The sequence below is a fragment of the Salvia miltiorrhiza genome, chromosome 5, assembly GCF_028751815.1.
Source record: "Salvia miltiorrhiza cultivar Shanhuang (shh) chromosome 5, IMPLAD_Smil_shh, whole genome shotgun sequence".
Classification (NCBI taxonomy): Eukaryota; Viridiplantae; Streptophyta; class Magnoliopsida; order Lamiales; family Lamiaceae; genus Salvia; species Salvia miltiorrhiza.
Window position 1 is genome coordinate 20,925,580 of NC_080391.1, and position 64,876 is coordinate 20,990,455.

At 35.7% G+C, this 64,876-nt stretch overlaps 5 protein-coding genes and 2 long non-coding RNA genes across 8 annotated transcripts; 4 read left to right on the forward strand and 3 right to left on the reverse strand.

Annotated features, from left to right (window-relative positions):
• The first annotated feature begins 736 nt into the window (after window positions 1-736).
• Window positions 737-4,628, forward strand: LOC130986658 (GDSL esterase/lipase EXL3-like). The gene is made up of 4 exons (XM_057910125.1): window positions 737-1,261; window positions 3,485-3,615; window positions 3,697-4,186; window positions 4,264-4,628. Exons 1-4 carry the CDS (start codon window positions 1,006-1,008, stop codon window positions 4,452-4,454), a joined length of 1,068 nt encoding a protein of 355 aa, XP_057766108.1. The 5' UTR covers window positions 737-1,005; the 3' UTR covers window positions 4,455-4,628.
• Window positions 4,629-5,262: 634 nt separating this feature from the next.
• Window positions 5,263-6,762, reverse strand: LOC130986659 (uncharacterized protein C594.04c-like). The gene is made up of 3 exons (XM_057910126.1): window positions 6,288-6,762; window positions 5,952-6,215; window positions 5,263-5,877 (listed from the first exon to the last, which is right to left on the reverse strand). Exons 1-3 carry the CDS (start codon window positions 6,576-6,578, stop codon window positions 5,422-5,424), a joined length of 1,011 nt encoding a protein of 336 aa, XP_057766109.1. The 5' UTR covers window positions 6,579-6,762; the 3' UTR covers window positions 5,263-5,421.
• Window positions 6,763-8,424: 1,662 nt separating this feature from the next.
• LOC130986660 (uncharacterized protein C594.04c-like) lies at window positions 8,425-11,044 on the reverse strand. Its single transcript, XM_057910127.1, has 3 exons — window positions 10,608-11,044; window positions 10,278-10,541; window positions 8,425-9,158 (listed from the first exon to the last, which is right to left on the reverse strand). The coding sequence occupies exons 1-3, from the start codon at window positions 10,839-10,841 to the stop codon at window positions 8,691-8,693; spliced, it is 966 nt and encodes a 321-aa protein (XP_057766110.1). The 5' UTR covers window positions 10,842-11,044; the 3' UTR covers window positions 8,425-8,690.
• Window positions 11,045-12,222: 1,178 nt separating this feature from the next.
• On the forward strand, window positions 12,223-15,360 carry LOC130986661 (uncharacterized). Its single transcript, XR_009089336.1, has 3 exons — window positions 12,223-12,366; window positions 14,441-14,505; window positions 15,101-15,360. It is a non-coding gene; the product is annotated as an uncharacterized LOC130986661 (long non-coding RNA).
• Window positions 15,361-21,774: 6,414 nt separating this feature from the next.
• Window positions 21,775-24,953, forward strand: LOC130986662 (uncharacterized). The gene is made up of 3 exons (XR_009089337.1): window positions 21,775-21,927; window positions 24,002-24,066; window positions 24,662-24,953. It is a non-coding gene; the product is annotated as an uncharacterized LOC130986662 (long non-coding RNA).
• Window positions 24,954-45,728: 20,775 nt separating this feature from the next.
• LOC130986663 (protein LIKE COV 2-like) lies at window positions 45,729-50,512 on the forward strand. The gene is made up of 7 exons (XM_057910129.1): window positions 45,729-46,020; window positions 48,163-48,215; window positions 48,307-48,416; window positions 48,914-49,081; window positions 49,272-49,369; window positions 49,591-49,717; window positions 50,158-50,512. Exons 1-7 carry the CDS (start codon window positions 45,895-45,897, stop codon window positions 50,265-50,267), a joined length of 792 nt encoding a protein of 263 aa, XP_057766112.1. The 5' UTR covers window positions 45,729-45,894; the 3' UTR covers window positions 50,268-50,512.
• Window positions 50,513-56,880: 6,368 nt separating this feature from the next.
• Window positions 56,881-64,129, reverse strand: LOC130986664 (cellulose synthase A catalytic subunit 5 [UDP-forming]-like). Of its 2 annotated transcripts, none has more exons than XM_057910130.1 (14): window positions 63,320-64,129; window positions 62,335-62,527; window positions 62,022-62,230; window positions 61,814-61,913; window positions 61,543-61,726; window positions 60,964-61,230; window positions 60,462-60,807; window positions 60,160-60,297; window positions 59,418-59,543; window positions 59,038-59,250; window positions 58,679-58,955; window positions 58,359-58,555; window positions 57,932-58,282; window positions 56,881-57,809 (listed from the first exon to the last, which is right to left on the reverse strand). In XM_057910130.1, the coding sequence occupies exons 1-14, from the start codon at window positions 63,404-63,406 to the stop codon at window positions 57,222-57,224; spliced, it is 3,276 nt and encodes a 1,091-aa protein (XP_057766113.1). In that variant the 5' UTR covers window positions 63,407-64,129; the 3' UTR covers window positions 56,881-57,221. The 2 variants fall into 2 exon arrangements, with proteins under 2 accessions (XP_057766113.1, XP_057766114.1); XM_057910131.1 differs by having other exon boundaries at window positions 61,543-61,723; window positions 63,320-64,125.
• Window positions 64,130-64,876: the final 747 nt, after the last annotated feature.

A 64,876-nucleotide genomic window follows, 5' to 3' on the forward strand; every position in this document is an offset into this window, starting at 1 on the left:
TGTAAAAATTAATGCATCCGCTGTTAAAATTAATGCACTCAAAAAAATAAAAAAAAAATGCTCCCTTCAGGATTCGAACCCAGGATCTGCATTCATCCAACAAGATGATGCATCCACCGTAGATCTTGATGATCGAATGGCTGAAAATGGTTCTCCGGTCTTCTTTTATTTATGGTTCTTTCCTGAACCTCTCCCTATATATATATATATACACTCCAGTACATTCAGATGCACATGTACAATATATCTAATTCTAATTATGATTAAATATTTTAAATAGAGATTGATAAATTCTAATTGAAGATTGATAATCCTAATTTGAGGACGAGTTTTAATTAAAGTGAGTTCACAGTACATTCGAATATACATAAATTTTTGCCTATCATATATATGCACATAAGTATATGTATATATCTAAATTATTTCCAAGGCATGCGTCACATTCTCTTCATGGGCAAGCTGAACCTGCGCTGGTGTATGACAATATATGATAACTCAAAAAACAAAAATTCAATTATTATTGATTACTAGTCATTCTTAAAATTATATATGTCTCCATATATATATATTTAAAAAAAAAATCATCGATGGAATAACTTTTTATAAGATTTAAAATTCAAATGTCCAAAAACCACTATATATGAGAAAATGATAGGAATCTACTCTATGTTTAACGGACAATAATACAATTTGTATAAATATCAAGGTAAGGAAAAGGCACGGACTTTAAAAGAGCATTGAAAGTCGTCCAACAATATACTGTATTTGCAATTCATTTTTGTGTCATAATTAAGGTATATATGATTCCCTAACAAAAAAAATACTGCTAAATATGTGGTCATATTATTTTAATTCCATGGATTTGATTTACATAATTAATTGCATGACTATCACTTCTTATCAACCATATATATACACACACAAACTACACAAGTGTAAAGAGTGATAAATCTCCACACACACACATAGGTAGGTTGTCAAAAAAGAAAAGTAGAGGTTTTGAAGATGATGAGAAAGGATTCATGGTGGTGGATTTGGGTTGGAGTAATGGTGCATGTAAAGGTAAGTTGTGGTGTAAAGCTGCCGGCAAACGTAACAGTTCCGGCAGTTATGGCGTTCGGGGATTCGATCGTTGATCAAGGAAACAACAATATGTTGAAGACGCTCGTCAAGTGCAATTTCCCGCCCTACGGCAAAGATCTCAACCAACCCCTTCCCACCGGCAGATTCGGCAACGGCAAAACGCCTGCAGATTTCATTGGTAATTCTATTCTATCTCTCACCCCACCCCATATATACTTGCATCATTAATATTCTATATTTCATTCATCTCATTGTATTTACCATACATGCATGTTAATTTATGTTGCTAAGCGATTAATAAATAAAATCCAATTTTATGCATCTAGTATTTACAAAACTATAGCAGTAACGGATGCCACTTGAGATCCAGTATCCCATTTTTTGGTGTTTTCGTCACTTTGCATTTTTTAATATTTTTTCTCCTTTTGTCTAGCTAGATTTTAGCAGTTTGAAAATTTAGTTTTAAAGACACTTCACGAGTTTGTTTTCTATTGAATTCAAATATGTTTACATTCTCATAAAATATGATAGAATGAAATTATTTTTCAAAATAAAGATATTTTTCTTTTTCTACGATACAAAAATCAGTACGAAAAGATTGGTGTTTAATATTAATAGCATTATTAATTTGGTATACATCCAAAGTGAGAGATATATTGTTATTACTATTTAAAAAAAGAAAAGAAAATCTTATTCTATCAGAATTGGCAATATATATCTTTAGTGGTTAATGGTCTTTAATTTTTTTTTTATGATGCTTTTTCATAGAGTTAGATTAATTAATAGTCTAATTATAGGCTTTTCTGTTTTATAAAGTAAATACTGTATTAACTAATAGTCTTATTAGTTATTATAGGCTTTCTGTTTGCCTAGCTAGCTAGCTATAGTATGGAAATTAATTGCACGAAATTAATTTAATTGTATACTTCAACAGACAACTTTAATCCATAATTGAAGTTTTGCAAATTAGCTTAATTAATGATACAGAAGTAAAATCACAATCAGCACATTTAATGGTACATGTACCTCCCAAAAAATGGAGCTCTCAGCCCATCTTCGGATATTACAAGTCATAATCGATTTGATGGTTATTTTAATTTTAATTAATACTTATCTGTCTCGCAAAGCTTGAACAATATTTCGAATCGTCTCAAAAAACTTGAGCATTTTTCTTTATATAGAAAAAGTTTTTCTCTTTTTACACATTTTCACTTTTTCACCTATCACATTTAACACACACACAATATATATATATATATATATATATATATATATATAGAGGGGCGCGCTCCAATGAAATCCCCTATTTTTCGTGTAACATGAGGACAATGAATAAGACATATAATATTAATGAACAAGATGTATATACTGATGAAAAACAAAATTTAAAAAATTGGTTATGAATAAGACATATATACTGATGAACAAGGCAGTATATACTGATGAACAATGCAGTATATACTGATGAATAACAAAATTTAAAATATTCTGCTCCCTCCAGAATTCGAACCCTGCAAAAAAAATCACCATCCAGATACAATATCAGCCATACGATTCATAAAATAAATGCACCAGATCGTGCCCATATATATATATATATATATATATATATATATATATATAAAAGGTTGAAATATAACTTCTTATCATGTCCCACTTCATAAGTATTCCATGTTGTCACTGTATACTTAAAAATTAAAGTGAAAAAAAAACAATTAAAGAATTTTTATCGAGGACAACAATAAAATGAGAAATATATTCAACATCTTTAATTGTTGAGTCAATACTTCACTCAATTATTATACTCCTTCCGTTTCATAAATAATGACCTATTTCTTTTGGGCACATAAATTAAGGAGTATAGAATTAAGATGATATAGATGGTGGCCCCACATATTTAACCATTAAATTAGTAAAAGTAATTGCGAGTTAATGAAAAAATAGTGGCCCACTTTTTTACTTTAATTGCAAATTCAATATGCCTTTAATTTTAATTAAAAAATATGGCTTTAATTTAAGCAAAAAAATCTGCGAACACTTAAGATTTTTTTGTGCGAAAAAATCAAATTTTTTCCAAATTCAAAGTTTTGTTAAATCTCTTTTTAAGTTTGAGACGAATATCAAGATAATGAAACAATTTCATATTGGAGACACAACCTTAATCCATGTGATTACATAGCATCTCACACATTTTCTATTTGGATAGTTGAATTTATCTTAAATACTCATTTTTTGTATTTTTAGTTAATGTATGTTAATTTTATTGATTTAATATAAATTTTTTTTAATTTAATGCTTCATCCCTCCCACAAGAGTCTCCATTTTTTAAGAATGTGCACTTTTTGCTATTTTTGTGCGAGTGATGCATCCGATTTTGAGCAAACAGAATTTTGCATTGCAGCTGAAGAAGTTGGAGTGAAAGAACTGATACCAGCTTATCTTGATCCCAATTTGAAGATTCAAGATCTTTTAAGTGGAGTCAGCTTTGCTTCAGGAGGATGTGGGTTTGACCCTCAAACTGCTCACATAGTGGTACGTACAATTATGATTTATTAGTATACATCTCTTACTCTACATGAAGCCATCAATATATGAATTTGATTTGGTGTGCAGTCAGCAATATCACTGTCTGATCAGTTGAAGTATTTCAAAGAATACATAGGAAAGCTGAAAGCAGCAGTAGGGGAAGACAAAAGCAAGTATATCTTGAGCAACAGCTTGTACTTGGTGGTAGCAGGCAGTGATGATCTCGCCAACACCTACTTCACCATCGGCCTTCGTCGCATCCAATACGACATCGCTTCCTACACCGATCTCATGGTCTCCTCGGCTTCCTCCTTCATACACGAATTGTACAATCTTGGAGCAAGACGAATAGCTGTGTTCGGTGCCCCACCGATAGGCTGTTTGCCGTCTCGCCGAACTATCGCAGGTGGCCTCGCCAGGATTTGTTCCGACCAAGAAAATCAGGCCGCACAACTGGTTAATCACAAGCTCTCATCTACGCTTAATTCACTCGCCAAAACCTTGCCTCAATCTAGAGTTGTTTACGTCAATATCTATGACCCTCTTCTTAATCTCATCCTACACCCTCAAGATTATGGTCAGCCATCTTCTATCACTCTCGCTTTTTACTTTTTATATAAACACGTTTCTAATTATATTTGTGGATGTTTTTAGGGTTTGAAGTTATTGACAAAGGGTGCTGCGGGACAGGAAATATAGAAGTGGCCATACTGTGTACCAAATACAGTGGGACATGCAACGATGACTCTAAATATATATTCTGGGACAGCTACCATCCCACTGAGAGAGCATACAAGGTTCTTGTCGATCAAATCCTAAGCAAATATATCAATAGCTTAGCATGATGAGGTCTGATATTCCACTCGGCTTACAAGAGAGTTGCGTTATTTTAATATTTATAATCATGCATCTCGGTCAACATGTTTTTTTCTTTATTGAGATAGTCATTGAGTTTTTTTTCTTATAATGTAAATCAACTCTGGTTTAATCAATTCAAAAACCTAAGCTTTTGAGTTGTACTTTGAGTTATTTCAAGTGGAGAGAGTATTAATTTTTTCGGGCTGATGACGCACTACATAAAACACGCTGTTAACGACATCGTTAAACTGTATAGAAATCTGTTGTTAGTTTAATTAGCAATGGAATTAACGATGGTCAGTGAGTGACTGAGTGTGATAGTAGTACACTGCTCATATACGTATATGACAACATAACTCGGTTAAATTAAAGTTAGCCTTATAATTAAGATTCTGAGATATGAGTTTTGAGCTGAACCTATATATAGTAGGACAAATAACACTGCAACTAACTGATCTACGAGAAATTCCAGAGAGAATATATTATCGTACAGGCTAACCAATGCACCGTTGAAGCTCCACCCACAATCCAACTTCCAACCCACAACTACGCCTTCATCAAGACTAACCACTCTGTTTTCATCTTTTTCGAATTCATAAGTTTCGCGGCAAATTCATAATGTTTCATAGCAAATTCACAATAGACTCATTTTTTATGATAAGTGTGGTTTGCATAATAACCAGTCCCTATATATATATATATTTCCACTTTATCAATAGGCTATCCGCAAATAAACATAGATTACTTATATATGTTGTATACTAGAAAAGTTTTCAATGCATGATTAAACACGAATTGTGAAACCATAGAGAACATGCTGAATTAAGTCCATGGTGCAAAACTTGGTCAATACAATTTAGGGTATGTCTTAGTTAAAAAAAACAAAAAACAAAAAACAAAAATAGAAAGCGACATCACTCAATCACCAAGCACAGTAGTGATAGAAAATGGTATTCATGTTTCCTTGTGTTTCCCTAGTAAGGATGTTCTGAAGCAGGGCAGCCAAATCGGCGTCGTTTTCTGGTAGTTCCGGTAGGCGGCGGCCCTATACGGCTCCTTCAACATCCGCTCCTCCACGAGCCGAGTCACAACCCCCAAGCACACCCCATTCGCCAACGGCCCCACAAACCACCAATCATACTCCAAATTCCAGCCGAAAATGGCGATTCCCGACCACCACAACTGCTCGCCCACGTAGTTTGGGTGTCGGGAATACCGCCACAACCCTTCTTCTAGAACCGCCTTCCTCTCCTCCTTCAACCTCATGAATTCGTACATCTGCGTGTCAGCAAAATACGCAACCGTCACTCCCGCTAGGCACGCCGCCGCCGCCGCCAAATCCCACATGTTGAGCCGCTTCTTATTGGAGTGGATCGCGTAGAACGGCATGCATATCGCCATCAGAAAAACCTGCCCCACCTCTCAGAGAGTTAGCTAGCCATAATTTATTCAAGAGAGAGATATTGTGTATAGCTTATGCTGACCTGTTGAGAGAGATAGATGGCGAAGAAAGAGATCCACCACCAGCGTCGGCCGTGGCGCCGTCGCATGTCGGTGAATCTCCAATCTTCCCGAGCGCCCCACTGCCATTTCTCGCGGCGGAAGTAGCAGTGGCTGAGCCTCAGCGACCACACCCACGTTAGAGAGACCACGAGCCTCGATCTCCATGCGTCGGATTCTGCTAATGGGTGAGTGGCGAAGTAATGGAGCAGTAGTATAGGTATCACCATCCAGTACAAATCTATCATCTGCAACAATCAAACTTGGAGGTTAATTAATTAATCAGCTAGGTTTCCATTTGATTTGAGAGAGTTGCAAACCCAATGGCTGGATTGGAGGAGGCCGACGAGCCAGAAAAGTAAGTCGACGTTGAGGAAGAAGAGGATGTTGGCCAGCAGAAGAGGGTGGTTGTAGCACCATGCCCAGAGAGGAGAGAGAGGGTCGTCTGTGGCGGAGTGACGGCGGAGGAAGGTCAGATAGAAAATGATGGAAGGGAGAGGAGCGAGAAGCGCCACCGCTGCGTTGCGGAGATTTTTGCTGCCCATGGCAATGGTGGTGATACACAAATGCTGAGCTATGAGGTCTGGTTTTGTAGGCGGAGAATTAATCATCTTTGTTGGAGCACGGTGGCATGATTGTTTTGATTGATAGTAATTGATTATGGGGCCAATGTTTTTCTCTTTTTTCTTGTTTTACTTACTTTTTTGCAAAAACTTTTTGAATTTTGAAACGTAGAGATTTTTTTTTGCTTCCTTTTTTGGCGCGTTCATGAGTTAAAAGTTGGGTATGATGTTGAAATTGAAGGTGTGGCATGAAATGTTATAATTTAATGATTAGGCTTGTCTATGTGACATTTAAATGTAATTCTGTACTTCACATGTTAAGCTCCTACTGCGCTACATATACACATTGTGTGATTCATATTTAAATTTATACTCCCTTTGTCCCGGCTTTTGGTATCCAGTTGAGAACGGCACAAATTTTAATAAAGTGATTGATGTGTTGTGAGTGGAATAAGGGTTCCACATTTTATGTGAGAGTTAAAATAATTAAAGTGGAGTAAGGGCCCCACCTACTTTTACTAAAAATAGAAGTGGATACCAAAATGTGGGACGACCAAAAAATGAAAGTTGGATACTAAAAGTTGGGACGGAGGGAGTATATGATAAGGGGTGAGATTTACTTGATCCACTTCCTATATATATGTGTGGGGGGGGGGGCTAGGCTAAAAATAACTTTTAGAGTATAAAATATGAATAGATTTACATTATTGATCTACCCATAATCTAACAGTTGAGATTTAATGTTAGAAAAATCGTATGTAAATATATGAATTATGTAAAACACGTATGATTTTGTTGTGTAAATGTCTGAATTACGAAAAATATAATTTTAGTTGCCTATGAGATTCAAAATCAAGACCATGAATTCATCCAACAGAGTGATGAATCAACCATAGATATTGATAATTCAAGGGTTGAAAATTGTTCATATTTTATATTTTAAGATGTGGTTTTATTTTAGCTCACTCCTCTATAAATGTCTTTTCTTATTTATTAATTTGAAAAAATTATATTTTTTTGTGGAGTAGTATTGAGTTAATTTGGTTTTTCCTGTTATTGATATATTAAATTTCCTAGTAAATTATCCAGTACACCAATATTTAAAGCTAATTTTCGATGGCATGCATGTCAAGTATTGAGCAACAAATTAAATTTGCATTTTTGTATACAAAAGCGGAATGTTTTTATTCTCCAAATATGAAAAACTTGATAAGAAAAGCTAGAGGCACTCTCCTGTGCAACAGGTTACACCGTGCAACTGATTTCTGAATGACACTACTTCAACATACAAATGATATTTGAAGATCTTCAATTGCATGTCATTTATATGTTGAAGTAGTGTCATTCGAAAATGTTCAAGTGTACATTTTCCGAATAAAGTAGTGTCATTCTGGAAATCGGTTGCAGTAGTATTTGTGCAAAAGGTAATATGTATAAAATTAGGTCTTCATTTGATGAGCTTTGTTTATTATATATGTTACTCCTGCATTTGACCATTATTTATCGTGGTGTGTTATAAATTTAAAATATATTTTAATTCTATATTATTGTATATATATGATAATGAGAAACTGAAATTCAAATTCAACAAATTTATGGTCACAGTTCTTTACTCTACTTTCGAAAATTAGAAATTATGGCTCGATTCATATGAAAGTGTCTTTCATTTTCACCTTGTCCAACCTCAAAGAACATATATAAGAGAAATGCTGAGCTAGATAGTCGTGTTTAACTATTTTTTAAATGAGGTTGTGAAGTAATTTAAGCGATGATATGTTTATAGTTATTTATTTCTTATTTTAATTTAAAAAGCTTACATAATCATGAAATTATATTAAAAATTTGATCAGCAGCTCTAATTAATGACAGTATTTGGAGACAGAAAGAGAAGATATATAAAACTTTTTCCTCAAGCATGTTTTCGTCGCAAATATCTTGGGCCGGGAAAGCTTACTTCACATCAATGGCGATCAAGTTGGGTTTTCAACATCTTTATACATCATTGTAATATTTAGGAAGAAACACCTGAACCACAACACATTCATTCCACCCCAATACGAACGAAACACTTAATCAATCTTGAAAGCATAAGAGAAAATCATGCGAGAGCAAATATGAACATTGATTGTGCCAAGGGACACGAGAGACGAGAGGCGTTGATCATGTCTCCTTATAGCCGGATGTGTTGAACCACGGTACCCAAAACGACGTCGTTTTCTGATACTCCTTGTAGGCTTTGGCCCTATAGTCCTGCTTCGACATCCGCTCCTCAACGAGAAGGGTGACGATGCCCAAGCACACGCTATTCACCAACGGCCCAATGAACCACCAACTATAATCCAAATTCCAAGCGAAAATGGCCACTCCCGACCACCACAACTGCTCGCCGAAGTAGTTGGGGTGGCGGGAGTAGCGCCACAGCCCTTCATCGAGAACGGGCACCACTGCTTCGCCGCCCTTCTTCAGCCTCTCGTTTCGACCGACGAAGTTGTGGAGCTGTGTGTCGGCGAAATATGCAATTGTAACTCCGGCCATGCACGCCGCCGCCGCGACTGCGTCCCAAATACTCAGTTGCTTTTGGTTTGAGTGGATCACGTAGAATGGCATGCATATTGCCATCAGAAACGCCTTGCCACCATAACATAGTTTGTCACCAATTAAATTAATACATCTCCAACCTAAATATCAGTTTATGCGGTAATGGAGTTATAAGTTTTCATTTGGGAGATCAACTAATAGTAATATATATAAACTCAAATTAAAACTTGATAAAGGTTTTATATGTTAACACTAGTTTAGCTTTTATATTAAGAATAGAGGCAGCACCCTACTCTAGCCAAAACCTTTTAGTTATAGGAAATTCTAGCCATACAAATAAAAATATGGAAATAATAGCATTTTTGACTGAAATACCCTTTTAGTGTGTAACAGTATAAAATACTCTATTACACACATTTTATAAGCGAAAAAGTGTGTAACAGTGTAAAATACACTGTTACACACTTTTTCGCAATCACACACTTTTACGTAATTACACATTTTTGAGAAAAAGTGTGTAACATTGTAAAATACACTATTACACGATTTTTGAAAAAGTGTGTAACAGTGTATTTTACACTGTTACACACTTTTTTGCAATTACACACTTTTACGTTATTACACAATTTTCCGAAAAAGTGTGTAACAGTATTAAGGGTATAATTGTACATTTACATTAAAAAAGGCTAGTTTTTCCATATTTTTATTTGGGTGGACATTTTTTCTTTTTCTTATCCAAGAAGTGCTAATTGAGCCCATTAACTCTTAAGAATATAATAAGAATATAATAGTAATATAATAAATTTACCTTATAGAATTTAAAGCAAGGGAAAGAAAGAGCACTAAAGTATAAGTCGACTAGAAACTTAAACATAATTTCGATAAGGAAAAAAAAAGTAATTAATTTTATATCGGAATTACATTTCATTAAGAAAAAAAAAGAACTTAATTATATAATCAACAAAAAATGATCCCTAAAGTCACCTCTTAGACTTAAGAAATGAAAATAACAAGAAATAACCCTACAAAAACTTTGACTCTAAGAAAAAATATAAAAGAAATTTAAAATTTACGAAAACTTTGACTGAAAATATAGAAATGAAAATAAACATTAATGTATCTGTGTGGATTGCTTGCTACCATATTCAAGAAACTAATATATGCAGATTCAAATTTGTAAATGATGGGATCCGGTATTTGAAATAATACCTGCTGAGCAATGTAGACGGTGAAGAAAGAGACCCACCAAAAGTTTTGACCATATTGCGTGCGCATGTCGTTGATTCTCCAGTCTTCCCGCTCTCCCCACTGCCATTTCTCCCGCCGCAAGTAGTTGTGCGTCATCCTCACGAACCAAACCCACGTCAGAACCACCGCCATTCCCGACCGCCACCCGTTCCACTCCGCCGCCGGGTGCTTCTTGTAGTAGTGAAGCATCAACACCGGTATCACCGTCCAGTACAGGTCGATCAACTGCAACATGATTCAAACAAATCAGAATTTATTTAGTGGAAAATCAATTTGAATCGAGGAACCAACCCAATTGCTTGATTGGAGGAGAGCGAGAGCCCAGAAGAGAAGGTTGATGTTGAGGAAGAAGAGGAGATTTGCTAGCAGAATGGGGTGGTGATAGCACCACGCCCACGGAGGGGGGAGAGACTCCGCCGATCCCGCCGCGGCGTAGTGCCGGAGGAAGGAGACGAAGAAGAGGATGGAAGGGAGAGGTGCCAGAAACGCGAGCGCCGCGCACCGCAGGTTTTTAGTGAGAGACATGGCGATGGTGAATCGTTGATGATGATGATAATGACACACACCGGTTGTGTTAACGACCTACTTTTTATAGCTGCTCGTTTCGATCTTGCATCAACTATTTTTATTTATTTGCCGATTCTTTCTATATTTTAATTTCAGATTCTCTTCTTCTCAAAAGTTCGTGCTGCCCCTAAACAATTCGGGTGCACCCCAAATTTACATATTCTTCAAACTTTAAAATTGTTACTCCATTAGTTATGGTTTTTATTTTTGCTTTGACATCATCGTTGTCATATATATTTTGATCAGAAGTTGGCGGATCCACTATTGAAGTCATACACATGAGAGTCAACTCCACTCCATTAGCCACCTTTTTGGACAAAAATTTGTACTCCCCCATCTAATGCGTGGAGTAGAAGTTTGTTTTTCCTTTTCAAATATCTCATTTATACAAACTTATTTCCATAAAAAATAGTAGTAATACTTTTTTACTCATTCAATATATTTTTATTTAATTCTTTATAATTTTAAGTTATTATCGAATAACATTTACTCCCTCCGTCCCACTGTAAGTGAGACCTTTTTTGGGCACATAAATTAAAAAAAGTGTATTTTGTGTGTAGGTGAAAAAGGAAAAAACTTTTACCCAAAAAGGGAAGAGTCTCACTTACAGTGGGATGTCCAAAATAGAAAGAGTCTCAGATACAGTGGGACGGAGGAAATATTTTTTTATTTAATTACAAGAGGTGTCTAATTGTAATGCCCCGACTTTTTATTAAGGATTATAGACTTTTAATTATTGATTTAAGGATTTCTTATGGTAATTAGGGTTCAGCATCCATTAATAAAATACGGACTTATGTGAATTTGATGATTACATACGTGATAATTTATTTTTATTTTTATTTCAACGGATGATGCACTCAAAATATATTTTGAGTCCATTAAGAGAATGATGGAGCTCAAAGATTTATTTTGAGTTTTCAAATCGAAAAAAAAAATTATGTATTTATTTATTTTTACCGAGAACTTTAGGAATGATGAGTTATAAAAATTTTCCATCAATATTTTTCTCAAATTATTTTCCTATGATGTATTTATAAATTGAGAGAGAGCACTAATGTTAGTGCTATTTATTCTAATTTTGATCACAAGAGTTTTATGCTCTAGCATTTTATCAATTGATGATTAGTCTTACATATATATATATTTTTTTTTACACATGGGTTATTACTACACCACATTTTTATATTTACTTAATGTAACACCCCATTATCCTCCACTAATATTTTCTTTTCCCTACCACTAATCTTTTTCCCTACCACCACTAATATTTTCTTTTCCCTACCACTAATCTTTTTCCCTACCACTACTCCTACCTTTCCACCACACTACTCCTTTTCCCCCACCACTACAATCTTTCTCCCACTCTCACAACTTTTCTCCCACCATTATCACACTCCATAGAAGCCTTTGAAGCCCCAAGAGAAGTAGCAAAGCAAGGGAGAGTGTGGGAAAACTATAGAGTGAAGGTTGTGCTTCGAGGGTGAGTTTTTCTTTGCTTTTTCTCAACTGAAAATGCTTTATGGCCATGGATTTTTACACATTTGTGTGCTATATTATGTGAGGATATGTTTTATGATTTTGGATGATTATTTTGGTAGAGTTTATTGGGTGAAAAACCGTGCATGAGGTAAGGCAGCGAATCTGCCATAAGCACACTGCTCGGCAGTGTTTTGCAAGGCGATTCCATCCATCCAAACGGTTCCCAAAAATTCCCAAATTAATTGTGTATCATATTTCATATGTTTTCTAAACTTTGGTAAAATTTCAGAAGGTTTGGAGCTCTTATGATTTATTTATGAATTTGTAAACATCACTGCCTATCTGGAATACATTTTTGGTAAACAATCTTTGGGAGGCCATAAGTAAAGTTTCAATCGGTGAAAACCTTTGAAACTTGAATATGTCACTCTAGACTCCCGTATCTTTCTTTTGACATCGGTCTCACCATTTTTGAGTAAGGGAAACAACCGGTATAAATTCTTGAAATCTAGTTCTTATTCCTTGTACCATCCAGTAGATTTTACAAACCTACGACTTTTAGGTGGCAAAGGCCGACTTAAATCTTTGATTCTCAAGCCTATCTTTCTACTGAATATTCACTGACATGTTGGGAACTTACTTGTTCAGTTTTAGAATTTTTGGTGAAGCCTAAAGTGGTTTTTCTGATTTATGTTCTAAATCTGCCAAACTTGAACTCTTTTTGTGCACTGAACTTTAGACAGTCATATCTTCTAAACCATGAATGTTCTTGGAGTAAATCCAACTGTAGAGTGTTATGATCTCTCCCTAGTTTCCAGATTGACCCTTGGGGTTCCCAGTGGAGTTTTGTAAAGGGAGATATGAATTTTTAAAGAAAGCCCACTGACTTGGTTGTAATCTGGAAATCTGAAATTTTCAGATTTTTGCTTGTTAAATACCCATCTTTGAGAGGGCATATCTTGCTCGTTTGAATTTTTTTTCATTCGATTCAAATTGGAGAATGATCCTTGAAATGTCTAGTTTCCAGAATTTCTTTTGGAGCCTCATTTGGAGATCCGAGGCAGATTTGATGTCTGTTGCAAAACAACCTCTTAAGAGCTCAAGTTGTTGAATTATTTTCTATGTATCAAAGTTCATTTTAAAGGATGTTTCATGAAAGATTTAGTATATGTGCGTAACGAGTTTGGGACTATTTATTTTAAATGAGGTCCGTTCTTTTATTTAAATTATGATGGACTTTTAATGAATATTTTTGGGATTAAACTCTTATTTCTTGATTTATATAAATTATTTTTTTAAGGACTTATAAATATGAATTTCGTAGGCCTACTGACCTACTGTGATCGACGGTTTGTCGATGTCTAATAGATTTGACAATTTTATAGCAAGTCCCTACATGAGTCTTGAGTACCCTGGTAAAATTTCAAGCCATTCCAACTTCGTTTGATACTTCTTTAAAATGCAAAACCTAAACTGCACATTACTACCGAGAATTTCAGAGAACAGAGGAAAGAGTCATTCATTTCAGTAGCTTCCTGTGTGATCTAGATTTCCAAATTTTTATGGTATTAACCTTATTGTGTTAACTAGATATCCACCAAAGTTGAGCCCAGTTTGACAACGTTTACTATTTTTCAAAAATCCAAGTTTTCGATTGTTCAAAACTGCCGAACATGGTAGATCGTGGTAAAAACGTCATATCTCTCAAACCACTTGGAGTTTTCGACTCTACTTTTTTTTTATATGAAACTAGACTCGAAGATCTTTCTTTCGGTATGAGTCTCGAGTCCAGGAGATGTCGGAGTCAGAACAGATTAAATTTTGAAGTTGAGTCAGTGTAAAAACAGAGCATGTTTTGATGATGTTTGATTGTGATTCTTATGTGCCTTATGTGTTTGTGTTGCCTATGTGTTTGAATGAGATTAGACGAGGTATGATTGATTTTTGACTGTCTTTAATGTAATGAATTATGGATGCTAGAACCCTAAAACATTAAAAGATACCCTAGGCACGTAGAATTAGACTTTGTCTTATGACAATTTCTTCACGAACTTATCGACTCTTCATCAATGAAGGTCCGGGCGACAGAAAGTGAAGCCGAAGAAGAAACGACTCCACGCCAGCTTTAAGAACAATTGAGGTGGGCATTACTTTTACTATACGTATATAGAGATCCCCTGCGTGTCGTAGGCCTCTTATACGAATATATGCATGAGATGATTTTAACTGTTAATTTCAGTTTATTATTATGCCCAAATGATAAATGACTCTTATGAAATGAAAATGAAATGTTCATGAAATGAAATGAAATGTTTATGAAATGATTGACTGCCAAAAATGTTTATGTTTTTATATGTATCCTATCTGTGTTGGTTCGCCAACTTTAAAGGAAATCCAATTGGGATCCTATGCTAGACAAAGGTCGCTAGCTAGGGTTAACGTGTACACTCATGGAGACCGCGAGTCGCTTGCGACCGGTCTTGGCGTCCGTGGTAAGGAGGCCTCCTTCCCGGCGCGTGACAGAAAGGACAGATATGGATCATATAGACTGAAAATGGGATGCGCATCCACCTTTATGAAAATGAATGAAATGTTTTAGTAAGCGCAGGTCATTCAAGAAAACCCCTGTGTGTTACTGTTGGCAGTTCAATTTATATATGTATGCATGTTGTATTTTCGGCTTATGTCACTGAGTATTTTTATACTCAGCCCTGCATGTATTTCTAAATGTGCAGGTTGAGCAGGCGATGGAATGGATCGGTGTTGAGCGGATTTCCCTTTTGATGTTTATGTAATGAAACCTTGAGTATGCATCTCCATATGCATAACTCACACGTTTTTCCGCTGCAAACACTCTGACTTATTTATCATTTCTACTTGAACTTATTACTACTTCATTTTAATTAACTTTCAGTTGGGGTCTAGTCGTTATGGCAGACTCGTTTGTGAATTACCCAAGTGGTTATATATATATATACCACTAGTTTGTTATTAATGTTGGTTACTTAGTAAATCCCCTTTAATTTCCGTTTCTTATTGTTCATCCCAAGTCATAACCCCGGTTAACCCGTCATTGGGATAGTGGGCTGTGACAGAGTGGTATCAGAGCAGTTCGTTTGCTCTGGCACTAGAAACCTTATTCTAAAAAGCCAAGTCTAGTTTGATTCACTAGACATACGTGGGTTAATACGACACCGCTCAACACTCCATTGCATCGTGCTCAATCAAGGAAAAAGGTAACTGCAGTTACAACGTTTTAAAGATGTTATTATTCTAAACTGTTTCATGAAGATGTTTATGTAAAGAGCATGCTATGATGAAATGTTGAATGTTTTGCCTTTCATGGCATATCATTGCAGTTATGATGATATAATAAGAAGAATGATAGAGAATTGACACATGCTTTCCCCAGAAAACATAGATTGCTATAAGTTGCATGATCACGATTCTAAAAGAACATAGACTGCTGGATTAGTAGGATATCTCTACAATCTAGATTCTTGAAGTGATGATTTAGAAGAATGATAGAGAACTTAGAGCATTTCAGCTTCCACAAGAAAACAATGGTTCTTTTGAATTACAAAATGGAATGAAAAGACATGTACGCGTTGAAGGAAAAGCACGGAATGATGATACAAGATGAATTCAAGGCAAACATTGCATCAAGGGTTTAAGCATAAGTCTCTACGTTCGAATGTTTACACACGATGGAACATCGAATCGACTTATGTTACACGATAGATTATAAAAAGGGCGTGATTTGATTGTTTGCGGGTTATATATATATTTGTGACATACATGGGAAATGGGATCCGAGTCCACTAGAATAGAAGACCTTAAAATAAGTTTAGTTGTCTTAATGAAACTTATGTTTTGTTATGCATAATATGTTCATAACCTTGTACATTTAAGAGTTTTACGTCTACTTACGTATAAGAAGACTCACACTTTCCCTTATCTATTAAAGAGGGTTACGTCCAGGCATATTCCGATAGTTAGGAAAGCTCCGCGTTTGACCCAGCAGAGACTACCCGGGCATATCGGGATTTTAGTATAGCTTTTGATGACGACATAAGAATTGTTATAGCTCAGTATACACGCCTTTGGACTGTTGCCCATGTCTTTGGGACTACAAGTTATATAAGAAAATATGGTTCGACTGTCTGTATGTAGACCTTGGGGAATAAGAGTCTAGTTCAATAGGACTAGAACCTTAAGTTTGAGCTTTAAGCTGCCACTACGAACTCAAGTTTCGTTATGTATAGTATGTCCACGACTTCTCAAGTTCGGGACAATGTTTCCCGTGTGACTGGGAAGTGATGATGTTGGACCTGGCCAGTCCACATGATCCAAATCTCAGTAGACGTCTTTTGGGTTGAAAACCTATATGTTTCAACTTTCGGTTGAAAAGCCAGACGGGTTCTTACTCGAGGTCATTTTGTTCGACCTTGTAGTTAATCATTTCATACCCTCTGGTCATTCTTTTGAATCTCTTGAACAATTTCTACAACACCTTGCTTTGATGTTGTGTTGATTTTGAGCCTTGCAACTCGTGAGTTGTCATAGTAGATTCCCTTTATCGATAAGACTAAGAAGTATTAGTCTACTGACCTAGTATACCACCCAAACTATAGCTTTGTATAGTTGTCTCTCATTGTGTTTAAATTAGTTGAGATTAGTCTTTGTCCTATGAATATTATCGACCATTCATTATGATAGAAATTCAGAATCCAAATTGAGACCGTAATATAGTGTTTGCGTACATGAACGACTTTCTGTGTTGCATTCCAATTGACTGAATTTGCAGATTTTGGTTGAAGGCCAAAAGAAAAGCGATGACTCAAGAAGAGCTGTCAGACTTGTCTTAGAAGATTTTCAGACGGGGGTATATGACAATTATATTTCTAATAGCCGTTATAAGAGGAAAGGAAAAGAAGTGTTTAATCCAAAGCAAAACAAGATGGGATATGACCAAGTATGACCATATTTTCTGCAGCATGTCCGTTAGGCCCCACAGTAGGTGGACATAGAAGAAAAGATGATAGACAAGTTTCACTCCGGCCTAAGGTACTCGACAATTATACTGAGTTTATGAACTCTGAATTGTTCAGCCAAGCTCTGGACGCCGAGGTAGTAGGCCCGAGATTTGCCCGACCCAAACTCAACTCAGGAAGCAAATGATCAAGGACGAAGGCAAGACTACTATGATAGTCGAAATGGCAAGAGGCCTTGGTAGGAAACATAGTGCCCAAAGGCAAGGACAAGGACATCAAACAAACATAGGACCTGCTAAGGATAAGTAGGGCCAGCCTGGGGTACCTCCATGGCCGAAGTTTTCCAAGTCATATTATGATATATGTTTGGATGATAGTAATACATGTTTTAAATATGGTCAGAAGGGCCATTTTGCTAAAGATTTCCAAGCGAGGCCACAAGGAGGGATGTGAAGATCAAATCAACCGGGTCAAGCACAACCATTTAGGGTCATTCTAGGCCAACAACTACTCTATCCACCACAACCCCCTTAAGTTAGAACCTATGCCCCGCACAAGAATAAATAAGGAAGCAAACAAGGAAACCTAATAAGTATGGGCACGCTACTCAACACACCTGTTATACTTCTGTTCGATACGGGTGCCTCGCATTCTTTCTCTGCAAGTGCATGTGCAAATACCCTAAAACTCATACCTGAAAAGGGCTAATCTGGACATGAGAAATTCTTTACCCATAGGAGGGGCGACGATAGAAACACATGCTTACTCAAACCAAGAGGTAAACATAGGATCATTTAAGGTCATAGTAAACAACTTGCAGTTTATACAATATAGGACATTGATGTAATCCTAGGGATTGACTGGTTAGCTAAGAACTACGCCACAGTTTTATGCAAGGAGCGGAAGATTGCTTTTAACTTTTCGGGGATGGATGCTTTGAGATAAACCTGGGGAACAGGATACCAATTATTTCAGCCTTACAAGCGAGGAAGATGATGAACAAGATAGACTGCCAAGCTTTCCTGGTATACCTGATCGGAGGAGTTGAGACCAAAGGGATAATTGAAGACGTAGAGATTGTACGGGAATTCTGAGATATTTTTCAAAAAATTTACCAGGGCTGCCACTCGATAGACAAGTAGAATTTACCATCGATTTTGAACCAGGATCAGCACCGGTATCCAAGGCACCTTATAGGATGGCTCCAAGGGAATTGGAGGAGCTAAAGATCCAATTACAGGAATTATTGGACCTAGGTTTTATCAAACCTAGTGTATCCCATGGAAAGCGCCTGTGTTATTTGTCAAGAAGAAGGAAGGCACCTTGAGGATTATTTATTCGACCAACTCAAAGGCGTGAGTGTAATCTTTAAGATCGATTTGAAGTTTGGGTATCATCAGTTAAAAGTTAGACATGAAGATATACCCAAAACGGCTTTCCGAATAAGATATGATCACTACGAATACGTAGTTGTGCCGTTCGGATTAATAAACGCGCCAGTGGTGTTCATGGACCTCATGAACAGAGCATTCTATCCTTACTTGGATAAGTCCATCTTGGTATTCAAAGACGATATCCTTATCTACTCCAAGATTAAGAAGAATATAAGAAACATTGAGAATCGCGTTGCAAACACTAAGGGGTGAATGTCTTTATATCAAATTCACTAAATGTGAGATTTGACTTAAGGTCAGAAGGTATCAAGGTTGAAGCAGTACAAGGATGGAGGTCACCAACAACTCCAAATGAGATAAGAAGTTTCTTAGGATTAACTGGCTACTATCGAAGATTCATTGAAGGATTTTCAAAAATAGCAAGACCAATGACGCAGTTACTTGGGAAAGGAATCAAGTATACTTGGACTGATGAGTGCGAGAGAAGTTTTCAGCAGCTCAAGGACATGTTAACTACTGCACCAGTGCTAGCAGTTCCAGAACCAGACAGGGAATATGTGATCTACACGGATGCGTCGAAAAATGGACTAGGTTGTGTGTTAATGCAAGAGGGAAAGGTGATAGCATATACATCGCGATAACTTAGACCACATGAACTGAATTATCCAACCCATGATTTAGAATTAGCTGCAGTGGTGCATGCACTGAAAATATGGAGACATCACCTATACGGAGTTAGGTGTGAGATATTCACCGATCATAAAAGCTTGAAATATTTTTTTTCAAGCAAAGGGATCTGAACATGAGACAAAGAATATGGCTCGAACTAGTAAAGGATTATGATTGTGGTATTAACTACCACCCAGGCAAGGCCAATGTAGTAGCCGATGCATTGAGTCCTAAAGTCTCGTCTAAGTTAGGATACTTTCTCACGAGGGAAGATGAACTCATTAAAAACTTTGACAAGATGAGGATAGAAGTGATTAAACCACCTAATACAATAGCGAGTGTTATTGCGACAATACCCAGTATGAGAAAAATGGTGGTAGAAGCAAAAAGGAAGGACGAAAAGATGGAGAAGCTACGAGGAAGAATAAGGAACTTAAGAATCAGATAATGCTATCTTCTTTGAAGGGAAGATATGCATGTCCATGACAATGAACTTAAGAATAAGATAAAGCCATGGCACCCATATACTGTCACCAAGAAGTACTAAGATGTATTAAGATCTAGAAAAATTCTAGTTAGGAGGCATGAAACGAGATGTAACCTCATTTGTTGAAATATGTCTTGCGTGCTAGCAAGTGAAGGTTTTACAACATATCATATTGTTACTTTGAGTCTTAGAGCTCATAAAGTCAAGCTTAATGTCGTGTTTGGGACAAACTGAGCCCTTAACGAACCAATGAATTTCGTTGTCGAGATGGATTTTTTTCGAATCCATCATACTTAAGCAAAGGTTGTCACGAAAGGGGGCAGTCAATGCCCACATGACTCGAGATTCCTTCGATGAATGAATAAAAGTTTATAACGGCGTTTTAGGCAGACTGCCTACATGCTCGAAATGGTTGGTCTCCTTACAAACTGTTTAAGTTGCCTTAAGAATGCTCTAGAGATATTAGTCATTATAGTTCCGCTTAAACGACATAGAAATTACTAATAAGGTATGTTGAGGACGACCGAGCTAAACCGGGGTGAAAGCTGAGAACATGTTTTTGCCACTCATTGTGAGACATATAATACCAGTTATCAATTGACTATCGATAAATTGGCAAATGAGGCGTTATACCTGGGGAAATATAGATCACCACTTTGTTGGGATGAAATGGCGATATGATTGAGATCGTCCGTCAAATCAGAAAAAGGAATCAAGGAGGCCCAGGATAGACAGAAGTCATATGCTGACAAACGCCGAAAGGACCTATAGTTTGAGGATGTAAAGAAAGTTTTTCTGAAGGTTTCTCCATCAAGAGGAATCGTTAGATTCGGTGTAAAGGGTAAACCTAAACCCCGTTTTATAGGCTCATACGAGATTGTAGAAAGGATAGACCCAATAACTTACTGGTTGGCGTTAGCGCTAAGCTTTGAGAATGTGCGTAATGTATCCCATGTGTCGCAAATAGAGAAGTATGTTTACGATTCAAAGCATATGATCCATAAGAACAACATTATTATTAGTCAATATTTGAGTTACGAAGGAATATCCAAATCTATCTTAGATCGGGAAGTTCAGGTACTAAGGACTAAGTCAATACCGATAGTAAGGGACCTATGAATATATCATGGTCAATAATAGACTACCGTCTAACAGGAAAGTGAAGTACTCAGAGTTATTTTCTGAGGTACAAATTTCGGGACGAAATTTATGTTAAGGGGGATAGTATGTAATGCCCCGACTTTTTATTAAGGATTATAGACTTTTAATTATTGATTTAAGGATTTCTTATGGTAATTAGGGTTCAGCATCCATTAATAAAATACGGACTTATGTGAATTTGATGATTACATACGTGATAATTTATTTTTATTTTTATTTCAACGGATGATGCACTCAAAATATATTTTGAGTCCATTAAGAGAATGATGGAGCTCAAAGATTTATTTTGAGTTTTCAAATCGAAAAAAAAAATTATGTATTTATTTATTTTTACCGAGAACTTTAGGAATGATGAGTTATAAAAATTTTCCATCAATATTTTTCTCAAATTATTTTCCTATGATGTATTTATAAATTGAGAGAGAGCACTAATGTTAGTGCTATTTATTCTAATTTTGATCACAAGAGTTTTATGCTCTAGCATTTTATCAATTGATGATTAGTCTTACATATATATATATTTTTTTTTACACATGGGTTATTACTACACCACATTTTTATATTTACTTAATGTAACACCCCATTATCCTCCACTAATATTTTCTTTTCCCTACCACTAATCTTTTTCCCTACCACCACTAATATTTTCTTTTCCCTACCACTAATCTTTTTCCCTACCACTACTCCTACCTTTCCACCACACTACTCCTTTTCCCCCACCACTACAATCTTTCTCCCACTCTCACAACTTTTCTCCCACCATTATCACACTCCATAGAAGCCTTTGAAGCCCCAAGAGAAGTAGCAAAGCAAGGGAGAGTGTGGGAAAACTATAGAGTGAAGGTTGTGCTTCGAGGGTGAGTTTTTCTTTGCTTTTTCTCAACTGAAAATGCTTTATGGCCATGGATTTTTACACATTTGTGTGCTATATTATGTGAGGATATGTTTTATGATTTTGGATGATTATTTTGGTAGAGTTTATTGGGTGAAAAACCGTGCATGAGGTAAGGCAGCGAATCTGCCATAAGCACACTGCTCGGCAGTGTTTTGCAAGGCGATTCCATCCATCCAAACGGTTCCCAAAAATTCCCAAATTAATTGTGTATCATATTTCATATGTTTTCTAAACTTTGGTAAAATTTCAGAAGGTTTGGAGCTCTTATGATTTATTTATGAATTTGTAAACATCACTGCCTATCTGGAATACATTTTTGGTAAACAATCTTTGGGAGGCCATAAGTAAAGTTTCAATCGGTGAAAACCTTTGAAACTTGAATATGTCACTCTAGACTCCCGTATCTTTCTTTTGACATCGGTCTCACCATTTTTGAGTAAGGGAAACAACCGGTATAAATTCTTGAAATCTAGTTCTTATTCCTTGTACCATCCAGTAGATTTTACAAACCTACGACTTTTAGGTGGCAAAGGCCGACTTAAATCTTTGATTCTCAAGCCTATCTTTCTACTGAATATTCACTGACATGTTGGGAACTTACTTGTTCAGTTTTAGAATTTTTGGTGAAGCCTAAAGTGGTTTTTCTGATTTATGTTCTAAATCTGCCAAACTTGAACTCTTTTTGTGCACTGAACTTTAGACAGTCATATCTTCTAAACCATGAATGTTCTTGGAGTAAATCCAACTGTAGAGTGTTATGATCTCTCCCTAGTTTCCAGATTGACCCTTGGGGTTCCCAGTGGAGTTTTGTAAAGGGAGATATGAATTTTTAAAGAAAGCCCACTGACTTGGTTGTAATCTGGAAATCTGAAATTTTCAGATTTTTGCTTGTTAAATACCCATCTTTGAGAGGGCATATCTTGCTCGTTTGAATTTTTTTTCATTCGATTCAAATTGGAGAATGATCCTTGAAATGTCTAGTTTCCAGAATTTCTTTTGGAGCCTCATTTGGAGATCCGAGGCAGATTTGATGTCTGTTGCAAAACAACCTCTTAAGAGCTCAAGTTGTTGAATTATTTTCTATGTATCAAAGTTCATTTTAAAGGATGTTTCATGAAAGATTTAGTATATGTGCGTAACGAGTTTGGGACTATTTATTTTAAATGAGGTCCGTTCTTTTATTTAAATTATGATGGACTTTTAATGAATATTTTTGGGATTAAACTCTTATTTCTTGATTTATATAAATTATTTTTTTAAGGACTTATAAATATGAATTTCGTAGGCCTACTGACCTACTGTGATCGACGGTTTGTCGATGTCTAATAGATTTGACAATTTTATAGCAAGTCCCTACATGAGTCTTGAGTACCCTGGTAAAATTTCAAGCCATTCCAACTTCGTTTGATACTTCTTTAAAATGCAAAACCTAAACTGCACATTACTACCGAGAATTTCAGAGAACAGAGGAAAGAGTCATTCATTTCAGTAGCTTCCTGTGTGATCTAGATTTCCAAATTTTTATGGTATTAACCTTATTGTGTTAACTAGATATCCACCAAAGTTGAGCCCAGTTTGACAACGTTTACTATTTTTCAAAAATCCAAGTTTTCGATTGTTCAAAACTGCCGAACATGGTAGATCGTGGTAAAAACGTCATATCTCTCAAACCACTTGGAGTTTTCGACTCTACTTTTTTTTTATATGAAACTAGACTCGAAGATCTTTCTTTCGGTATGAGTCTCGAGTCCAGGAGATGTCGGAGTCAGAACAGATTAAATTTTGAAGTTGAGTCAGTGTAAAAACAGAGCATGTTTTGATGATGTTTGATTGTGATTCTTATGTGCCTTATGTGTTTGTGTTGCCTATGTGTTTGAATGAGATTAGACGAGGTATGATTGATTTTTGACTGTCTTTAATGTAATGAATTATGGATGCTAGAACCCTAAAACATTAAAAGATACCCTAGGCACGTAGAATTAGACTTTGTCTTATGACAATTTCTTCACGAACTTATCGACTCTTCATCAATGAAGGTCCGGGCGACAGAAAGTGAAGCCGAAGAAGAAACGACTCCACGCCAGCTTTAAGAACAATTGAGGTGGGCATTACTTTTACTATACGTATATAGAGATCCCCTGCGTGTCGTAGGCCTCTTATACGAATATATGCATGAGATGATTTTAACTGTTAATTTCAGTTTATTATTATGTCCAAATGATAAATGACTCTTATGAAATGAAAATGAAATGTTCATGAAATGAAATGAAATGTTTATGAAATGATTGACTGCCAAAAATGTTTATGTTTTTATATGTATCCTATCTGTGTTGGTTCGCCAACTTTAAAGGAAATCCAATTGGGATCCTATGCTAGACAAAGGTCGCTAGCTAGGGTTAACGTGTACACTCATGGAGACCGCGAGTCGCTTGCGACCGGTCTTGGCGTCCGTGGTAAGGAGGCCTCCTTCCCGGCGCGTGACAGAAAGGACAGATATGGATCATATAGACTGAAAATGGGATGCGCATCCACCTTTATGAAAATGAATGAAATGTTTTAGTAAGCGCAGGTCATTCAAGAAAACCCCTGTGTGTTACTGTTGGCAGTTCAATTTATATATGTATGCATGTTGTATTTTCGGCTTATGTCACTGAGTATTTTTATACTCAGCCCTGCATGTATTTCTAAATGTGCAGGTTGAGCAGGCGATGGAATGGATCGGTGTTGAGCGGATTTCCCTTTTGATGTTTATGTAATGAAACCTTGAGTATGCATCTCCATATGCATAACTCACACGTTTTTCCGCTGCAAACACTCTGACTTATTTATCATTTCTACTTGAACTTATTACTACTTCATTTTAATTAACTTTCAGTTGGGGTCTAGTCGTTATGGCAGACTCGTTTGTGAATTACCCAAGTGGTTATATATATATATACCACTAGTTTGTTATTAATGTTGGTTACTTAGTAAATCCCCTTTAATTTCCGTTTCTTATTGTTCATCCCAAGTCATAACCCCGGTTAACCCGTCATTGGGATAGTGGGCTGTGACACTAATATATAATTAAATAAGCAATTTGCACATAGACGGGACGCACTATCCACGCATAAGTGGAAAAACTATCCGCACGCAAGAGAAATTGAACCCAAAATCTCTCACAAATGAGAGTCTTTGAGTCGGTCAATTTTAGCACTTGAGCTAAGCTTTATCGACAATACTTGTATAAATTTTAATCCGTAGATATAAAGTGTTTTTATAGCATTGTTTTACTAGACTTGGATGCCTATTATAGGCTAGCTGTGATTAATAAATGATGCTTTAAACAACTCAAAACTAAATAAATAAATAGATATGCTCCTGGCTTTAATAAATCTACCGTGTAACTTAGGCAATGTTTGGCTAATATTCACAATGTTTGACTATTATTCATTTTTCTGGTTTATATGACTAATAATACAGAGAGCCTTTTTTTTTTTCTTTGAGGTAGCTTATTAAATAGTAGAATATTTTCTTTCATATCATCATTTTATATATAGAATAGATTGAATAGACAGACATCTCATATAATCGATACATTGACTAATTATTGTTGTACAGTTATTTACTAATGTACGCTAATGACTCAAATCAAGTTAATTGAACAAATTATGTTGACTAATTAGATTAATTAATTATTGGCAATGTTAATAATATCATTACCAATATATTAAAATCACTTGAATTAAACCTCAATTTTGAATAATGAAATATTATTAATATTTGGTAACATTCAACGTGATGTTTACCAAGTTAAACAAGTTATATGTAATCTCGAAATTTACCAAATAAGTAAATGAATAAAACTCTCGTTTTTACCTTTGGTAGGGAATAAATGGATGGAATTGGCTTTAAGGAGTACGATCGGCATCTGATTTAAATGGTCTTTGGCTGAGCTTATAAGCTCGTTCAAAGTATTTGGTAAAATAAGCTCTTAAAGAGCTTATAAACTGTAAAAATAAGTTCTAAAAGCTTATAAGTTTTCAAAAAAATAAATTTATCTACCACAACTTATTTTCTCATTATGTTATAATCAATACTCATTTTATAAAATTAACTCAATTATAATTTTTTATTGTCATCATATATCATTTTAATTTAATCTATTTTCGATTTTCTCTCTCTGGTTATAAGCTCAATTATTCAAACATTTTAACAACTTATAAGATCTTAAGAAATTATATGTTATTTCTTAAGATCTTATAATTTCTTAAGAAATAACATGTATAGTTTTTTTAAGATCTTATAAGTTGTCAAAATATTTGAATAATTGAGCTTATAAATTACATGTTATAGCCAATGAGGCCTAACTCAAGTGGCAAAGCTGAGAAACCCAAAGACTCTCATTTATGAGAGGTATTGGGTTCAATCCCGTCTGCGTGCGAGTAGTTTTCCCACTTTTGTGTAGGTAGTGTTTCCCACCTTTATGTGGTGTAGAGGTCCCACCTGCGTGCGGGTTGCTTATTTGATTTTATATTAGATACTTATTGTAATTCTAAAAAAAATACTACATGTTACAAACTTTTGAAATATCTTATAAACTCCAGAAGCTTATAAGCTCTACAAAATAAGTTTAGTCAAACATCCTCTTATTAGCTGATTTGGGCCATTGATTACTTTAGACTGCATTTCTACGCCTCGCTATTTTCTTGTGCTGATTAGGATGGATCAACTGGGCTATCATAACTTTAGGTTCAGATTTCATGATGATAGTTAGTTTGCTTTGGTTTGTCTCCGTTTTTATTTACTGATTGAGGGTCTGCCTAACCCCTCTCCCTTTGGGTGTTTTGTTTTAAAAAAAAGTTGAATATTCTAAGAAAGACAAGAGAAACTATTAATTATTTTTTTTTTATAGGAAACCATATTTTCCTACCTAATCTATATGTTTTTTGAATCAATCTAAAAAGAATAATAATTGTTCATGAGTTATTTTAGTATAGCAAATTGACATAGCCGGTTGACGCTTGAGAGTTGAGGGCACTCAGGACTGAGGCCGCCTCAAGCCCTTGAAAAAATTGACTACTTATGTGGAGTATTTCTTTTGTCCATAAAAAATTTGTTTTAATTTTCACACATTCTTGGTAAATTAAGTAATTTATGCATAATTGTTCTATTTTATCTTTATTTATTACTGCACATATCAATTTCATAAACATTTAATAAAGTTATTTTAGTAAAAGAATGCTTTAATATAATTTTAGTTAAGAAATTGGACTAAGTTTTGGATATTTAAACTTCAAATTACTCTTCAAATTCTAGAGGTTCAGGTTTAGATGATGGATTCAGGTTGCAAAAATGCAATGTAAAGAAGCCAAAAATGAATGAATATGGGTGTGAGTTAATTCTACCCAAATTAAAGAATGAATGAGTATTCATATTTTCATATACATTACGACTTACGACAGCCAATATTTTCTGGGCTATTGCTATTCAAGTATATACTTGTAACTAAATCTATACACATGAATATGATTTTTAATTAATGCAATTAACCATAAAACAAAATATTCTATTTACTTTTTGAAATTGGTAAAATGAATAAAAAAAGAAAGAAATTGGTAAAATGAAAAAATGAAAAGAAAAAAGAAAAGAGGAGGACAAAACATAACCTATATATAGAATTGATATAAACAATACCAACTATCCAAAAAAAAAATTAACTTGGGACTATTGCCCCCGAAATCCCATATATTATACTTCCTTCGTCCCATTAATAATGATATATTCCATAAAATAAATTACTTTCTCTCAAAAAAAAGTTGTGGGCTCCACCACTTTATATTATTTTATCCTTAAATCACTCATCTTCTTAATAACATGTCCAAAAGTAATGAATCATTATCAATGAAATGGAGGAAGTATCTTCAAGCTACACACTTTACTATATGTTCAGTCCTCCTTATCAACTAATCTTGGATCACCCCGTAAATTAACTATGCTGTAGTGCTCACGTAAATCCTCATTTTTACGTGGCAATAATGCGAGGATGTATTAATAATGAAGCTAAGATGTTGAATAAACATATCAATTAAGAAATTAATAGCGCCGTCTAATGGCAATGTGCAATGAAAATTATAAACTTTTGGCGGTAAAAGTGAAGGGGGTGGACCACAGAATCAATTAGTTGGATAGTTAGTGGGCTAATGATTGTAGTTAGTGATAATTTTAATCCCGTGCTCGCCTCCACGCCTGGATAAATGATGATCATCATATGCTTTATTCACAAATCATTCATTTCACTTTTCGGATGTGACACACTAACCCATCAATTGTTCTTTAATTTTAATTGTGTGTGTGTTTTTTTTTTTTCTTTAATCCACTGTGATCAATTGAATTCGTTTAATTATTCATTGAGTTGTGGCCGTGAGAACTTAATTCGAATTCTTTTAATTACTCTCTATCCAAAAACTTAAACTTTAATTCAATCCAATTGAATCTTCAATTGAGGTGGACTCCTGTCAGGTCGTCCACACAGTGCACATAGATTTGATATTTTCACATTCCTATAATTGTCACTTTTTTAAAAGATAATTGTCATTTTTGAGGTAGAAGGTAAAAGAATACTTGTCATTTTTATTTACCATATTATACGGATATCCTCATATGAGTCTCTGTCTTTTTAATTAAAATTTATTAACCATCAATTAAATTTTTGTCTCTCTTTTTCGTGATAAATTTATAACCCAAGAAAACACATTCTAAGAAAATCCATTCAAATTATATTTTGATATGTAACTGCAAACAAAATGAAATAATGTACACGTTGAGGTATGGAATATGTTCACTACAAAATATGCATACACATGTACTGAAGTTTGTTTGACAGAGGAATTTTTTAATTAACCAATTACATTTTTTCTCAAAAAAGGGATAAAAAGTAGCGGCTCCTGATAACACTCATGTTTCCATGGTTTTTAATGTTATTATGATGTTAATTTTATAGGAAATTGAGTGTTGGATGATTGTTTTGTGCTTAATTTGCTTTATCTTGTGAAACATGAATCTTACTCGAACTTTGAAGGAATTTGCAGATTTATTGAGTTCGAATTTGGAACAATGTCGTGAAATAAAAGTTGTAGATCATCTCGATACGAGTTCGTGAGTGCAAACGGATCGCAAATCCGAGTTCGGACGAGAAAGTTATGGCCGAAACGAAAACATCGCGCGCAGCAGTCAGAACCCGGCGGTCAAACACCGTTGACCACCGCCCGAAGAAGGATTTCCGGCGACCTGACCGGCGACCGCCGCCTGGGTCGCCGGATCTTCTGGAACGTTGGAAAAGACGCGGCGATCGCCGCCAGATGAAGGATTTTTGTGCTTGGGCCGGCGACCGCCGGATGGGTCGCCGGGCAGGTCGCCGGCTACCCGGATTTTTCAGTTTTGCGCGTTTTTGGAGTTCTTCTGGGTTTCAAACACTGTATTTTACCTTGACACTATAAATAGGTCTTCTTTTGACCTATCTAGGGTTCCTTTTTCAGTTCCCAACTTTATTTTCTCAGTTTCATAGCTTTAGATTATTATTGCTTTCCAGTTTTTACAGCTTGGATTGGATTTCCATAAGATTGAAGATTCAAGCCGCTACAATTGTTTTATTCAGAGTTTTATTTAATTCAGTTCTTTCAATTGCTTTCTTATTAATTATGTTTATGTTTTATTTTATTATGTCTGGCTAGTTTCCTTTAGCTGATTCTAGGGTTTGTAAATAGTTGATTGAATTTATGTGATTTATTTGTTAATACCTTTGTGCCTTCCAGTTTATGATTCATAATTCCTGGTGCTTAATTTCTTGTGAATTATCTGATCAATAGTTTGCATGTTTAGCTATTCGGTTTGAGACCTAGCGGAGATAACTGTTTAGCGGATTCAGGAATGTATGATATGATTTTAACCTTGAGACCTAGCGGAGATAGGTGGATCATAGGGAGCTATTCTTAGGAGCTATTGGGAGTTAGTAGATTTTCTTGAGACCTAACGGAGATAGATAATTTACTAATCTACGATCGTTGCTGCTCTAGCGAGAGTAATTGATTAATTAAGTGATCTTTCATCATAGCTGGATTAAACTGGTACATAGGATTAATAGATTAATTGCATAGATTTAGTTAATGAATTTACTACCCTAGGATCAGTTGCTTTTTAATATTCGAATTTTCCTACGTGCTTTTAATTATTGCTAGTTGCGTTTTAGTTTAAGTATTTAAATCTCTTTCAATTTCGTTTTACTTGCATACTGTGAGAGTCTGTGTAGGAAATAGATAGAGTCATTTCGTTTTACAGTCCCTGTGGATACGATATCCGATTGCTGTTTATACTACGATTACACCGTGTTAGTTGCGGTATTTTTGTTGCTAATAAAATAGTGATCAACTTTTTGGCGCCGTTGCCGGGGACTGTTTAGATTTTACTTTAATATTTCCAATAGGACTTAATAGTACTGCAAGATTTATTTGTTTTTATTTTTATTTTCTGGCTTTTATAAGTTGTGTTTCTGTAGGTTGCATATGAACACACGATCTCACGAGACTCCTCTCTTTGAGTTGAATCCTGAAATCAACAAGACCTTGCGCAATCTAAAGAAGCAAAACGACCAAGTTGAGACAAGAATGATGGCTTCTCCAGAGCAAATCCAAATCCAAGCTCTGCAAGAGCAATTGAAGAAGCTGCTTGATGCACAGGAGACAAGAGAGGCTCAGAAACAACCAGCTATCAATGAAGCGTTCATACCGCAGTATGTGTATCAGGAGCCGCCAAGAGTGAACGTCAACAATTTTGAGCTGAAAACGGGTTTGATCACGATGGTCCAACAGAGCCAATATGGTGGACAAGCGATCGAGGACCCTAATGCGCATCTGGCGCATTTCCTGGAGTTGTGTAGCACGGTAAAGATGAATGGTGTCCCTGATGACATTATCCGTCTTCGTCTTTTTCCCTTCTCACTGCGGGACAAGGCGAAGTCGTGGTATCATACGCTGCAACTGGGAGACAATGTTGTGTGGGAGGACTTAGCTCATGCGTTCCTACGCAAGTTTCATCCGCCTGGCCTTACGTTGAAATTGAAGATGGACATCGTGCAGTTTCAACAGTACGAGGGAGAGAAGCTAGCGGAGACGTGGGAGCGATACCAGGAGAAGCTCAGAAAGTGCCCAGGCCATGGTTTTGATGAAGGTACGCTAGTGATCATGTTCTACAATGCCTGCGGGGAGCGTACAAGGATGCATATGGATACAGCTGCAGGTGGCTCTCTACTCCAGAAAAGCAGCTCTGACGCATGGAGCATTATTGATAGCATGGCTTCTACAAGCTACCAATGGCCATCTGAGCGTATGCAATTGAAGAAGGTTGCAGCTGCGTCCACTTCTGATCCTATGGCAGCTATGGTTACTCAACAGGCAGCGATGGCTACACAGCTGGCAGAGCTGACTGCAAAAATTGGTGAATTGAATGCTGGACGTCATGAGCAAGCTGTGATAGACCCATCAGGCTTGGGAAACGTCAATTATATCAATGACAGAAATTATGGGAATTTTCAGCAAGGACAGCCAGGGATGTATAACAGAGGTCAGCCATATCAGCAGGGTCAGCAGCAGTTTCAGCCAGGAGCACGTCCGCACCCAAATCTTTCCTATGGAAACCCAAACAATGCTGTGCAACCTCCACCAGGATTTTCTGTTTCTAGTGGGGGAGTCATCAATGAGCCAAAGAAGGATTCGATGGAGGACATGATGAAGCAGATGCTCATGAAGATGACTGGGATGGAGGTGAATGTTGGAAATAAAATCTCTAACATGGAGAATAATTTCTCAGCATTATCTAAGCAGGTACAGATGTTAGAGAATCAAGTTGGTCAGATTGCCAACCAAGCGGCGGCGCAGCACAAGCCGGGCCAATTCCCAAGCAACACTACTGTCAATCCTAAGGGCCAATGCAATGCTATTTTTGATGGCACTTTGTCTACAAAAGAGATGAGGATGAGCAAGGAGCATGAATCTCTGATTGAGGAACCACACAAGGCTCCTATTCCACTTAGGGAATACATCCCAAAGGCTCCATTTCCCCGTAGGCTGATGAAAAGAGAGGTGCTTGAAGAGCAATATGCTGTGAAGCCGAGCAAAAATGTGGATGCCAAGGAAATCAAGCTGGAGGTCTCCAATTGCAAGAATGAGAAAGAAATTGCCAATCCCGAGGAGACAGAGCATAGACGCATAGTGGATGAGCTAGAGAGGCTACTCGAAGAATCGAACCGGCGTGCACAGCCTCAAACTCTCTCAAAATTGCAGGATCCCAAGGAAAAAGAAGAAAATATAGTTGTTCACACCAAGAAGATGGGTGATGAGGATAAGAAAATCCCGCAGGCGACAGCTGTGGGCACTGAGCTGCCAATGAAGCTACTATCGAAGAAGAAAGATCCGGGTAGCTTCACCATTGAGTGCGAGATTGGAGGAGAGCTCTTTCCCGAGGCTCTTTGCGATTTAGGGGCTAGTGTCAATGTGATGCCCATCTCTGTTTTCAAGCGATTGGGAATTGGAGATCTCAAGCCGACCTCGATGGAGATTCAAATGGCGGATAGATCAAGAGTGAAGCCGAGAGGAAAACTTGAAGACATCTTTGTGAGGGTTGACAAGCTCGTCTTCCCTACGGATTTCTTGGTCCTCGATATTCCTGAAGATACAAATCCGCCATTGATTCTTGGTCGATCATTCTTAGCTACGGGGAGGGCTATGATAGATGTGCCCAATGGAAGCGTCGTCTTTCACGCAGCTGATGCACATGAGTCCTCTGTCTCTGTTCGTGTTAGGCGATCTGTCACGCCTGCTGCGTTTGATGTTCATTGAGACCATGAGGTATCGTCGAGCTCTAGACGTTAAATTAAGCACTTGTTGGGAGGTAACCCAACTGTTTTTCTTTGTTTTGTTTTTTTTTTTTCGTTCTTTTAGTTTAGTTTTGTTTCTTTTTGTTTCGTTGTTTTGTTTGGGGTTTTTAGTGCAGTGTTGAGCTTGGAAGATGCGGGAACTCGCGCCTTGTTCATACCACCACCATGGAGCATGTTTTTCTGTGAGTAGTGACACACATATCATCATCCCTCCAAACTTATTTTCGAACTTATGTTCTGTAATAAGTTTGGGGGAGGGGGGTGAGAGTAGATATGTGTATCACTTTTATCTTTTTGTTAGCTTTATTGTTTTATCCTGCTTGGTTGGTGGTGTGTGATTGTTTTTGAGATGTTTATTGCTCCATTAGATTTCTGGTGAGATGCCAATGATGATTTCTGTGAAAAAAAAAATTGAATTTGATTTTCTTTGATGATTTAAGCATAATTGGAACTAATTTGCATAATTCTAGAGTGATTTTGACCTTGACTTTTAGACGTTGAATAAACCTGTGAGATTTTGAGCTATAACTGTTTATCATACACAGTTTATTCTTTGTTGTGAGTTTTGTCATTGCATGTGGTGATCTTCTAGAACTTGCCATGGTTTCTGTGTCGAGGTTGCTGTTGTGCCCAGGATTATGAGATGATTTTAGGCCATCTTTTGTTAGCCACAATTTTTCCGAAACACTGTCCTTGAAAATTTTATCCTTTGTTATCCACTTTGAGCCTATTTAGCTTTTATTCTTTAGCCGGATGATAGGGGGTGATGAAGTATATGGGAATCTTTGTGTGGTGAATATTCATAGTGGGTTGTGAAAAAGAAGGGATGATATTGTATTACTATTTACTCTTATGAGCTCTAGAAAAGTTGTGGAAAGAAAAGAAAAAAAAAAATTTGTTGAAAAAAAAAGAAGAAGAAAAAGAAAAAGAAAAAGAAAAAAAGTGTGAAGTCGGGTGTATATAGAGAAATTTGTTAGAAAATCGACTTTGTTTGTTGGAAATAAATGGAGAGCATAAAAGAGTGTTTAGTTCTGTTTTGTGATGATTAAATCCCTTGAGTTTTGTTGATTATGATGATATAGTTGGGAGGAAGATGGAATTTATTCCATACTAGATTTGTGAAGTTATAAGGTTGGTGTTCTTAATTATTTTGAGTCACTTAGCCTATATTTCCCTACCTTAACCAATGTCCCTACATTATAACCCGAATAAAAAGACCTTTTTGATCTTAGTCTTGGCACACTATTAGCGATGGAGATTGTAGACGATTGGCAAGCCTATGGTAAGAGATCTGCATTGTATTGAATTTCGATGAGAGTATACACGTCCTATTCCATCAAATTGAGAGTTGAGTGATACACATACCTTGTGAGATTCAATTGTTTGGAATGTCAAGGCTGATTTTGCTATAGGTTGTGTTTATTGATGAATTTTGTGCTTAATTATTGAGGATTTGAGAATTCTATTATTCTTTATTATTCGGAGGCATCGATGAACTAGATTTCTTACTCATTCGTGTTATTGATTTTATTCTTCCCATTATTTGAGGACGAACAATGGCTTAAGTTTGGGGGAGTTGATAACACTCATGTTTCCATGGTTTTTAATGTTATTATGATGTTAATTTTATAGGAAATTGAGTGTTGGATGATTGTTTTGTGCTTAATTTGCTTTATCTTGTGAAACATGAATCTTACTCGAACTTTGAAGGAATTTTCAGATTTATTGAGTTCGAATTTGGAACAATGTCGTGAAATAAAAGTTGTAGATCATCTCGATACGAGTTCGTGAGTGCAAACGGATCGCAAATCCGAGTTCGGACGAGAAAGTTATGGCCGAAACGAAAACATCGCGCGCAGCAATCAGAACCCGGCGGTCAAACACCGTTGACCACCGCCCGAAGAAGGATTTCCGGCGACCTGACCGGCGACCGCCGCCTGGGTCGCCGGATCTTCTGGAACGTTGGAAAAGACGCGGCGATCGCCGCCAGATGAAGGATTTTTGTGCTTGGGCCGGCGACCGCCGGATGGGTCGCCGGGCAGGTCGCCGGCTACCCGGATTTTTCAGTTTTGCGCGTTTTTGGAGTTCTTCTGGGTTTCAAACACTGTATTTTACCTTGACACTATAAATAGGTCTTCTTTTGACCTATCTAGGGTTCCTTTTTCAGTTCCCAACTTTATTTTCTCAGTTTCATAGCTTTAGATTATTATTGCTTTCCAGTTTTTACAGCTTGGATTGGATTTCCATAAGATTGAAGATTCAAGCCGCTACAATTGTTTTATTCAGAGTTTTATTTAATTCAGTTCTTTCAATTGCTTTCTTATTAATTATGTTTATGTTTTATTTTATTATGTCTGGCTAGTTTCCTTTAGCTGATTCTAGGGTTTGTAAATAGTTGATTGAATTTATGTGATTTATTTGTTAATACCTTTGTGCCTTCCAGTTTATGATTCATAATTCCTGGTGCTTAATTTCTTGTGAATTATCTGATCAATAGTTTGCATGTTTAGCTATTCGGTTTGAGACCTAGCGGAGATAACTGTTTAGCGGATTCAGGAATGTATGATATGATTTTAACCTTGAGACCTAGCGGAGATAGGTGGATCATAGGGAGCTATTCTTAGGAGCTATTGGGAGTTAGTAGATTTTCTTGAGACCTAACGGAGATAGATAATTTACTAATCTACGATCGTTGCTGCTCTAGCGAGAGTAATTGATTAATTAAGTGATCTTTCATCATAGCTGGATTAAACTGGTACATAGGATTAATAGATTAATTGCATAGATTTAGTTAATGAATTTACTACCCTAGGATCAGTTGCTTTTTAATATTCGAATTTTCCTACGTGCTTTTAATTATTGCTAGTTGCGTTTTAGTTTAAGTATTTAAATCTCTTTCAATTTCGTTTTACTTGCATACTGTGAGAGTCTGTGTAGGAAATAGATAGAGTCATTTCGTTTTACAGTCCCTGTGGATACGATATCCGATTGCTGTTTATACTACGATTACACCGTGTTAGTTGCGGTATTTTTGTTGCTAATAAAATAGTGATCAGCTCCTAGTCTTATTTTAAGAGATATGAAGATGATCAAATCTAATGCTTTACAGGATATGAGATTACGTTTTTTTTCCTGTTCTTTTTATCAATTATATTATGTTATAGGGTAATTGATATATAAATAACCAGGGGCTTAGCCCACTGGCCACCGGGTCGGGTTCGATCCCTCTTGGGAGCGAATTGGAGATTGGAGATATAAGGTGGATTTGGTGAATGGAGAGATAAGGTGGTTCTTGGAGTGGATGGGGGAACTAATTACTAACATCTAACATGACTTTGCCCGATCAAAAAAAAAATGATATATAAATACATGAACTTTACTCGCTTTTTGGTATTTTACATGAACTTTAAATCTTAGTTATAATTATAAATACATGAACTTTATTCATTCTTGGTATTTAACATGAACTTTAAAACATAGTTATAAATACATGAACTTTAAACATATTCAATTTTGACTCATTTTTCATTTTTTTCAAATTAAAGCTTATTTGGAATGCCTGAATCTTGACATGGATAATTCGTCGTTGAAATACGACCCAAAATTAAAATATTAAAGTGAACGATAAATATTTGTCTACAAATTTCACAAATTCAAAAGGCGAATTTCATCTTTAACATTTGGGGATTTCAAAAAGTCAATTTCGTCATTCAGAAAGCCAAATCTAGAAATTCAGAATATAAAAAATAGGTCAAAAATTGAACGGTGTTAATTTTTATAGTAAGAAATTGTCCAAGATTCACGCACTCTAAGAGCACTCCCAACAGAAATCCCAAAATTATGCTCTTATATTCTTCCCTAAAGCTTCCCTATTTAATTTTAGGATCCCGATTTTATAAATGCACACACCAGATCTCCTATTTTCTACATAAAAACAATAATTATGTGTGGGCCCTACTAATTATAAGCTTAAAATAAATTTAGGGTGGATGTAAATTTAAGATTGAATTTAGGTAGGTGTAAAATTTTTTGTGGACCCCATCCAATTTAGGGGATCTGCTGGATGTATTTTTTTATCTCATTTTCAATTGTTTTAGCCTAAATTTAGAGTTAGTGATGCATTTAGGTGACCTGCTGGGAGTGCTCTAAGTCAACTTTAATTTGGCTAAAAATGAAAAATGAGTTAAAAATTTAATAAGTTTAAAGTTCATGTATTTATAACTATATTGTAAAGTTCATGTTAAATACCAAAAGTTAGTAAAGTTCATGTATTTATAACTAGGATTTAAAGTTCATATTAAAAACCAAAAAATGAGTAAAGTTCATGTATTTACACACCAATTATCCTATGTTATATGTGCATATATTTTTTTGAGATATACATCGATCATATCAATATCATAATTCTTAAATTTATCGATAAAAGATTAAAAAAGATTTCTTTTAATCTTCCATTGTACGAAGGTTTATATCGACATAGATGCGCCTAACTTGCACTGATTAAACTTAATGAGAGTTTTGGGCCCAACCAGAATACGATTCAAATAGGTTAGGAGTTTTCCTTTCTATAAGCGCATCTCCAACAGAGAGTTCTTAGGGCTTTCGAAAGATGGTCCGCATCTTTAGAGCCCCTTTCTGCAGTGAAGGTTTTATAACGATGGGTTCTATAAATTTTATATTTATTTTATCAAAAAATAATTCATTTTAAGACTAAAATTAAAAGAGTTTAGTACTCTAAATTACTGCAAGTAACGTTGTGTAATATATAAGAGTAATGTTAATTGGAATATTGAATAACAGAATATTAATAACATTCAAGTTAACATGTAGTGAAAAAAAGTAACACACATTAATACTTTTTCACAGGTTATATAAATACAACCTGTGAGTGCTTCATGGCCAAATCCACTATAATTATCAACATTATACAGTACAAAATAGATCAACCTTTACAGATTGGCTGCCTAAGATTATCCATTATAAACTGTGTCTAGAATGTTGACTCAACACATAAAGCTAACAGCCGAAAAATCTAATGTTAATCGGATAAATAAACAACCTGCTCTGCTCCAATGTCTTTAAACTTCAACGGTCAACCCTTGCCCTTGTCCTCCCGTCAATATAGAGTGAAACTTTATAGATTGACTGCTCAAGCCACCTCCGTCAAAGCACGGTTTGAAGAACCAGTGTCACTTTGCAGCAGGATAAATGACGAATTAGTTGTGAGTGAATGTTAGGTCGATGAAAATGCATTTCCAAAATGTAAGAATGAGAGGGTCATCTTGTAGCTTTTATAGGCTGTCATATCGTTGTTAGTTTGTACCACTTCCAGAAGCTTCCTACAACCATTGCAATGCACCTCCAAAAATTGCCAGTCAACCAACCGTAAATGTTGGTTGGAAAGATCATGGGTCCTGAAAAATATAGAACAAATTGCCCACTACTTTGGACCATGATTAACTACCACCCCACTTATTAAAAATGTGGTCAACTACCAAGTAACCTTTATTCTACAATCAAATAATAATAAAATGTGACATGAAGGTAAAGATTAATTATGTACAGTTATCAATGAATAGTCAAAATTCAGCTTCAAGACAAACTCTGGAATGTTGGTTGGTTCCCAAAAATATTGATAACAAAATATTATCAACATTCAATCCAACATTATCGGAGTCAACATTGACTCTAACAAAAAATAAATATCGAGTTTTAAAATTGAAAATTTCATTAAAATTAAATTTGAAAACCATAATAATTAAATTACAAAAAAATGAAAATTGCAATTAAATTTTTTTTAAAACATCCACTTTGAGTCTCACATCAAAGAAAGTAGGATTCTCTACAATATGCAGTGCACTATAAAAAGAGAAGTTATATTAATTTGATTTTGTATTGAATCTAACATCGAAAAGTGTAAATTTCTCTATAATGTGCAGTGCACTATAAAAAGAGAAACTGCATGTATTTGATTTATATTGAATTTCACTTCAAAAAGTGTAGACGTTATATTTTGGAACATTATCTTCCTTTGTATCAATAATTAATATTTTCTTACGATAATAATTACTCAACCAAATAAGTACAAGTTCTCTGCCTCCGCCAGACACCAGTGAGTCAGTGACACCACCGCCGCATATTTTGTCGCAGTCGTCGTGCCGCCTTACCTTCTCGTCAGCGTGCCTCAAGTCCTGTGCCCTTGTTGCTTCTCCTTCTACCCGGCGCACCCCTACCTCGCGCCTATGTTGCCTCTCCTTTCAGCCGATGCGCCCCTGCACCACGCCGGTGCCGCTGCTCTGCCAGCCATCTGTTGGCGTGCCCTCAGCCACTCGTCTCTCCTGTTACGTGGAGGGTCGGGTCGGGTCAGATCCGTATCTTATCAGCGACCGATCTCACTTAGGACCTACTCTAATAAAAATAAATCAATTATATTAAAATAAAAAACAAATTATGAACTATGAAAAAATATATATACCCGTAACTTTTTTATAAATCTCAGCGTTGGGGTTTAGTGTTGCCCACTTGGCCACTTCTAGGTCCGCTACTAGTCTTCACCCACCATTATTAAATGGCGTTTACACATAATTAATAGGGTCACGCACTTGACATCTCAATTATGGGAGCACAAATTTAAATTAACGTATGTATTACATTTCATGATATTTTGCTTGCGTTGAAAGCTGAATAAATATTTATCTTCATATATTGCCAAACTAATGTATACATCACAGAGCATGATATTCATTTATTGAATTATATTTTCCACACGAAATTCCTTAACTTACAATTCAAGAAATAGATATTTATGTTCACCATTCTGAAATAATTAAATAGTGAGAGCTTGTTTGGTAGACGACATAATATCTAAATAAGATGTATATATTTCCACATAACTAGTTATTTGATACCTAAATATCTATCTTGTCAGGCCCCACATTAAGCAAAATCTATTTTTAAATCATTGTTCTTTCTCACGTTATACATAGAGCTGTCAAACCTTACGAGCTTAGGCAATTTTTTGGGACGGGTCGGGCCGGCCCAAAATTTCAGCGGGCCTTGAACATTGAAGCCCAGCCCGGCCCTATACGGGCCGCCGGGCGGGTCGGGCCAAAATGGGCCAAAAATTAATAAATTAATATATATATATATATATATATATATATATATATATTAGTTCCAAAATGTAATAAATTAAATCAAATTTAAAGAAAAAAATTGAAGACAAATTCGATGAAACAATAAGGGCCTTAAACAATCTACATCTAAATTACGTAATTGACTAAAATTAAATGTAAACAAATATGACTAAAACTAAATGTAAACAATATGAATACAAGTAAAAAACAAAAACTAATTGCAAAAATAACAAAAATTGAAAACGATTTATTCACAAATTAATTAATACAGTAATCAAATCAACTGGAATCAAATAACAACCACATAAAATAAATAAATCTTTCAAGTAAAAATAATTTAATATTGATTGTTGATTGCTAATTTAAATCCTAAGTTAGACTTTGACTCGTCATTGTCGTCAATTGAAGAAATGGACTTAGATTGGGTTGGGTCCATTGGAATTTGGGTTGAGATATAAATTTTTGAAATTTTCACTTTCTATATTGACGGGCCGATTTAGGCCCGAAAGCCCGACAGGCTTTTTGGCCCGCGGGCCGGGTGACCCGGTGGGCCGCATGGGCCGGGCCAAGGAGACCTGGTTTTTTTTGGGCCTTGAAAATCCTAGCCCAGCCCGACCAAAACTACGGGCGGGCCCATCGGGCCGGGTCATTTTCGGCCCATTTTGACAGCCCTAGTTATACATCTCGCCTCACTCCTCATATAGTTATTTCAATAGTACCCCCCCGCCCCCCATATTAAGGGCGTGTTTGATTAGTGGGTAATGTTTATGCAATTTACCCAAACTAAAGGAAATAATTAAGTGGACTGAGGGGCTATATTGTACTCCCTCCGTCCCTGAAATAAGTTCCTCTTTTTCCATTTTGGGACGTCCCCCAAATAAGTTCATCTTTCTTTCTTTCTATTTTTGGACAACTACCCCACCACTAATAATACTTTATTTATTCTTACTTTTCACTTTTCACCACTCTCAATACTAATTATAACACTTTTTCACCTTTTCACCACTCCCAATACTAATTATAATATATTTTTCTCCACTATCAATACACTTTACCATTTTCCTTAAAACCCGTGCCGTCCCCAAAGAGGAACTTATTTTGGGGACGGAGGGAGTATAATGTTTCGTTTGATAATAGAAGGTTAAAAGTGTGTTACGCGTTTTCTTGTGTTTGGTAAATAGTGCTGCAAATTGGTATATCATGTGTAATGTCCAAATTACCCTCTCTCACTAGCCGACCCACTCAACAATTCCTCAAGCCCTATGAAGAGTGGAACAATGGAGTCAGCATCAACAACTATAATAAACCAAGGAAAAGGTAAATTGAATGAAATCATCAGAGATTTCTCGAAAAATCAGTTGCAAGCCAAAGCGGTCAGGGTTCTCGAAAAATCAGAGGTGGATACCGATTTCAACAAAAGCGGTTGACCAGTTGGTGGTGGACGGCGATTACTGTGCCGAAGCTCCGGTTGTTGCTGCGATATGTGTTATCCCTTTTCAACTTAAATTATGACAAACAATAGAAGCTGCTCAGACAATTTCCAAATTTGAATATTTTCAATTGGGGTAAACGGGGGCAATTTTGTGAAGAAATAACTTAATCGTCGTTACTGTAGAAATACAGCATCGATAACCGGCCCCTACCCCCTCATCCATATCCGCCACTCAACAATGCTTTTGGACCGGGCCATTGCTTTTGTGCGGGCTTTGCATATTATGTTGCTTTGTTATCAAACATTGAAATAGGCCCAGTTAGCTACCCAAACTAGCTTTAAAACCCTTTTCAAACACGCCCGGAAAGACAAAATTATCTTCAACAAACTTCAAAATTACCCTCTATCTACCTTACTATTCTTAGTTCTCTTTACTAACATAGGAGTAATTAATCGCGGTGGTGAGGAAATGGTGACGGTATTAGGCATCGAGTCGTCGGTAGTGAAAGTGATAGTAGGGGTGTTCGCGGTTTGTGTTGGTACGAATTAGCACTAAAAACATACCAACTCACAAAATACGATTTTGTGATTTTAATAAACCAAACCAATAATACGATTTGTTGCGGTTTGGTTTACGGTATACATGATCTATTTTTCATTTTTCTATTTAATAATAATTCAAATAAAATATTAGTTTTTTAAAAGAGAAATATATGATATCATTAAAAAAATATAAATATCGAAATACGTGAAGAGCAATTCTAAGACATAAATTAAATGAGTCGATTGTCTCTAACACTAAGACGACGACATTGACACCAATACAAGAGGGAACATTCTTTAGCAAAAAAATCAAGAAGTAAAAATATGCGGCGATTGGTAATTGACAAGGATGGACGGATGGCGATGATGAGTGAGTCGAGCTTAGGATTTAAGATTTTAATTCTATGTTTCTAAGTCTATGTCGTCAAATGATTTGAAAAATATTTATTAATATAAATTAATATAATACTTCATCCGTCCATGAAAGAACTTCTTAGGATGGAATGACAAGGGTTTTGTTGAATATATTGAGAGTGGTGAAAAAGTTGTTGAGTGTATTGAGAGTTGTGAAAATATATTGTAGTATTTATTAAGAGTGGTGAAAAGATAAAAAGTAATGGTAAATTAAGTATAATAAGTGGATATGTATAGTCCAAAAATAGGTAGAAAACTTTTTCATGGACGTAAGGAGTATTGTTTTGGCTAATAATAATAATAATAATAATAATAATAATAATAATAATAATAATAATAATTGTTAAAGTCAATGTTGACTCCGACAATGTTGGGACCAATGTTGATAACATACGTGTTTTCAATGTTGGGTGGAATGTTGATAACATTCATGGTGTCAACATATCTGGGTTGCAACCAACATTCCGGAGTCTGCCTTGACTCCATACTTTGACTCTCCATTGGTAATTGTATATATTTAATCTTTACCTTCCTTTCACATTTTTTTATTCTTTGGTTGTGGAATAAAGGTTTCAAGCTTGTTGACCACGTTTTCAATAAATGGAAAGGCGGTTTTTCATGATCCAAAGTAGTGGGGTGTTTGTTCCTACTTTTAAGGAGCCATGATCTTTTCAACCAACATTCCAGACTGGTCGACTAGCAGTTTTCGGAGGTGGACTGCAGTGGTTATTGGAAGCTTCTGGAAGTGGAAAGTAGAGGAAACTGACCACGACATGAAGGTCTTTAAAAGCAGCAAGAAGCCTCATGCATCCTTACGTTTTGGAAGTGCATTATCAGCGACTTAACATTCACTCACAGCCATTTCGTCATTTTCCTGCTGCAAACGTGTCACCAGCTCTTCAAGGATTGCTTTGACGAAGTAGACTTAGGCAGCCAATCTGTAAAGTCTATCTTTTTATCGACGGGACGTCGAGGGCAAGAGTTGAAGTGCAAGGCCATTGAAGCGTAGCAGGTTGTTTGCTTTGTCCGATTAACTTTAGTTATTCGGCTGTTTTGGATTCTGTGTTGTATCAACATCGTAGTACCGAAAGTAGATAGGTTTGTTTATCTTAGACAGTCATTCTGTAAAGATAGATCTCCAAGAAGATCCAAATCTGTAATTTGTATTGTTGATTCAACATAGTGATTTTTGCCTTGAGGCACTCACGGGTTATTTATAATCCGTGAATAAAGTATTCATGTGTGTTATTTATTTCCGCTGCATGTTGATAGTAATGTTAGTAACATTCTGTTGATAACATTGCATTCAACATTACTCTTTTCTTTACACAGTTTTACTTTATTGGTAATTTGGGACACTAAACTATTTCAATAATAATAATAATAATAATAATAATAATAATAATAATAATAATAATAATAATAATAATAATAATAATAATAATAATACGGTTTGCGGTTTAGTTAGGTTTATGTTTTTAAAATATCAAATCTAAATTGTAAACCATAATTTTCAAAAAATATTAATCAAACCAAAGTTTTTAAACCGTAAATCAAATCAAACTGCACAAAAACAGTTTGGTCCAAATTAATTTATAGTTTAAACCAAATTGTGAATACCTTAAATGATAGTGATGACAATGTTAGGCCCTAGAAATTATGGGAAATTTTTTTGCATAAATTGTTGCCCGCTGGCGATGTTAGGCTAAAAAATTTTGGGTTGTTGTTCGTTCATGGGGGATTAGAAAGTCGGCGACGATATTGTCGTAAGAGTGTCGAAAACATAGGGATAAGGTATAAAAGACGATGAATGTTGAACGATCAGGGACAGATGCACATTTCCTAGTATGGGGGCACGTACCCCCACAACTTTTTTCTTTATTATTATGAATTACACATATATCCCAATCCTAAATCTCAAACTAATATGTGCCCTCACTTCTTTATTGTTATTATTAATTAAATATATATATTTATATGATTATATCTCAATCCCCCAAAATTTATTATATCCCATTATTCTCAATTCCGAATCCCAAACTAACATAATTTTTTTGAATGTATTTTATATACTCCATTCATCCCTCATATTTATGCATACAATTTTTTGGTACGTCTCCCAATTTTATGCACATTCTATTTTTGGACATTATTCCACACATAATTTTCATAATTTACCTTTGTAACTTATACTCCACCCGTCCACAAAAAATAGTCTATTTTTACCATTTCGGGATGTTCACAAATATTAGTCTATTTTCATTTTTGGAAATTATCTATTAAATGATGGGCCTTATTTCCCACTCACAATACAATTAATTATCATTATAAACACTACTCCCTCCGTCCACGAATTAAAGCCCCGTTTGAGGGTGGGCACGGAGACTAAGAAAGCTAAAAAATGTGTTGTAGATGAAATATAAGGGTAGTTGACTAAAGTGATAAAGTAGTTGACTAAAGTGTTAAAGGTGTTGTGTGGTGGGTCCACTAGTGATAAAGTGTAATAAATATAGAATATAAAAATGATAAAGTTGTTGTAAGGTGGGTCCATTAGTGCAAATGGTAGTAAATATGGAAAAAGAAGAAGAGTAAAAAGGTACATAAAGCACAATAGGGCTTTAATTGGTGGACAAAAATTTAAGTGCAAGTAGGCTTTAATTCGTGGACGGAGGGAGTACTTTTTTAAGTGGACCCCTTTCTCCATTTACAATATAATAATATTTTTTATTAAAACTTTGTGTTGTCTATATTTAGGACTATTTTAGGTGGACGAAAAGAGTACTATTTACCACAATCTACTTAACAATATTCTTAATGTGAGATTCTACTTTAAACAATTTTTTTATTAAAATATGTACATAAATCACCCGCATGGAATATATAGTTTTGTGCCCTTATAATAAAAAAAATTATGGATCCGTTCCTGATGACGACAACAGAGTGTTCAAGTGTGAGAAAAAGAAGAGACCGTGATTTGAATATTTTGTTAATTATTTGAATTTATCTACTTAATTCTATGTAAGGTTAGAATTATAATTTATTTATTTAATTTTAATTTTAATCTATAATACCAAATAATTAATTATATAATTTATATTCCATATCTTAATTATCAAAAATAATATTTATATCAATCTTCTTTCATCTATTATACATATTTTGACTCTCTCTTTTTTGAAGTGTACATATTTTAACTTAAAATAACTTGATGTATTCGCAAATTGCCTATCAAAAAACATGATTAAATACAATATTAACACACAAAACAATTCAAATAATGGAGTTGACCGAGCCGCTTTGTTTAATTATCGCCAGTACCTCCCGCTTGATTAGTAGTACCTCTTCAATAACACTCCTCCACCACACTACGCTTTTTTCCTCGATTTTTCCGATCCATTAAAATTCCCATTTTTTCTCCATTGCTACAACTGAAATCCCTAATTTCCCGATTGCAAGAACTGCTGCGAAATCGGGTAGTAACTATTTTTGGCAACAATGGCGGAGGAGAAGGACGCCACGTCGGTTCCACTGAGTCAAAACGTTGGCGAAGATGAAGAGGGGCGAGATCCCGAAGATCCGTTAAAATCTGCTTCTACTTCTCCTGATTCTTCCACTCGCAGGGTTAGTGCGTATGTGTGTGTATTTCAGCTCGTTTTACTTGCTATATATAGAAATGTGTATATATTTATTGGAAGAACTGAGATTCGATTTCTGACTGTGTGACTACTGCAGTACTCTTTTAGCTGGGTATCTCACACATTTGGGTTGATTTAAATAAGAATTTGAGAATTGAGGATGCCGAGATGTGAACTAGTGATAATTGTAAAATATTTCCAAATTGAAGCGTTGGTTTAACATTTAACGGAATTTGTGTGATAATCTTGATCATTTATTTAAAAATTCAAGCAAATTAATTGTAGGAGGAAATGGATCTATTGTAATCTTCCAAAGAGCAAGTCCTATTCTATTTGATTTACGGTTCTATTATAATCTTCCAAGTGCAAGTGCAATTCTTGTTATTTGGTTTTTCTAGTTTTCGTGGACGTGTTATTTCGACATTTTAATGTTCATCTTGTTGATCAATTTGGTTCAGCTGTGTAGCCCACGATTTTCCTGTTCTAATAATTAAAATGAAAAGGGTGCATTATTCAGAACCTCCCAAATTTTTAAAAAGGCCCGTACCAAATAGTACATTTTTTATTCAGTAAAACTTTATTCACCTTATACAAATGAATACATGTGAATTTGTTTTAGCTGTTGCACCACTACAATCAGGAATTGGGCTGGTATTGGATGAACTGATCTGGCCTTCGCGATGTTGAAATTCCAGACCTTATACCAATATGCATCAGTGAACTTTCTGACATCTCAAAAAAGTTACAATGAATGAATGAGTAAGCTATTAGTAATAATAACTGTAATATATCGTGAGAACACTATACTAGATGTACAAAATTTCTGCTTTCACAATTTATTGCACTTGTAAAAAATGAAATTTTCGCTCCATCAAGAATTCGAACTCAGATGCTGCATTTATCCATCAAGATGATGCATTAATTGTTAATTTTTACAATCGAATGGTTGAAAATGGTTCTTCATTCTCATTTTAAATAAAGGTTCTCATCCGAACCCCTCCTCATATATATATATATAGTGTGGTTATTGTGAGAACTACAGATTTTGTGACAACATGATAACAATGCATTTTCCTATAAAATTAATGCATTCACGGTTAAATTTAATGCAGTTCTCATTTGAACCTGTCCGCACGCACACACACACACACACACACACACATATATATATATATATAGAGAGAGAGAGAGACACTAAGAACATTTTATTATGAAAATTGAGAACACTGCATTGAATGTATGGAGTTGCTATATTCACCGTGAAATTAACTGAACTCGAAAAAGAAAATAAAAGTGCCCCTAATAAGATTCGAACCCTGGTGTTGCATTCATCTTGCAAGGCGATGCATCAACCATAGATGTTGATGATCCAAGGGCTGAAAATGGTTCTCATTCACATTTTGAAAAGAGGTTCTCATCTGAACCTCCTCTCTCTCTCTCTCTCTCTCTCTCTCTCGATCTCGATATATACATATATATATATATAGGGGTTGGTTATAATGAAAACTACAATTTAAAATGAGAATTGTGAACGCTGCACTAACATGTAAAGTTACTGCATTGTCGTGAAATTAATTGAACTCGGAAAAAATAGAAAAAAAAATGTTGGCTCCCTCTAGGATTCAAATCAAACTCATGTGCTGCATTTATCCATCAAGATGATGCATCCACCGTAAATCTTCATGATCGAAGGGCCGAGAATGGTTCCTCGTTCACATTTTAAATAAAAATTCTCGTTTGAACCTCTCCCTATATATGAGAAGAACATGTTCCACTCCTTGTTATAGACTTATAGTCTGCATATTTTTAGCAACTCTTGTAGTAGAATGGGCTTTTGACTATTCTGTTGTTTTTTCTGTCTTAGTCTCCTAGATTTCCTGGTGGTAGAATGTAGGCTTCTCCTACCCAGCGAATGGCTTTATGGTTCCAATAGTTTGTTTTACAATATTTTTCTAATGCGATCTGTACCGCAGCTGTTTCAGATTTGTTTAACTGGTGATAGAGGAAGCTGAATGTTGGATATGGGGATTGTTGATTGTGTTATGTTAGCATTATAGATGTTCTTCTGCAGGCAGAATTATTGTTTTTTGAATTGATGATTAAAGGACTTATATTTTTTGTTGTCCAGGCTTGCTGTTTTGTTCTTCAAAGCTGGGTTTCAAAAAAGTTCATGACTGGATGGTACTTATTTTCCTTACACCTTGCTCTAGAAATGCAAATTTCTCTGAATTTGTCATATTAAGCTTAACGTAGTGATCAATTGTATTTGCAGTGTAGTTCTATTCCCAGTTGCTATTACATTTTTTGTGACTTGGTGGTTCGTTCAATTTGTTGATGGTTTCTTCAGTCCTCTATATGAACAACTGGGCATTGAGATATTTGGTAAGTGTACTCTTTTCATATCCTGCATTTTAAACTTTTTGTATTTCGTTATTGAGCCAATTGAGAAGGCCAAAAATTTGTGACCTCGTTGAATTAGATAAGATGACCCTGTAGGAAATTCTATAAAGAAAGTAGGTTTAGGTATCAGTTGCTGTCTTGCCAACATGCTCTACTCAATATCTTCTTTCTCCTATGTAATCAAGCAACTGGGAAATTATCAAATTGTTGAATATTTCTAAACTGCAATGGGTAATAGCTTGACAATTAATTTTAGATGAAGTCTATCAGATGTGTTCCTCTCTTACAGTTTCAGGAATATAGTTTTCTATTTCTTTATAAATATGGTATTTCAGATTAATTTTAACATCAACTTGTTTTTATTTGTAGTTATTTACTTGTGTTTTTATTCCTATTTCATTCTTTTGGAACTTGAATTTTATACAACCTTTTTCTTGGAGTTCTTGGATAGGCTTCTCAATTGATTGTCTTGTGTGCAGGACTTGGATTTATCACATCATTACTTTTTGTATTCCTTGTTGGCGTATTCGTTTCATCATGGTTGGGCGCTTCAGTAGTCTGGCTTGGAGAATGGTTTATAAAGCGAATGCCATTTGTTGGTCACATTTACTCAGCTTCCAAGCAGATTAGCTCTGCAATTTCTCCTGGTAAAGACTGGAAATAATTGCCTGCTTTGTGAGTTTAGGTGACTCAAAATGCAAATCTTGCTATTCCAATCAACAAACTGTGCTATGCCTACAGAACCTTCATGGGCTTTATACTTATCGATGGCTGTCTCCTAACGTTTATATTTCATGTTTAATGCTGGTTGAGTTGTATACTTCATGTTCATTGCAGACCAAAATACTACTGCATTTAAGGAAGTGGCAATCATACGTCATCCACGTGTGGGTGAATATGCATTTGGCTTTATCACTTCCTCAGTCGTCCTACAGGTAATACTGTGTTCTTATTGAGGATCCATGTAAACAAATCGAGCACTTGACTTTTCAATAAGTAACCAGTTTTCAGATAATAAATGTGAACTTTAATATTGGCATATTTGCTCTCTTAATAAGAAGTAGCCGGTGTTGAAATAAAGGGAGTTATTTTAAAAATGCTTTACTTAGAATAGATGGCAGCCTAGTTTACATGTTTGTTTTGTCTTCTTCTACAGAGAGATGATGGAGATGAAGAATTATGCAGTGTTTTTGTCCCTACAAACCACTTGTATATTGGTGATATATTCTTGGTTAGCTCCAGCGAGATTATAAGGCCCAATCTGTCTATTCGTGAAGGGATAGGTATAATATCATAATTGGATTTAAATCTTGTTAACTTGGTAAATTTTCTGTAGCCGCATCTATTATACCATTTTGAAATATCGCACAATGATCAAGTTACAGGTAAGATGCCTTATTTAAATCATACCATCCCAAAAATGTCATCCAGCATGAAATCAAAGAACACAGTCAGAGCCAGAGGGCTATTCTATCAAGATAAATTGATATTATGTCCTACCAAATTATGAGATCCTTACAGAAGCTGTCTACCGATACAATTTCAATTACATTTGTCTGAGTATGGAAACTTTTCTTTACTTTCATCCGTTTATGTGTTTTCTGCTCATGCTGCTTATAGATTTTTCTATCAATTGAGGAATTCCCAGTACTGTTACCATTTGAAATTTGCTGCTAAATAAATTTCCTTCCATCTTTCCTAACATTTTGAGTGAAAACTGCAGAAATAATCGTTTCTGGAGGGATGACTATGCCACAGAGGATCATGCCAATCTCTTCGATTGAAAGAGTTGCTCGACCAGGAGAACGGATTCCCCTCACCAGACTTATGTAGCAACGGCCTACTGATTTCGCGGCTTTGCCATTTGGAGAGAACATGGAGATGGAGAGCCATGCAACGGAGTAGTCGAACGAACAGTCATTCGTACAAAGTAGAGGGTAAGAAATATACTTTGTTCTATTATATTTTACTAGAAATGTGTGACAGATATTATGTAGAGTTTATGCCACACTTGTGAATTTGTAAACCTTTAAAGATGTTGAAATTGAATGTTGCTGTGAAGCTTATTGATTGTACAATGGCATGCGAAGAAATGCACTATAGTCTGTACACCTGCCATTTTTGTATTCTTGTTCTCACATATAATATGATAGAAAGATATCGATAACTTGCCTTTGCACTTAATGCTAGTTTGCTAGTAAATACAAGAAAAGAATGTACGTGAACATGATTATCTACTACAACACTATAAACATTGGATAACAAATGTGCCATACAAAGAGAATTTTAGCAAAAAACTCCAAAAAAAGAACAATTTATTTATCACATGAAAAATCACAAATTAGGCACAATTGGAGTACAATTGTTGCATTTAGCCTTTTAAGTTATACATTAATTAGGAGAAAATGTACTTTAACCTACTGTATATATGTATGTAAAAACGATATTATAAAACGAGTGCAGATGTTCTAGTGTACAACTAATGTCATGTCCTAACATGAAACGAGGTAAAGAATATTTTTACCTCAGTTGTGGCTTGTGGGACAAGAGGATCTTAACATCATTCTTGGATCGATCAAAACAACTAACCATAATTCTTTCTCTAATTCGGTTGATCAAAATCTAGCTAGGTTTCTTGATGATAGGCTTCGTCTGTAGAAATGTTTTAGGGTAAGAGCATCTCCAATAAGTAACTTCATTGTAGAGTTAACTTTTACACTATGTAGAGTAAAATGTAATGCTATATTCATTCAGCAGTCAATTCTACATTTCATTTTACAATATAAGTATTTAATTTTAATACTTTGTTATATTTAATTAATTTTTTAATTTAAGGAGTGATCATCGGTGCACAATGCACAAAAGTTCTAACGATGCTTCTCAAAATTATCGAATTTATCTTGGCAAAAAATGCATAAGAGTTTTCCTAACAATCACATGAGACTCATCAAGGAAGAACAATATATATGGGTGAACACTTACCAAGAGAAGCCATCTTTTAGAAAGGCATCATCGTGAAGTCCAGAAAATATAAATCACTCTTTTGATCCATAGACCGACAACGACGACACCCCTAGCAGTACAATAGATGTCAAACGTTTTATTCAAATAAAGAGTATGAGGTTCTTGCGCAATGTTGGACGCTACTACATGGTGGGAAACTGTTAGAAATGGATATTGGGCCCATTCCTCCCTTAAAAGGCCTTGTAAGGGAGAGGGTTGTCTCACCATATAAAGTGGTTCATGCCACCATCTCCAATCCAATGTGGGACACTTCAATACACCCCCCGCACGCGCAGCGTGGACTATCCCAAACGCCATCTGTTGACAACGATATTGGGGGGGCCCATCATTGGATTGAGTTGGCTCTGATACCATGTTAGAAATGGATATTGGGCCCATTCCTCCCTTAAAAGGCCTTGTAAGGGAGAGGGTTGCCTCACCATATAAAGTGGTTCATGCCACCATCTCCAATCCAATGTGGGACACTTCAATATATCACACGAGCGAACACATGGGGGAAAGAATTGGAGAAGCCTACAACGCAAATTTCCTAGCAACACTCCAATACGGCAACATAAACAATTTAATGTGCATTTCTACATGAAATCATAATGAAGGACGCATCAAACTTGACGAAGCTGCAGAAGAAAGCGCATTGTGAGATGATACTAAAAATATGGGAAGATGCAAATTCTTAAAATTAGTCGTTGCTCTAATTTAATTTTTAAGTCGTGTTTTGTCGATTGTATGATATAATTTCTTTTAATGCTGCAATTATATTGCATGTTGTACCATTTATCTTTCGAAAAAAACAAATTATAGTTAATATATAGCTGAATTATTATTATTATGAGTTTATAGCATAATATTTAAAATATTGCTAAAATTAGATAAGTACAATAATATAGTTCAAATTTCCGTCAGTTTTTCAAATATAGATGTTGCATTCCTAATATATATAAAGGCCACTTCGTTCTCCATTATTATAAATACATATATATATCAGTCATCATACTGCATTTCTCATCATCAACCAAACTTTATATATGTCATTTTTCAAACTCTACCTATTTTCTATAGTCATCCACGAATTTCCAGTAATGTGTTCATCTCGTATTGTTTGTGAAGAAATTGAAGTTGAATCTGAAGAGTAAATGTGTGAATATATGATGGATAGCAATAGCATTGCTCGTCAACATTTGATCCAAGTACTGTCACAAACTCATCGCTCAAGAAGATATATGCAATGGAACGACTCATGAGAGATTATTTCAATGATAATCTGACATGAGGTCCCAACACCGATATTTTTGGATGCAGAAAGAATTATTCACTCGCTTAGTGAATGCGCACAACATATTTTTTCAGCAGAGAGTCGATGCAACAAGGAAGAAAGATTTCACATTACAAATTTAATTAGACAACTGACATATGGTGGCCTTGGACCATTTCACTACTCAACAATTCCTCGCACATTCATTTCTAATGAAATTGAGGGATTCTCTTCCTGACCTCGTCAAACAAGAAGCTAAGCTTAAGTTGTTCCCATCCAACTCTCTAATTTTACATGAATATGAAATATTAAAGTAGAATAGTACCCAAATTGGTATAATGTAATGTTCTTTGTGATTTAATTGCATATGAATCTACAATTAAATCTTGAATCGATGAATATCAACAATCCATGGCTTTAACACGAGTCGAGATCTTCTCATCTACAATTGACATCACGTCCTTAACACCATTCTTGGGTCTAAACAAAAATTTCCTCCAACAAATTGATGTCACGTCTAACATATATATGAAACAAATTAAAATAACCATGCATGGGTCTAAACAAATTTGTTTTCTCGAGAAATTGAGTGTCACGTCCTAACACGAAACGAAATAAAGATTGAGACGAGAGGATCTTAATTAATTAACGCCAAAAATTGAATTTCGTTGAATATGATCAGATTGGTTGAGTAGAGATGTACAAACTGTCGATGGATCGAAACCTAGGTTTCTTGAGGATGGGCTTCGCCTGCAGATTTCTCGTTTGCTTTCTTTTAACGTTGATGGACGACTCACGTTCGACAACGCCGTCGTCTCCGAACAACTGATCAATCAACTGCTGCAGCTGCACTACTTGTACTGCTTCCTTCATGATTTGCATGTGGAGAAAATGGGGTGGTTTCAAGGGTTATATAATGGAGTTTGCAATTGTATGATAATGATAGGGGAAGAGAAGGGAATGAATTAACGCGTTGCGTGTTTCTTGCTCGGGGTCGGGGAGAAACAACAGTGTCGGCTTCTACGAAGATGCTACCAACAAATAAATATATGTATGTACATGCGCGTGTATGTAACGTAACTATATAGGTTTCATTAACATCAAAATGCAACGGCTTCTTTGCTCGAGTCTCACAATTTACAAATTTTCTATGCAACGAGTTCTTTGCTTCGTTTATTTTTCTTTCTTTTTTATGTTAAAATGAATTAACAGTATTAAATAAAAAATTTAAAGATCGCGTGTCACAGGAGACTCAGACACGTTTGCTTCGCTTCTTTGACTCTAATTATTGATGCCGTAGTCTTCGATCTTATACCTATTTGGCAATTATTTATGTAATTGAACCGTTTCAAATTGACTATTCCAAAATATTTATTGTCGCTTTTCTTTTGTATTTTTGAGGCGGTCGCTTTTCTTTTGTTGTATGTTCTTTTTCTTTAAGCAAATATCTGTTTTGAATAAATCGGTTTATATTATTATTCTGTGCTGGTTTTAATGAGAAGACTTGGTCTAATTTGATAGAATTCTTGCCCCGAGATTCACAAAATTTGGTTATTCAAAGTAAATCTAAGAACGAAACAAAGAAAAAAAAATAGGGAAATGGTAAAAATTTAATTAAAATATTAAATGGCATTGGAATGAGTCAAAAGCCTAAGACTAAACTTAAGGGGGTGTATTCGTTCAGGATTTTAATAGATTTCTACAGACTTTTAAAATCTGGATGTATTCGTTCAAGACTTTTAAAAGTCTATGAAAATCTGAGTGTATTCGTTCAAGACTTTTAAAACTCTATAAAAATTTGGGTGTATTCGTTCAAGACTTTTAAAAGTCTATGAAAATTTGGGTATATTTAAAAATCTATGAATTTTAATATTGGACTGATTTCCATTGATTTCATTCAAAAAATACACATGAACAAATCCGAGTTCGGACTACGAAAATTCGAAAATCTTGAAATGTCAGCGCCAGCTGGAATCCAGCGACCGAGGCTCGAAGAAGCCAGCGTCGATTGGAACCCAACGGCCGCGGCTAGTAGGGACTAGAACAAGCCAGCGCTCGCTGGGCTCTAGCGACCGCGGCGTTAAGAAGCCAGCGGCCGCTGAGTCATATTCCTTCTACAATGATTTGTATTTCTTGCTTCACTGCTTTGAATATCCAATCACTGCTTCCAATATCCAAGTTTGGCGTGTCAAAGGTCAACAACTAATAGGCACGTGGATTGGGAAGCTGCTATATCATTCATATTGGCGAAAATGTCTCAATGTCCCGAATTTATTATGCTTAGAAATTTCAACATATTGAGTTTTTTCAGTGATTATATATTTATTAATGGAATTACTGATAATGCGGATCATGCTATGTAGGAAGATAGGGTATCGGCAACTTCACAGGCGACCAAGATGGTTGAATCTCTCAAATTTTAACAAGCCAGCGGTCGTTGGGCGCTGAGTCCAGCTCTCGTTTAGAGCCAACGAGCGCTGGGATTTTTGATTTGAAATCCGTAAAATTCACTTCAAACTCTTGTTGAAATCCGTCAAAAATCTAGCAGACTCATGTTTAGAATTCCAAAATACTCAAAGAATCTGTGTGAAATCCATAGATTTTAGAAATCCGAAGACTTTTAAAATCTACAAAATTTATTTTAAAAAGTTTATAAGCTCCAACAACTTATAAGATACTCCCTCTGTTGTAATTATATAGGCTTGTTTTCTTTTAATATATTTTTCAAATATATAGGCTTGTTTTCACAAAAAATAGTAATGTTTTTTTTACTCATTTACTATTATATCCCTATTTAATTCTTTAATTTACTCTAACTTTAATTCATTATTACATAATAAATATGGGCATATTAGGAAGTTTACTTATATTTTTTCATTTTCAATGATTTTTCTTAATCTTTGTGTAAATACCAATTAGCCTATATATATGGGACGAAGGGAGTATAATTTTTCAAAAGTTTATAAGTTGTCAAAGTGTTTGGATAATTGAGCTTATAGGTTAGAGAAAAAAAATTATTAGAAGAATTTTTTTGCTAAAAATAGAAAATATTTAATTTGTTTCTCTACACTAAATTATTTTTTCATAATCTTATATGCAATAATCATTTTACAAATATTATTCAATTATAATTTATTATTTTATCATACATAATTAAAAGTTCATATTTTTTTTTCTTCTATCTATAGAGAAACTTATTTTTTTATCATAAGGCTCTTAAATTTTTTTGAACTTATAAATTGTTTATGAACTTATTTACCAAATATTTTAAAGAAACTTATAAGTTGATTTAGAAAACTTATAAGTTCAGCCAAACATTCCCCGAATGAATCGGTCCAACTATCGTCGAATTTCAGAAGTCTAGGAAAGTATCTCAAATGTCATCTACAAACTGAAATCCACCTCATTCTTTATTCTTCGTCCATATACTAACCTAACATAACTGTGAAATAATTTCAATTACAACATGTTTAACGACTTTACGGTTACAATCTACAAGGAAAAAATTGATGAAATTGAAAAATCAAGAAGGTGATTGGTTAAGTTTATAAACTCTTTAAAACAACTTATAAGTTATTTAGAAGTTTATAAATTTCTTCATAATATTTGGCAAAATAAGTTCATAAACAGCGTATAAGCTTTAAATATAAGTTCGAAGAACTTATAAGCTCCGAAAAAATAAGTTTCTTTATTCCAATTTATTTTCTCATTATCTTATAAGCAATAATTATTTTATAAAAATAACTCAATTATATATGATTTTTTTATTTTTATAATATACCATTTTAACTTCATCTCTTTTCGATAATATTTTTCTAACTAAAAATTTTCTATCTAACTTATAAACTCAATTATTTAAATACTTTAACAATTTACAAGTTTTTAAAAAATTAGTACATTTTATAAAATTTTAAAATATCTTATAAGCTCTTTGAAAGTGAGATTTAAAATGACCGGCTGAATTGATCTTTTCAAATTTCCGACTACATTTTGCAACTTTTATCGAAACGACATCGTTCTGAGTGACTAGGCTTGTACGGATTGCCGACAAGAGATAAGTCTTTTTAACACGTGACACGTATATCAAATCTCTATCTCCTAACCCTAAATTTTCCAATAATTGGCAGAAAACCAAGAGAAACATAAACATTTTCTTGAACCACAGAAAAAGAAAAAGGAAAAAAGAATGATATTTAAACCGGTATATAATCCTCTTTTTTCAGTTACATTTATAACCCTTTAAGGGCCATAACTCAGACACCACAAATAAACAAACACATCCAACAAAAGAATCAATGAAACCATATCTCAAAAACAAATACTATCAATCAATCAGTTGATCTATACAAACTAAACTCATTGAGCAACACTTCTTACTTCTTATTCTACCTTAGGTACATCGGGGCAAAAACGTACCAGCAAACGCGTCTGGCTGCACAAGGAAAGATCGATCTCAACAACGAAGAGCTGTCCCTGCAACTTGCAAAGAGTTGAGGCTGGCACCACGATCCTCAGTCGTCACAGTTGAGCCCGCAGATCTCGAGAACCGGGCCATCTCTCGAGACAAACGGGTTTATCCGGACCCACACGAGGGTTAGTATCGACGAGAGCAGGATGGACCATATGATGATCACTGTCGGGACTCCCTCTTGCTTCCCCATCAAACCTTTCAGGAACGGATAGAGGTGCATGATGACCCAAATGGCAAAGAAAAGCCTACCGAACAACGGGCCCCAAGAATCGTAGCCGTTGTTGACAGCGTCCGCAACTCCCACGACCACCCCAACTATGTTGATGATCAGCAGAGTCGTGGGCGGGATCAATAACGACGTCCACTTGAAGAGGTACAGCTCGGCAAATCCCCCATCTTCGTCACCTCCTTTTGAGGTGACGGTGAAGTTTGTGCTCACACCAGCCAAGACCTTGAGGAGCCCTTGAAAAAGAGCAAATAGGTGGGAGGAAACGCCTCCGATCACCCAGAACTGCTCGTTTCTCCACCAGTCATCGATTCCAACACCTCCCCATTGCATTTCAAGGATACCAGTCACAGCAATGGTGATGAAAAGTGCGATGAATATGATGCTGGCATAGTTACTGATCTGTAAAATTCAAATGATGCATTAGTTAAAACAAACAGCAGAATACGACAACATAGCGAAGGAGACCACGGAAGATAGCTTATACGTAGTAAAAATGGAGAGCCAACTAAAAAACAACATACCTCAGGGACAATGAATTTCCCTGTAAGAAGGCAGATAGCTGGCAATGTGCAGTATACAAGCAACGGAATAGAAGTCCAGGGATACACAACAGAGTTTATGTAGGAAAATCGTTCCAACCACTTCAATCCTCCGCCATATCCATACCAGATCGGGCAGTGTTTGCTCAGGAAAATCTCGACTGATCCAAGAGCCCATCGAAGAACCTGATGTAGACGATCTGAAAGGTTGATTGGAGCAGATCCCTTGAATGCAGGCCTTTTGGGCATGCAGTAGACAGAACGCCAGCCATGGCAATGCATCTTGAACCCCGTCAAGATATCTTCAGTGACTGAGCCGTATATCCAGCCGACCTGGTTAGAAATTTGAAAATTTAGAAGAATCCACACAACTCATATATGACGGCAGAATGAACAAGACACCACATACCTCTTTTCCCCATTCTGTCTTATCTTCATAACCGCAGCTGATGACATGGATGGCTTCCTTCAAGAGTGATGACGAACTAATTGAATTTGGCATTCCGCCATTTTCTAGAAGTGTTGAAGCCACAAAAACAGGTGACTGACCAAACTTCTTCTCAAGTTTTTCTTGGGAGATGGGCGGTCGATCAACAGTACTTATTTCTACACGGAATCAACAGTATGTACTTTAGCAGAAAGTATTTCCTAACGTTTCTTCTCTGATTAAAGCTACAAAAGTTTCATGAATTCGATATATATATATATATATATATATGTATATTCTACCTTCAATTCCTTCTTCAATGGTTTCAAGAGCATGTACTTGCTTCGATGCCTCTTTGTGCTTCGACTTCTTATCTCTCTTTGCTTTCCCAGTTTTCCCTTTCTTGTTCTTCCTTGAACCAAAACACAAACAGCACCACTTCGGCCAGCAGTTACATGTCTTACTAGGTGCTTTCTTTTTAGCAGGAGCATCAAATCCATATAGCGCTTGCCTTCTAAAGACACACCCGGTTCCGACATATATAGGTCCCTGCAAACCATCTAATCCTTTCATATTGATCTGCACAAAGTTGAAGAGTTATTTCCTGCATGATGGTAAGGGTAACATAGCAAGTATAGGCTATAAGCGAGGATATACATACATCGAAAAACACAACATTGCGATTGGAATATCTATCGTGACGATCAATCCCATCAAATCTTTGTGGAAACTGCACATAGCATACTTTCTTTCCTGAGGTGGGATCCATCAGGAAACACATAGCTTCTCTCAGTGCCTTGCTGTTGTTTATGTAGTGATCACAGTCGACATTTAGAAGATAAGGAGCATTTGACAGAACAGCTGAAACCCGTATCTGTATAATTAACACAGTAATAAGTTCAGTAACAAAGTAAACCTTTTTTTCTTTTTTCTCTTCTTTTTCATTTTGTTGGGAGGGGCGTTGTTCTGCATTTATATATATATATATATATATATATATATATATATATATATATATATAGAAAAGTAATAGGCATTCACCAGTGAATTCATAGCACCAGCTTTTTTGTGATGCTCAAAACCAGGTCTCTTTTCACGTGAAACATATACCAGACGAGGGAGCTCATTCCCTTCAATATCACGAACACCTTCATGACCAAGGAATACCTGTTGAAAGAGCAACCAATTATAAAAACTAACAGAAGCACAAAAAGAATGACATAAAGTAGTTAGCTATATGCAACCAGCCTATTGCGCTTATGTGCAAAATATAGATATATATATATATACACACATCATTACTTTGCTTGTCACAACACATAATAACCCCACTCTTAAAAGCAATGCAATGGCACACATAGTGCACAATATTATTGCACATGACGCGTGCACTGGACCAAGAGATAACATGACAAAACTCCAACGAGATCTTATTCAGTTAGTGCACTAGAAATTGGATTAGGCGAATCAAGATGCCAGTGTCCATCACTAAAATTGTTATTACAGAATGAAAACAATAGAATTCATATATTGTTTGCAAAACATTGGAAAAAACTTAAAAGGATTTTGGCACTACACTTTGTTAGAATCAAGAAATAAGCTTCTCTGAAACCTATGCCTACAGAAAATGACATGCATCGTAAAATCCAACATCTATAGCCCATAGAATCAATTTAGTGCCCTCAACATTGAGGCGACTACTACTTCCTTTGTATAAGATATATTAAAATCACATACTGCAGAAGAAAATCCAAGGAGATTAGTTGTTACAACTATCACCAACCTGAATCATACCAGGATGGTCCCGGACATTGTTACCGGGCCAGGGTGTTCCATCTTGCATAGTCCAACCTTCCTCAGGAACCTTCTCAGCCATGGCCACCAAACGGTTAATCCGAACTTTGAACTCCTCGTATTCTCTCTGTGCCAGACACAGATATCAGAAACCCATATAGTCAGTTTATTTGATATGATAAAAACTGAATCATTCATCAGTGAACTCATGCACAAAGAGAATGAAGATGTTCATTTTTCCTTCATTTTTGTGTGAATCTCAACAAGTCACAAAATATAGATGATACCAACCTTCATTGCACGCCTTTCTCTAACAAACGAAGGATGGACTTTATTCTTCAAATAGTCTATCTTCTGAGAGAAATACCATTCAGGAGCACGAGGTTCAAGATTGAATTTCTTGCTGAAGGGAACCCATTTTCTAGCGAACTCAGATGTCTCAGAAAGTGCTTCAAACGTAAGCATGGCTGCACCATCATCTGACACGTAGCATGATACTTTGTCAACTGGATAATCCACTGCAAGGATGGAGAGAACTGTGTTTGCCGTAATTAAAGGAGGTTCTTTCATGGGATCTACTGTGCTGACAAAGACGTCAACATCTGCTAATTCTGAGAGCTTTCCTTCTTTTTCATACCTATAAAAAGTTCAAGCAATGTTACAACATCAACAGTAGAAAATAATTCAAGAGTTTAAGTTGAAATGACTATAATAATTAGAAAATGCTAAAAACAAGAATCAAAAGATGAACAAAAATGAGCAAGAGAGAGAGAGAGTGAGAGATGATGCTTACCGAAGAGAGAGTCGATCAAGGTAAGTTTCTCGCTCAATAGGATACCACTTGGGAAACTGATCAAGTATCCATGATGCAGCGAACCATATTTCACAGATAACTGATGTCATCCACAAGCCATATGCACCAGGAACGGGATGGCGAATCCTATAGTGGAAAAACAAGCCAAGAACCACAAGACGTAGAATAATTACCATCCGATATGGATTTATCTTGCTTGAAGCAATTGGCAGTTTCCTTGAAAGTGGCTGTCTCCCTTCATCCATCCTACATAGGTTCAAGGATAATGAGAATAAATGTAGAGTTGTTATAAACAAAGGTAATCACCATTTATCTCACACTTTAATGCGAGTAGTGGCTAAACATGCATTATCTTGCATAACATCTAGAAGATAACTTGAGACAGAAGCCAGAACTACGTAAGTTCCAGATTTGTTTTAAGTTATAACCACATAAAATATCATAGATATTATAGAAAGCAAAGAAAGATGAGCCAGTTTTGCACGTTAAAGATTGTTATACAAAGCAAAGGACAGATGAGCCATTTTCATGAAATCATGGCTACAACTCAGCACTCACATAGGCAAATCTGCACCAAAATCACCCCCATCAAAGTCGCCGCCAGTAGCCCCTTGATGTTTGACCACTTGAAGTTTTTCATTTTGCCTTCTCCTCCATTCCTCCATACGATCTTTCCATGCAACACTTCCGTAGCCATATACTGCAAGATCTTTCTCTGGGACCATAGGCCGGGGATGCACTGCTACATCAGAAATAATAACAAGTGAATAATCTGAAACAAACTAAAAAGGCTTCCCACTGCAGAAATTGAATCAGAAGAACAACTTACGAGGTGCTGTTGTACCAGGAGGAGTCGCATGAATTCCATTCGCATTACTGGCAAATGGGGGTACTATTATAGCACTCTGATTATGTGAAATCTCAACATCCTAGACATAATCAAAAGACATTAAGGTCAACATGATGCAATAGACAGCTACACACAGGATATGAGACAGAGAGAGAGAGAGAGAGAGAAGGTCTAGATAATTCATTACCTCTTCACCATATGTCAAAAGAGGGATATCGATACCCTGGGATGAATCATGTCCAGATGTCGTGGCTGATCCAGCTAAACCACCATACGCAGATCCTACTGCGCCACCATTTTGGGTGAAGCCTAAAGGCTCGCTCTTTACATAATCAAACTCATATTCCAAGTCATCAATATCATCTTCATCCTCATCACCCTCAACCCTAGCGAAACCTATGGCACAAATGCAATTGCCAATTAGACATTAACACAACATAGTAAGATTTCAGCTGCTAAACAACAACCATTTGCAAAAAAAGGAACTTCGACAGACTCACCCTTGATGCGCTTGTATCTGGTCTTGCATTGAGGACAGGCCTGAGTTCCCTCTTTTCTCTCATACTCATAGCAAGTTCTACAGACGGGGAAAGCGCATTCATTGCAGGCAACAAACGGTTCCTCATTTATTATCTCCACTTCATCCCCGCAAATTTGGCATGTTTGCCCACTTAGTTCATGAACAGCCTTAATCTATAAAATCAAAAGAAATCAGGAATGTGATAACCTTAGTCTGTCATCCTTAAGTATGACCATAAAGCAACATAAATGGTTTTTCCTTGACCTCCATATAAAACCAACTCGACAATAACTCCTTAATAGAAAGATTCCTCACCTAGTAACTTGCATAATATATAGCTCCTAAGGCCATTTACTGTAACTTGGAAGTCCTCATCGAACAATTTTTAGTACAAGTTCTTAACTTTTCTTGTGATTACTAGTTATTCTATCATTTATGACCAAGATATTAGTCTTCTTTTTTCTGCATTCTATCTTAGAATAGTCAGCATTTGGTACACTATCAGAACCACATGCTTCCGGTTTGCAGAAGAACAAAGTATTCATATAATGCAAGAAGTTTAGCATGTGAGATAATGCATCAAAAATTAGATTACAATCACTTAAAAATCAAGAAAAATAACATCATAAAGGCAGATTGAAAGAAATACAATAAAATCTGAACACTCGTCTTCTTACTATTTCCATTGGAGAAGTTAAACACAGCAAAATCATTACAGATGAGAAAAAAATATTAACTTCAACAACCCTCTAAATACATGCCAATGCAGACGTCTAAGCCTTTTGCAATTAAAATATAATCTCGAATCCCAATCCCTAATTCTCACAATCAACTAAGCCACAAACAAATTCCACACAAACTAACACTTAAATCTAAGTAAGGATCCCAAGAAGCACAAAGAGGGAAATGAGCATCAACAGAGATGAAATTAGAAAACGTAAATGAGGGTTTAGCCAAATACTCACTCTCCCAATTTCATCAGCATTAATCAGCACAAACTCATTTCTATTGTGTGAACCAGCAACAAGCCTCCCTCCTGTGTTCATCGCCATTCTCACGAACGAAAATCAGCCAAAAATCCCAACTTTTCGAATCCCACTCCAGAATTCAATCCCCTGTGGTGGAGAAACAGCTGGAATTTCTCCAAACGCTCAACAATTTTTTTTCCAAATTCAAAATCTTTGAAAATCTCACTTAAAACCCCTCAAGATTTAGCTCCAAATGCCCTAATGCAGCTTCAGATTCTTGCTTTTCTGTGCCCAAAATCTCAATCAGATACACCTAATCCACCTCTAGATTTATCTTTGGCGAGCAATGGCTGAAGAAAAAAGGAGGGATTTTGGGCTTAAAATCGAGTATTTCTAACCGAGCGTAAACCCCATTAGAATTCAGCACATTGGGAAAAGCACACATAAAAAAAGTAGAACCCCAATTAGAAGAAAGATTTAATAGTATAAAAGAGGAAAAACTATTATACAATATTTTGGAAAGTCATGAAAACCAAAAGGTTTATGTATGGTTGTGTTCCTTGAGAAATGTAGTGATGATAAAACAAATAGAACTAAAAATGAAGAAATTAATTAATGAAAATAATTAAAGTTTTTTTCTTTACAAGCTAACGCTGCACTGTAATATAGCTGGACAGGACCGATAGACTTTTTAGAGTCTTGATTGATAGAGATAGAGAGAGAAAGAGAGAGCGTGTGTCACTGTGTGTGTGTGTGTGAGTGAGGGAGTGCAGATTTGGGTGGACTTGTATTCTTTATACTAATATTCATTTAACAAAACAATGAAACCCTCTCTCTAAATTAATGTCGAAAAAAAGTAGTGTGTTTGTGTGTGTGTAAATATTGGGGCCCAAAATGTCGTGGTGGCTGTGCTAGCTCTGAGTCGTCCCCACCGGAGTTGGTACAGTAATAAATACTACTCCATAAAGGTGTATGTATATGTGGAGAGAGAGAGAGAGAGAGAGAGAGAGAGAGAGAGAGAGGGGATATCTGCTATCCAGCTGCGATGGGTGGTGATCTGTGGATGTTGGCTGTATATTTTGTGAATTTCTTTATCATGCTGTCTGTTTCCTGTAGTTGTACATTTCCCTCTTTTGGATGTGCCTTCTTATTTTATTATTATTTTTTATGCTTTTTTTAAGTTTTCAGTCAATTCAAGAATATATTATGGAGAATGTTTTCAGAAATACTATATATTAGAAGGAGAAACACAAGATTGCTTTTTATAAGAGATAGTATTATAGAGAGAGAAACACAAAATTGCTTTTGGATGCACACATGTATATGCAAGTGAGATATAGAGAGAGAAACCAAAACGCGTAAAAGGGAAACCGCGTAAGAAGATCCTATGTATTGGGATTCTTTGCACTTTGTATGACAAATATATAAAGACTACATTTAAAATATTTTTTTAGGCGATTACATTAAAAATATTTAATTTAGCATATAATCTCCTATTATAAGTACCTTCTGTGAACACTTCACATTTAATCTATGTCAATATTTTTTTAATAT

Coding starts and splice junctions, on each gene's coding strand:
- LOC130986658 (XM_057910125.1), top strand. CDS start 1,006: ATGATGAGAAAGGATTCATGGTGGTGGATTTGGGTTGGAGTAATGGTG. Junction 1,262..3,484: donor AACGCCTGCAGATTTCATTG/GTAATTCTATTC, acceptor TTTGCATTGCAG/CTGAAGAAGTTGGAGTGAAA. Junction 4,187..4,263: donor CCTACACCCTCAAGATTATG/GTCAGCCATCTT, acceptor GGATGTTTTTAG/GGTTTGAAGTTATTGACAAA.
- LOC130986659 (XM_057910126.1), bottom strand. CDS start 6,578: ATGATTAATTCTCCGCCTACAAAACCAGACCTCATAGCTCAGCATTTG. Junction 6,216..6,287: donor TCCTCCAATCCAGCCATTGG/GTTTGCAACTCT, acceptor TGATTGTTGCAG/ATGATAGATTTGTACTGGAT. Junction 5,878..5,951: donor CCATCTATCTCTCTCAACAG/GTCAGCATAAGC, acceptor GAGGTGGGGCAG/GTTTTTCTGATGGCGATATG.
- LOC130986660 (XM_057910127.1), bottom strand. CDS start 10,841: ATGTCTCTCACTAAAAACCTGCGGTGCGCGGCGCTCGCGTTTCTGGCA. Junction 10,542..10,607: donor TCCTCCAATCAAGCAATTGG/GTTGGTTCCTCG, acceptor ATCATGTTGCAG/TTGATCGACCTGTACTGGAC. Junction 9,159..10,277: donor CCGTCTACATTGCTCAGCAG/GTATTATTTCAA, acceptor TATGGTGGCAAG/GCGTTTCTGATGGCAATATG.
- LOC130986663 (XM_057910129.1), top strand. CDS start 45,895: ATGGCGGAGGAGAAGGACGCCACGTCGGTTCCACTGAGTCAAAACGTT. Junction 46,021..48,162: donor CTGATTCTTCCACTCGCAGG/GTTAGTGCGTAT, acceptor TTTGTTGTCCAG/GCTTGCTGTTTTGTTCTTCA. Junction 49,370..49,590: donor CTTCCTCAGTCGTCCTACAG/GTAATACTGTGT, acceptor CTTCTTCTACAG/AGAGATGATGGAGATGAAGA.
- LOC130986664 (XM_057910130.1), bottom strand. CDS start 63,406: ATGGCGATGAACACAGGAGGGAGGCTTGTTGCTGGTTCACACAATAGA. Junction 61,231..61,542: donor TTTGGTGCAGATTTGCCTAT/GTGAGTGCTGAG, acceptor GAACCTATGTAG/GATGGATGAAGGGAGACAGC. Junction 57,810..57,931: donor GGAAATTCATTGTCCCTGAG/GTATGTTGTTTT, acceptor TGAATTTTACAG/ATCAGTAACTATGCCAGCAT.